The sequence below is a fragment of the Daphnia magna genome, unplaced genomic scaffold (genome assembly GCF_020631705.1).
Source record: "Daphnia magna isolate NIES unplaced genomic scaffold, ASM2063170v1.1 Dm_contigs092, whole genome shotgun sequence".
Lineage (NCBI taxonomy): Eukaryota > Metazoa > Arthropoda > Branchiopoda > Diplostraca > Daphniidae > Daphnia > Daphnia magna.
The window spans coordinates 380,411-452,499 of NW_025533122.1; the positions used below are offsets into that span (position 1 = coordinate 380,411).

Consider the following 72,089-nt stretch of genomic DNA (forward strand, 5'->3'; position numbering starts at 1 on the left):
TCTGTTTACATGTAGAAGTATAAACTCATGGTATCACAGTGTATTCACATTGAATTCAAGTATATTTGATTCTGTTTACATGTAGAAGTATAAAATCATAATATAACAGTGTATTCACATTGAATACAAGTATATTTGATTCTGTTTACATGTAGAAGTATAAACTCATGGTATCACAGTGTATTCACATTGAATACAAGTATATTTGATTCCTTTTACATGTAGAAGTATAAAATCATAATATAACAGTGTATTCACATTGAATACAAGTATATTTGATTCTGTTTACATGTAGAAGTATAAACTCATGGTATCACAGTTTATTCACATTGAATTCAAGTATATTTGATTGTTTATGTAATACATCCCCTTGGGGAGTTAGTATTACCAAAGAATTAAATGTTGTTTCGAATTGGAATTTAAGTGAACTCGGAGGCGAATTACCCACAATGATAGACATGTATTTTACTTGACTAAGGCCATAAGAATTACACGGGAAAGGACATACAATATGACAAGAAAGGGAATAACGAGCCAGACCATAATGGCCAACGAAATAAGGACAATTTGGAAGCTTACCGATGTAGCGCGAGCGTTACGGGAGCGCACGCTGGTAAAACGATAGGAAGCGGAGAAATTAACACTCAGCAATTCGACTACTAAACGTTTCAGAACTGTGAGAAGACTCTAGCAAATTCAAGAATTTGCACCGACAGAGTTTCCGCGTCTAAACGTTGTGGAAGTTGCCGAACGACTCTGTTTGTCGGAAATGTGGGTTCATCACGAAACCTCGCATTTCGGGAGTGGTCACAGACGCTGATGGCCTGTCGCAACTCGGCACGAGCAACCAATCAAGAGATGTTTTATTAAGTGGTTGATTGTGACGTGTAAGCAACCAATCAACTGATTGTTTATTTATTGTGCGATATGCGCATCAGTTGCAGGTGTTCATCGAGGTCAGCTAAAAGCGTTGATGACTTCATCTCCGGATTGACAAACAACGTTTCAAGGAAGTAAACAGGAAATACGATACGAATTGTAAACGTTAACATAAGGAAAAAGGTGGATATCATAAGTGAAAAAGGGAGTAACATAAGATCATAAAATGTGGGCATGTTGAGTAAATATATTTGTAGGCCTTCGTTACATCGCTCCGGGCTGCGTAAGATTACGTCCCGTAATCAGACTTCATGTTTGTGATAAGAAGTTTTAACTTCTTTAATTGGAGGACAGCAGATACCGAAGAGGCCAAGACAGCAGCAAATGCGTAAGACGATGAGGACAAGGATGAAAATGACGGTGACGACCAAGGAGATTATGATGACCTCCCACCAGCTGGTATATCTCTCGACTCCTGCTGCTGTCAGTAGAACATCAGCTGCATGAGGACGATGATTCGATGGGAAATCAGCAGGTGATTGTTCATTCATGGCGGCTACGATGTCAGCTACAACGTTCATGTGGTTGAGTAAATTATCGTTATAAGCTGGATTGCTGCGATGGTCATAGTCGAAGGCTTTCACGTCTTCATAGCGGAAGGAATGAGCCAATGTACGCTCCGGCGGTACAATATTCGGGTCGATCCTTTTCCAAGTGTTGTTGCGGAAGGCGTAAGGTTTATCGTTGAAATTGACGAAACCATTTGTCCAATAGCATGGGGAAAATTTCACTAATTCCCAGCCATCAAGATTAATGGTATAATTGTTAAATTTCGGTTGTGGTCCACAAGGTGTGATTATGGTTTCAAATGTGGCATTCACAGCTTTACACTGAATCACTACGGCGGTTTGTCCAAAAGCTTGCAATTTTGCACACCGAGGTAATTTCAATAATGAAGCGGCGAGCCAACCATTATATTGGGCGGTGATAATTGCTCGTTCATTTTTAGCTTTGCGAACATCACATTCAATTGTCTGTAGCATACGCGCTAATTCATTATCACGATCAATAGCACGATCTTGAATATATTGTTTATTGGCCAATTTATCCAAATCGGGGTCACTAGATGGTGAGGTGGTTTCAACAGCGACGCTTGGTTGGGCCTTCTCCTTGTTGGACGCCGACTCGGCGGTGAGTGATAGAGATTTATCGACGAAAGGCCACGTTACCAAAACTAAATTTGATTGGCCGACGATTTTAAAAGTCGTTGTTCGGTTGTTGCAACTTCGATGATTGGGGTCGCAAGGTGGTTGAAGAGTCAAATGAAAATCTAGTTGACGTTCGTCGTCCAAGAGGCGGAAATATTTTTCATTAATCGTTTTCATCATAAGATTTCCGGTTCCAGATTCAACTGTACGTAATTCGTGTTGAACCTTATGGGTGTATGTCGTATCCCAAACCAAAGTTAGATGGTTGTGAGACAAGGTACCAGCGGTTGAAGAAGCTTTTCCGATCGGCGTTGGAAAATCTTCATCTTCCATTTGTTGAAACAGTTGTACTTGCTCAAGCGCACAATTCAGAGTTTCCCAATCGACGGTTCGCATCCAGTAACCATCAGATCGAGGTTCATGCGAAAATACATACTTCTCATCCGAAAGAGTCATTTCATAACCTTCACACTTTTTAGTGTTAATCATTTTATAGCACTCAGAAGCCGTTGTGTCTATAGGAATTTTCTCAGGCACAATCACTGTTTGACCGAAAAAGTTCATAGTCACTCGGTGAATATTTCTCCATTTGGCACAAATAAAACCCGGAAATTTCACTGCGGCGCGTTCATCACTGTAGACAGCATATCTCACTGGAACAGCACTCGTGGAATTCATTTTCGGCTTGCAATCAGCATCAGGAAATTGAATAATTCCCATATTCAAAGGCTCGGCGCAATCGCATACGGTTGTTTGAAATGCGCGCGCGTGTAGGTGGAGACACAGCAGTAGCAATAGTAACGGCATTGACGACATTACTACACACGAAACATACGGAAAACAACACAGGGAAATATAAAAATGGAAACATTCTTATGGCCAAGTATTCTACTTTATCATGTGGGTTTCTTAAAACTAGTAAATGAGAACAATAAAAGAAAAGGTAAAAATGTGGGGAAGAAAAAGGGAAAATATTCTCATGGATTTAAAAAGGATAAAAGACATTCCGTCGGCTATACTTTAACGGTGACACAGCAACAGAGATAGGGGAAATAGGGCCTTTCAATTTAACAGAGTTTTCTACTGGAAGGGAGCAACAATTTGGGGCAAATTTGGTATCATCAGAAAGAAGAGAAAAAGATCTTAATTATAGAATAGAAAGAATTACGAAAATTTCACTCGTATAGAAACGCGGATAAGAAATAAAACATTTAAAAATGTAACGGTAAATGCGCGGCGCTGTCAAGGTCACGCGCAAGTCCAATACACGGGGGAGTGCGAATGGGGGAAAAACGGAAGGGAATAAAAAGGAATAAGACGGAATAGATTGCCGACGGCGAAAAAGGGACTTAGAATATTTTCAACGTTGGAACATTGGGAAAAGCTACAGCAAGGAAAGGAAAATAAAATATATCTTTTCGCGTTGGGTGTGGCAGCTAGCGGTGGCGCTGCTATACGCGTAGTGTAAATGGAACAATGACGCATTTGCGTCAAGAACGAAAACAGAAAAGTTGTTAGTTAGAAAACGAATCAAGTGAAACAGTGTGTTAGTGTTTGTTTTGTTTGTTTGTTTTTTGTTTTTTTTTGTTTGTTCGTTTTGTTTTTTTTTTTTTGTTCTTTGTTTGTTTATTTTGTTTTTTTTTTTTAATTTTTTTTTGTTCTTTGTTTGTTTATTTTGTTTATTTTGTTAATTTTTTTTTTTTTTTTTTTTTTCAAAATACGTGTAGATTTTTTTTTTGGTACAAATGTGTAAAGTGTGTAAAGTGTCTATTGTGATGTGTAATACCATGTTGAGTATTCACTCACATATATGGATACAGTGTACATTTCAAACAGTGTTTAACGTAAAGGTAAGTTTTTCAAAATATTACTTTTAGGTCGACATAGGAAAAAGAAAAATATGACAATAAAAACATTTTTAAGGTAAGCAATCAAAATAAAGTAATAATGCACTGACAATTGAATTCACATAAGAAATACATTTCATTTGAAAACTAGGTGTAAATATGATAGACATTTTTTATAACGGAAGAGAGGTAAGTGAGTGTTTGTTTTTTTCTCACTTTTCATTACATCAATTAATCTCTTTTTTTCTCTTTTGTTTACAGGTCCATCAGTGTTTCAATGTTTATTATTCTCTTTTTTTTTTTTTTGACACTGTTTTTGTTCAAATTTTTTTTTTTTTGAATATATATTTTGTTAATTTTTTCATGTTTATTGATGTTTATTGATGTATATGTTTTTCTTATTATATTTTTTTCCTAACCCTCTCTCCCTTATGTATGTTTTTTTTTTTTTTTTTTTTTTTTAATCAAATACAATGTTGAATAAAACAGTTTTGTGTTCATTATTATTGTGTAAACGGACAATCATTCGGAGGCTGGTTGAAGATGTGTCGCATAACAACAAGTGCGTAGGCGAAGACAGGTCGCCATTTTGATGAGTGTCAGTTTCTTTGTTTGTAAAGTGAAACATAAGCGAAAAAGAAGAAAGGAAAAGAAGTGAAAGAAGAATAGGCGGCGGAATAGAAGAAGAGTTCGGGACTAAAGGATTGCTACGGTAATGCCAATATAATTTCCCTATTATTTTATGCGTATTAGTACTTTTACTTGTAGTTTAAAACTTGACCGCTAGATGACGTTGTTCTAGTTTACTTTTTGACCGCTAGATGACATGAGAATGTCAATTCTGGAAATAAATAAGTCTAACTTAGAAAATAAGAACTTATTGATTAAAAATGACAAATAACTCGATGAACTTAGTTAATTAAGGTTTTTATTTATCTAACGGGGAGCTTTTTATTTTACAATAAGTAAAAAGTTAGCTTGTCCGAGATGGAATGACTTGCTTGGATATACACATAGCTTATACCCCTCGCATGGATAGTTGGTTAGCAAGCTTGCCTGCGACGCGAGGGCACTCGGGTTCAAATCCCGGGGGAAGCTTGTAAAAGGGAACAAATGTGCGTCGGCTCCAATGTACGGAAGGTGGGTCACGGTGGTTTACCATCGTGGCCCTTCCACCCCCTTCTTGTACATGGTCGCCTCGCGCTCTTCTCAGCTGTCAATTCCGTTGGCCGTGTAACTCTTGTGGGTGGCAAGAGTTGGCTGTCGGAAGCGACTACTGACGATGGAGATTTGTTCCTTTCTGGCTAGGGGAGAGTCTGGCGCCGGACTCGAACCTCGCTCGAACGGCTTTTGCATTTTTTCAAAATTTTTCACGTAATTTTTCCGCAATATAATTATATATTTAATTCCAAGTCTAATCGGATTAAAAAAATTATCATATTATAATATATCTTATTCCTTAGAAACATATATAATTATATGTTTTTAAAGAATCTCCTATTTTTGAGACTACGTGAACTAATGATTTAACCTAACTGATTGTTTGAATCATACCGTTTCCCTATATTATATATTTTCTTACTCTTCCTATTCTTCCTATCCTATATGGTTTGTTTTTTTTTTTTTTCTTACTTTTTTTTCTTTAAACGGAATTGGTTTTGTATTATTTAAAACACTACTGAGGCTACAGTGCTTTTGAAGAGGGGGGAATACAGAGAGGGAAAAGAAGACAGAATAGAAAGGCGAATGACAGAATTCAGCAAAATTTGGTAAAATTTCTACCATCCCTCCAAGTTTCTTCTGTATGGGATGTCCCAGTTTCCGGCATACCAGCCGTACAGAGGTGGATGACGCCGTGATGGATCCAGGTCCAGGATACGTTTAAGCGTATCCACGGCAGCACGCCAGTTGCCGTCCTGGATAAGCGAATATAGCTGGTCGGCCAAGCGGAGGGTTCGGGTTTGGAGTTCCGCCTCTCGTTGTTGCGCACGTTGCTCCCATGAGTTGTTACGTGAGCGCCCTCTTATGGTGTTCCGGCGCACAACCGGCGCACGTTCGTAAATTAGATCCGGCTGCTGCTGCGGTTGTTGCTGTTGCTGCGGCTGCTGTTGTTGTTGTTGCTGCTGTTGTTGTTCTTGCTGTTGTTGTTCTTCCCGCAGTACGACGTCCCAGGCGTCGAAAGGCTGTTCTGGTTCTTGCTGTTCTCCTAAACCCCAGTCGTCGTGGGCTGGCTGTTGGGGTTGTAGCTGTTCTCCCTCCGGGCTGCCATTCACATAATTGTAATCGATGTCCTCCATCTTCTAGAGATAAATGTGCACGCTCGGAGTTGAGACTTACGAATGAGCGAGAGTTGTTGACTGACGGAAGATTTTCGGCCTTATATATGAATTGTCTGTTATTGGACCCCATCCCGATAGCGCAGAGGCTTTTGGCGATTGCGTTGCGGGCGTCTAGTAACATGAAGTAGTTCTGGGTTCTCAGTTGGCGTTTCTTCTTCTGGCTCGGATGGCAAACTCTCGGTTGCATCAACTTCGGCGCGTGCGGAGTCATTTTCGTTAATTGCGTTATGTTGGACTGATTGTGTTTCGTTGTCTGATTCTTCTGTGTTAGAAATATTATCTTCCGATGAAGGACGATGAACGCTGACGACATCAGCTTGTTGTTGAGGAACATTTACATCTTCAAAATGATCAGTTGTTTGCGTGGTGTCATCTTCGTAATCGTCACTTGCCAATATTTCTTCATGATCTTGATCTTCCATGGCAATGCCATGGTCTTGAGTTTGCGTCGCAATTGACTTGCGAAATCGGTTTTCGAAATCGGAGGGGTTCTCAATTGGGGGACAAGGTTCCGTTTTCCACAACATTGTCTCGTACAATGGTTTTAAACGATTTACGTGCGTACGTTGACATACATAAGAACTATCAGCTATATCTACAGTATTATTATTATAAACTTTTACTACTCTATAAGGACCTTTATATTTAGATGTAAACTTCCTACTATCGCCATCCTTAACTACACGAATATCTAATAAGACTTTATCACCTACAACATATTTCTTTTCTTTTGCTCGTTTGTTATATTGCTCGCGCTGGCGATTCCGAGCTTTCTCGGTTTCTTCGCGAACTCGTTGGAAGCTATAACGCAAGCGATCGTTTAAATTCCCTACATAATCAGAGGCGGATTTAAAAGTCGAAGGAGAAGCATCTAGAAATTCGTTAATAGGGATATTAGGATCTCTACCGTGCACTAAATAATAAGGGGTTTCAAGTGTCGAAGAATGCGTAGAACTACGGTATGCAAATAAAACATCATCCAACATTTCTTCCCAATTAGCATGTTGCCCATCTTTTAATTCTTTTCTTAACATAGAGGTTAATGTTCGATTAAATCTCTCGGTCTCACCATTACTAGCAGGATTGTAGGCAGTGGTGAGCCTTTGATCAACCTTTAACTTTTTACAAAAATAGCGGAATAATTTCGATGTGAAATTTGTTCCACGATCAGAAACAATAGCTTTTGGCATTCCATGCCGTACAATAATGGTTTTATATACACACTCAGCTGTGGTTTGGGCAGTTTGATCTTTCAATGCTACTGCTTCTACCCAGCGACTAAAATAATCAGTGATAACTAAGATACAACTATTTCCATTAGGAGAAACTGGAGTAATAGGGCCTAAGAAATCCATTCCAATCACTTGAAAAGGGGCTTTTGCAAGTTCATGGGGATGTAATAGGGCTCTATAAGTTGATGCCGTATTAGCGGTACAAATTTCACAAGCTTGACAATATTCTAATATATCTTTCCTCATTGTAGGCCAATAATAATTGTTTTTGACCTTCAAATAAGTTTTATAAAAAGCTAAATGCCCACCCATCGGCGCATCGTGTAATTCTTTCAACACTAGATGGCGGAGGGAGTAAGGCAAGACTAACTGATGATTAATTTCATTACGTTTACTATCCTTTGAAGGCAATTCGTGCCGATAAAGCGTACCTTCAATAATTTCAAAATATTCAATTTCTTTAGCCCAATCCGGCTTGGATTGGCTAAATTTCTCGTCAAGTACTCCTTTCTCTAGATAATTTCGAATATCTATACAAAGTTCATCTTCAAGTTGTTTTTCGCAAATTAACTTAATATTATTTGGTACTGGTTGAATACTAGCAACTTTTAAACGGGATAAACAATCTGCATTCTGATGGATACGTCCAGGCCTATATTTCAATTCATAATTCGTCGCGGCTAATAATATAGCCCATCTACCTAACCTACCATTATTATCTTTCTGATTTTTAAGCCATTGCAAAGGTCGATGGTCACTAATGATTTCAAAAGGTTTATCTAATAAGTAATGGCGAAAGTATTTAATCGCATCAACTACAGCTAATGCTTCTTTTTCTGTAGTACTATACTTCATTTCGGCTTTTGTTAATTGTCTACTAGAATAGGCTATTGGATGTTCTTGCCCATCTTGCATTTGCGATAATACTGCTCCAATTCCATACTCACACGCATCGGTAAAAAGAAAAAATTTTTCGTTAAAATTTGGATATGCAAGAACTGGGGGAGTTACTAGAGAATTGCGCAACTTCTCAAAGGCAACCTGTTCCTCAGTTCCCCACGCAAATGGTTTCCTACTTAGATCTTTATGCGTTAATCGGGTTAACGGCTTAGCAATTGAACCAAAATCTTTAATAAATCTTCTATAATATCCGGCAAGTCCAAGAAATGATCTGACTTCGTCAACAGAAGTTGGTGTTTTATAATTAACTATCTTATCAATTTTACTCGGGTCAGGTTTAATACCGTCCGTTGAGATTACATGGCCTAAATAATTTACTGAACGCTTAGCGAATTGACATTTATTAAGTTTTAGTTTTAAATTGGCTGCTTTCAAAAGGTTAAAAATTTCTCGAATGTCGTTTAAATGACTTTCAAATGTATCTGAAAAGATAATGACGTCATCCAGATAAACTAACGCTTTACTTCCTAAGACGTCTCTCAGTACATAATTCATTAGCCTTTGGAACGTGGCAGGTGCATTGCACAAACCAAACGCCATTCTCTCGAATTCATAAAGATTATTTTCTACAACGAAAGCTGTTTTCTCGATATCTGGATCATGAACTTGAATCTGCCAATAACCGGAAGCTAAATCAAGGGTTGTAAAGAATTTCTTTCCATATAATTTGTCTAAAGTTTCATCGATGCGTGGCATGGGAAAAGAGTCTTTCTTTGTAATGCTGTTTAATTTCCTATAATCAACGCAAAATCTTATTTCTCCATTCTTTTTCTCTACAAGCACCACGGGTGAAGCCCATGGAGATTGCGAGTATCTGATGACCTTTGCATCTAGCATCTCCTGCACTTTGTCTTCCAATAATTTCCTTTGATTATTAGTAACTCTATATGGGCGTTGTCGAATGGGGCCTCTTCCTTCTGTATCAATTGTATGTTTAATGAGATTGGTATTCCCTAGTTCTGAATCTTTTGAAGCAAACAAGTCGTGAAAGTCATTTAATAATTGAGAGAGTGGTGCTTGAAATTCCGGGTCGACTTCCGAAATTACAATAGGCTCTCTTGATTCTATGGGCTTAATTTCTGATGTATTTAACGCTACTTTTCCGATAATCTGCTGAGCGATTTCAATAACGCCTAACTTGGTGTTTCGTGGAATTGTGACTTGCTGTAACGAATGATTCTCGACTATAATGTTATATGCTCCATCTCCCGATACCTTTCCTATAAATTCTTCAATATAAATTCCATTTGGCAAATTCTCACACGGTGTAAAGATAAATGCCGAATTCGGAGGTACATACGGAAATGAACCCTTCAATTGGCCTACAGTTACTAGCGACGTCTGACGAGGTAACGTCGTCTTTTTGACTGCGGTAACTGCCATTTCCGGCACCCTAAAAATAGAAGAGGGGCCTTGCCCATCTCTAGCTAAGTAAATACTCTTTGTTTCTCCATCAAGCTGAAAACCATGCTTCTGGATTGCGTCCCATCCAAGGATACAATCTTCAGAAACACCGTTTGTAACAATAAATTCTTGCTGTAAAATTGTCTCCCCGTATCCAACGGGCAGAGTCACTTTTCCCAGCGTATGTAACTTATTTTCTCCTACATCATATAAATCGAAGTCAAGCTGGCTGCAGATCGCCTGACCTCTAGGGGGTAACTTCTTAAATAAACGTTCATGTAAAATGCTTTTAGACGCGCCTGTATCGAATAATGCTTGGAACGGGACCTGGAAAATCTTTAACGGAATTCTTGGAGTCGATTCATTCGTAATTGTTGTTAATTTTGCGACTTGTCGGGATTTGCGGGGAGGCTCTTCATCAACTGACCCGAAGCTACAGTTGATTCCTACTGGTTTTCCTGATGTTGAGGAGAACCGGGAATGTTAGGTCTATTATTGTTTCTGAACTTAGGACAATTGTTAGATCTATGCCCGATGTCACGGCAAGAATAACAAATAGGCGGCTGAGCTTGTTCTAGTCCTTGACGTTGATAACGGCGACAATCTGCCTGAATATGACCTCGGTAACCGCAAAAATTGCAAACAACCGACGACTGTAAAGGTCGATTATTGAAATCATTTGGAGGTCTGGGGGCTGGCGGACTACTGTTTGTAGAACTATTTTGGGAGTTTACAAATTGTCTATTTCCATTATTGTTATTAAAGCGCTGCTGCGGAGCTCTCACGTTACCATCTTGCTGATTAGCTAAAGTCGGTTGAAACGAAACCTGTTTCCTATACTGTGTGTTTGAAGGATATGAGACGTCTTTCCTATTGAGATGGAGTTTCTTTACGCTCTGCACGAGTTCACTAAGAACGTCCCTAATCTGCTCACTTTCAGTTTTCTTTTCCACAACAGGCTTGTCTTCATGGTGAACGTTAGCCACTGCCTTCATCATCATTTCTTTCTGATCTACTATCATTTGCTTAAGCTCTGTCAATTCTGCGCTATTGGTGCCATGTGTGCCATCAATAGACCGAATAAACTCCTGCCTTTCACGATCTGTTTCTAACGCTTCTAGTCTACTAGCATACGTCCGTGTTGAAGTAACTAGTTCGCCAAAATCCTTAAAGTCCTTATACTTAACTTTCGTCTGTAGTTTGGGATCTAAGCCTTCAATAAATTTCTGCATCAAAATAATTGCAAAAGACTTCTCAGAGTGAGCTACAGGATATGCACGCTTGAAAATTTCCTGAAGTCGAAGGGCATAATCAACGATTTTCTCGCCTGGCTTACGCTTAGCTTTATTAAATTTCTTAAGATATAAGTCAACATTTTCATCGCCGTGAAAATGATCGAGCAAAGCTTCTTTGACCGAATCATAATCATGCGGAAGATCTTTCAAAATGGCCTGAATTACGGAAAAAGCTCTGTCTGTTAACTTAGCACGAAGCATTTGGACAATTTTCTCTCCTGACCATCCTGATGTGTCTACTATAGCTTCGAAAGATTCTAGCCAAGAGTCGAAACGCGTAAGTGGACTTCCGGAAAACGAGGGAAGTAATTGCAAACGGGAAAAGGTATGCTGATTATTCTGGAGATCATCAAGATCTCTAGCTGTAGCTGCTCTACTAGGGGAAGGACATTGAGCCATGTTTTTAGGATTTGTTTCTTGCGCTCTTAAGCTCTCCTGTCTTGAATTGTGAGATTGTGTTGAAATGCTGCTCGTAGATGATCGAGATTCGCTGTAACGTCTGCGACGCTCCTGGGTGGCGTAATCAGTATGCGTGGGCGTCGGGTCGAACATCGACGACGGGAGAAGCGAATAGGGCGGTGGTCGGCGAATCGCACCTGTCGTGGACGGCGAACGGTCCTCTCCTCTTGACGGTGTGCTGGTTGTTGGGCCGCGGGTTGTTGAGGTACGTCCTCCGCCGTATGGGATGGTAGAAACCGTTGCAATCGGACCTTGATTTGGGAGAGTGTTTGTTTGATCTCCTCCGCCAACTGCACGTTGTTCGGGTTGACTGCTCCCGGGAAGTTGTCCAATTTCCTCAGCAACGAGTTGATTTCCGGAATTAGCGGTTCCAGCGGAGTCAGCAGGCGTAGCTCCCGCAGGTAGAAGATTAAGTTGCGGATGTCTATCAGGAACGACTGTTGATGGGTCAGTAGCTGCACTTCCAAGTGGGAGGATAACTCTCTCACTTCGTTCGTTAGATGTAGGTAGCGTTCTTCTCGGTGTCTGATGGAAGTTGCAAAATTCTGAAATGAGGCTAAGATTGTCTCGTGTTTCTGTGGTGTCACGCCTTGCAGTTCCGTGATGTAGTGAATTTGACTCAGCAGAAATATCAGGAATTGTCTCGCATGTGATATGAAGATCGATGTCAGCACGGACGCTTGGGCTTCCGATTGGGTGGATTTCTTCACCTGTGCGTGTAGTTTCACCTGTAGGATCGACGTCAGATGTCTCAGCAGAATCGTTGGTTCTGACCACACCGTCGTTGGATTCGTTTCGGGTAAATAGTGGTTCGATAGACGGATGTCTTGAATCAACCAAATTAGCTGTACCCAGATCTTCGGATCGGTCGACTGAAAGTCCGCTTCTCTCTCCTTCAGGCTCTTGATCGCAAGGATAAGGTACGGAAGCTGGCTGGTTTTGGGCTGGAATATCTTCTGTTGATTGTTCTTGATTTTGTCGAATAGATGTCGTAGGCTCAGGTTCAGTTGATTTTCCATTCGGGGAGTTCCTCGTGAAAAACCCTAACACAGTTTTTGCTACTGAACTAGACTTAGGCGAAACTTTTGGAGGAGACTTAGCTGGGGAAATACGCGCAGCAATTCTAGCAAAAATAGAGGGTGAACGCTCCTCTGAAACGGTTCCAGAGGCAAAACTACCTCTGGGTTTCCGTCTGGAAACAAGATCAAGGCGAGCTACGGCTTCGTACGCACCGTTAGACCTAAGCTTACTCAACTGAGAACTAACTCTAGATGGTTGTGTACTTACAACGGAAGAAACGGGTTCAGCATGCAACTTATCGAAATTAAGTGATCTAGCTACAGTTGGCTCACTCGGCCGGGGAACGTTAATTTGGGGCACACTGGGTTGTATGGGAGTTCGTGGAATTCTAGACCCGCCAGTAAAGACATCATCATTCATTGTGGTTGAGTTCAAAAAGCGCTGCCACCATTATGTAATACATCCCCTTGGGGAGTTAGTATTACCAAAGAATTAAATGTTGTTTCGAATTGGAATTTAAGTGAACTCGGAGGCGAATTACCCACAATGATAGACATGTATTTTACTTGACTAAGGCCATAAGAATTACACGGGAAAGGACATACAATATGACAAGAAAGGGAATAACGAGCCAGACCATAATGGCCAACGAAATAAGGACAATTTGGAAGCTTACCGATGTAGCGCGAGCGTTACGGGAGCGCACGCTGGTAAAACGATAGGAAGCGGAGAAATTAACACTCAGCAATTCGACTACTAAACGTTTCAGAACTGTGAGAAGACTCTAGCAAATTCAAGAATTTGCACCGACAGAGTTTCCGCGTCTAAACGTTGTGGAAGTTGCCGAACGACTCTGTTTGTCGGAAATGTGGGTTCATCACGAAACCTCGCATTTCGGGAGTGGTCACAGACGCTGATGGCCTGTCGCAACTCGGCACGAGCAACCAATCAAGAGATGTTTTATTAAGTGGTTGATTGTGACGTGTAAGCAACCAATCAACTGATTGTTTATTTATTGTGCGATATGCGCATCAGTTGCAGGTGTTCATCGAGGTCAGCTAAAAGCGTTGATGACTTCATCTCCGGATTGACAAACAACGTTTCAAGGAAGTAAAACATGGAAATACGTTACGAATTGTAGACGTTAACATAAGGAAAAAGGTGGATATCATAAGTGAAAAAGGGAGTAACATAAGATCATAAAATGTGGGCATGTTGAGTAAATATATGTGTAGGCCTTCGTTACATTTACATATAGAAGTTTAACCTTATGTTCTCAGAGTGTATTCACATTGAATACAAGTATATTTCATTCTGTTTACATGTAGAAGTATAAACTCATAATATAACAGTGTATTCACATTGAATACAAGTATATTTGATTCTGTTTACACGTAGAAGTATAAACTCATGGAATAACAGTGTATTCACATTGAATACAAGTATATTTGATCCTGTTTACATATAGAAGTATAAACTCATGGTATAACAGTGTATTCACATTGAATACAAGTATATTTGATTCTGTTTACATATAGAAATATAAACCCATGGTATCACAGTGTATTCACATTGAATACAAGTATATTTGATGCTGTTTACATATAGAAGTATAAACTCATGGTATCACAGTGTATTCACATTAAATACAAGTATATTTAATCCTGTTTACATATAGAAGTATAAACTCATGGTATAACAGTGTATTCACATTGAATACAAGTATATTTGATTCTGTTTACATTTAGAAGTATAAACTCATGATATAACAGTGTATTCACATTGAATACAACTATATTTGATTCTGTTTACATCTAGAAGTATAAACTCATCGTATAACAGTGTATTCACATTGAATACAAGTATATTTGATTCTTTTTACATATAGAAGTATAAACTCATAGTATAACAGTGTATTCACATTGAATACAAGTATATTTGATTCTGTTTACATGTAGAAGTATAAACTCATAATATAATAGTGTATTCACATTGAATACAAGTATATTTGATTCTGTTTACATGTAGATGTATAAACTCATGGAATCACAGTGTATTCACATTGAATACAAGTATATTTGATTCTGTTTATACGTAGAAGTATAAACTTATGGTATCACAGTGTATTCACATTGGATACAAGTGTCACCTACGGTGCTGCCCGGCAGCATTGGGCAGGGCTGTGGGAGGCAAGGGCCTTCTACGTCGTCGTCGGGTTGTCTCGTTTTGTTTTTTGTCAGTCTTCTACTTGTTGTAACCAAGTTACCTCGTCAGTGTTTCGATTTTTACGTTTTGATTTTCCCTGCCCCGTCTTAAAGACAGTTTGTCCTTACGTTTGTCCTCTACGTTTTGTTCCCCCGTTCTTCTCACAGAAATACAGTGTGCTTAAATTCCCCCAAGTAAATTCTCTTATCTTTCTCTGCAACGCGCCTGCAAGCACGTCAGGTGCGTTACAACAAGTAAATTTTATCCTGTTTACAGATAGAAGTAAAAACTCATAGTATCACAGTGTATTCACATTGAATACAAGTATATATGATTCTGTTTACATGTAGAAGTATAAACTCATTGTTAACCACCGAAATAAACGAGATGAAAATGTGGCTAACTCAGTGGCCAAAAGAGCCACGCTGCGATGTATTAAACACGACACGAGCTACAAAAGACGAAAACGGGAACAACAGGTTGCGACTGCAGCCACGACGAAAACAAAACAGAGTGACCTCGTTGCCGCATCTCCCTCCGTCTTCGACTGCGGCGGAAATGCAGAAAAAGGGTGAAACAAAAGAAGGGCGCTAACGCGAACATTTAGCTTTAGGTGTAAATGGGGTGGCGGAAGTGTAAGGGAGGGTAGCCTATAGCCAAACCAAAGGGTATTAGTTTAGCCAAGGTCAGACAAGTTCAGACTTGTCTGCCCCTCGGCAATGACTTGAACACACACACACACACGTACAGTATGATGCACAAAAAGGTGAACACCGATTTTTTTTTTAAAAGCCATCTATGGGTAGGTAATATTAACTGTATACTTTTTTTCAATAGAGGAAGGGTGGATTTGGCGGAAAACCACCATAAGCGGAGGCTGGGTAGTTTAAGTGTAGACACCTCTCTGTAATGCTTCTGGCGATAGGAATAAATGTCTGGAAAAAGTGTGTGTTGTATTTTTCTTAGACACCCGAACCCTTCCCCCCCCCCAGGTGAAGAAGAAAATTTATAGAATTATCTAACAATCACGATGTCAAACTCTTTCACCCGTCATTGTAATGATTACACCAAACAAGCACGTATGAAAACATTCAAATAAAAACGCATAATCATATGTTATAATAAAAATATTATTAGTGATCGATACTAATATATTTTATGTCATAAAACACAGGAAAAAAGGTTGTCTTATACGGGGCTTGAACCGCCGCAATCCGTGCATGAAGCCAATGCTATACCATCAAGCCATTATAACTTAAAGATTACTCTTTCGGATATCTATATATCGTGTTATTTCATGAAGGCAAACTTAAAAAAAAAAAATATATATATATTTTTCCATTTCCCAAGCATGCCGCGCAATTCTATATATTCATACCAGATATCAGTTATAAAATTTGAAAGATTTGACAGGATTAGATCTCGGGTCTCCCGCGTCGCAGCCCGAAACACAACGGTTGTGCCCACGAACAGTATAATATTACTTTACCAGTAATACCTATGAGTTTCCGTTGTATTTTTCGTATATTTGCGCAAATGGAAATGAAATATCATGAATATTAAAAAATTGCATAAAAACAACATAAATAAAAGCAACTCAAAATCAATTAAAATATTTTATTAATACTTGGTCCAATAACCTTCATTTTCGATTACAATTTGCAATCTTTTAGTTACAGAATTTGCTAGTTTTTGCCAATAAGTAGGCTTCCCACTATAATTTTCCCAAATCCCATTGGCTCTATCAAAAACTTCATCCGCCGACCGAGGACGGAAAAATTCAGAGTCTTTTACCATGTCCCCCCAAACATTTTCAATGGGATTGATGTCGGCTCCCTTTGGCGGCCATGGAAGTAGCTCAATTTCATCCTGATGGTCGTCAAACCACTGCTTGATTATTCTGGATTGATGAATTGGCGACCTATCCTGAATAAATTTGATACGCCTGCCGGGATATCTTGCGTGAATGGAAGGAAGAAGAACGTCCCCAAGAATCTGCAAATATTTTTCGCTGTTGAACTTTCCTTCGATCCTGACAAAATCCCCCGCACCACTTGAGGAAAACCATGCCCAAACGGGCACCGTTTTTCTACCGCTTCCATCTTTAATTTGAATATGGTTGGCGTCGAAGCGAGTGCCGTTCGTTCTATAGGCAAACACCCGCCCGCACTCGTCAGACCTTAATGATAAGTAATTAGAGCATTACACACGATACACTTGCACAACATTTAATAGTAATACCCAAATGATTTTTCATCCGAGAAAATTACGTCTTCCCACCATTCAAGCTGCCTGGTAACGTAATTAGCGGCAAAAATTAACCTCTGTTCCGCGTGCGCCGGCGACAGAAAAAATTTTTGCGCAGCCCGACGAGGATGAATCTTTTGTTTCTTAAGAACACGAATAATTGTTGATCGACAAACGTCAATCTGCGTAACATCTTAATACAAAACACGGCTACATTGAAAGGTAAGTAATAGAGAAAGTTTGAATTTCACCTGCGATTTCTTGGGCGGTAGTAATCGGTTTTGCTAACGCCGCAGAAACTATATCATCTTCATTGGCCTGAGTTAATTTTTTGGTTTTCCCTGAACCCGCTTTTCTTGCTACATCACCAGTTTCTTCATACCTTTTTTTCCAGCGCACTACAGTAGCAACAGACACCCCTAATTTTGCGCTGATCCATCGAACGGATTTGCCAGCTTCCGCAAACGCAACTATGGAAGCGCGTTCTTTGGAATTAAGCATTTTACTGCCACGGTCTTCGCCAAACATAGCTGTTTTGCCACACAATTGTAACTGAGCCCCCAAAAAATTAGCTGCAAAGTCACGTGGCAATATTTAAGCAAAAAAGAGGTAGGGTTACGAAAGGGAAACATGAAAAATTATGTCTGTTTTCCGTTTTCTACGAGTCGCTTGCTGCAAAAAGTCACATAAAGTTTTATGTTTTGTATGACCTATCTTAAGGTTTTGTGACATTTGTAAACATATGGCCTTGGGAACAAAAAAGAAAAAGAAAAAGAAAAAGGAAGTTCTGTAATGTTTGGAAATATCGGCCAATATAAAACCGATTTATTGTTATTCATCAATATGATAGTAAACATATTTCATCAGCAAACGGCACATGAGTTCAGCTTTCACCTGCGACGCGGGAGACCCGAGATCTAATCCTGTCAAATCTTTCAAATTTTATAACTGATATCTGGTATGAATATATAGAATTGCGCGGCATGCTTGGGAAATGGAAAAATATATATATATATTTTTTTTTTTAAGTTTGCCTTCATGAAATAACACGATATATAGATATCCGAAAGAGTAATCTTTAAGTTATAATGGCTTGATGGTATAGCATTGGCTTCATGCACGGATTGCGGCGGTTCAAGCCCCGTATAAGACAACCTTTTTTCCTGTGTTTTATGACATAAAATATATTAGTATCGATCACTAATAATATTTTTATTATAACATATGATTATGCGTTTTTATTTGAATGTTTTCATACGTGCTTGTTTGGTGTAATCATTACAATGACGGGTGAAAGAGTTTGACATCGTGATTGTTAGATAATTCTATAAATTTTCTTCTTCACCTGGGGGGGGGGAAGGGTTCGGGTGTCTAAGAAAAATACAACACACACTTTTTTCCAGACATTTATTCCTATCGCCAGAAGCATTACAGAGAGGTGTCTACACTTAAACTACCCAGCCTCCGCTTATGGTGGTTTTCCGCCAAATCCACCCTTCCTCTATTGAAAAAAAGTATACAGTTAATATTACCTACCCATAGATGGCTTTTAAAAAAAAAATCGGTGTTCACCTTTTTGTGCATCATACTGTACATACAGACATACAATACGAAAATTAAATTAACATTAATTACTAATGACTTCTGTCGTTAACAGCGGGGCCTGTTACTGATTAAAGAGAGATACAATTATACATCAGTAACATCAAATACATTCAGATTCTAATAGGCATAATTTGGACACCGGGCGGTGGTATTCTCCAGTAGAGGTCTTGTCGAACACCGACCTGACGATTCCATCTGGACTGGGGATGATCCGAGTTACTCGACCATTAGGCCAATGTTCGGGGCCAGAACAAGCAAGGTATCGTCCACAGCCAAATTCTTCTTATCGAAAAGCCATTTTCGACGGTCAGTGAGTGTGGGGAGATATTATTGAAGCCATCGGCGGCAAAAATGTGTCGTCATGACTTGCAAAGCTTCCCAATGTTTTCGAGAATACAGTTTCTCGTCCTCGATGACGTTGTAAGGACGGGGAATGAAAATAGTTTTCCTTACTTTTAATATTGAATATGGGGAATAGTTGTGTGTGATGATGATGAGTTTATTGTTGCACAGAGTTTTTGGCAAAGACCGAGATAACAGTTAACAAGACGAGTCCGATTTAAAGAGACTTACTGATGAAGACTGCAAAAGAGACTGACACAAGACTGACTCAAGTCTGACTGAAGACTGACTGAAGACTGACTGAAGACTGACTGACAATCGGGGAAAAGGGCAACATTTATACGAAGGAGCAAGGTCACTTAGGGTCAGGTGTCGCAAAGGGAATTAATATTTTGTGTGTAAATGTAACACCTATGTGGAGAATTCACACGTTTGAAGGCCAGGTAGAAGGGAGATTGGAGGCCGGAGCCATCGGTAGATGACCTATCGGTGGAAGAGGGGAAAAGGGTTGTAAGCGTGGGAAAGGAGAAAGGGATGTAAGGAACGCGGCTGACCGTTCCTTACATAACATCCCGTGCCGAAAGATTGCGTCCCGCAATCTATAAATAGATATAAGGTCAAATCTGGATCGGGAAAACAAAGGTGCGACTTTTTTTAATTTTTATTTTTGAAGAGGGGACGTGTTTTCCGCAGCGGCGAGAATCCAGAGGTCCAAGAATGCGGAGATCCACCCGGTATCTGTAATGCCAGAAACGTCTGTAACATAGGCAGGTCCAGGGCTGAAATGTCCGTAGATGCATGAGCGTTGAACTCGACGTGGTCTCTTCGGATTCAGACGTCTTCTTCAGTTCGTTAGCTCTTGTGGCTGAGAGGGGGTGTCTAAACCTAGTACACCTTGCCTGTCAGAAAGGGGAGAATGGCGACTGGGACAATGTCTATTTCTTAGCACATCATCTCGCGGCAGTCGAAGGATAATGGGGGATGCGCTCCGTCTGGCGGAGGATAATTGTATATAATTTTTGAAGATTTTTTTTTGTGCACCGATGAAAACCAAATTTGATATTAGACCTTTAAAGTTAGTTTTGAGGCTTAGGTTGTTGTAAAAAATAAAATAGTCAAGGGAATTAGAAAAAGAATGGTGATGTCAGCCAAGTCATTTGAAACAGTAAATGCATTGATCGATAGTCCGTGGGTGAATCTCCTTTCCGTGATGGGTCAAATATCCGTGGATAAATCTTCTTTCCTTGGTGGCTGTTGAGTCACTTGTGCTAATGAACATGTTGGTGATAGTAAATTGTGTTTGGAAGTACGATGAGAATGGCGAAAAACTTGGTCAAGAATCGGCTGTTGGAGATGGTTGGTGACGTCGTCTTAATTTTCAATTTGGAAAGAGTATAGAGGTATGGTGGAGAAAAGTGGTATTTTTCATCTTTACATAGGGCCTTGGGGTGTATAATTGATCGCTGAGTCGCTGAATACTGTTGTAGGGGCCTTTTAAAGCTGTAAGGTACTTTTCAAATTTCTTGAACTGCTCCCAATATTTTGGTAGAATGGACTTAATCAGGGTTTTGAAAAGGAGGTTGTTGAACTGCTTTTTGATGCATGATGGTCTGAAGTTAACAGCAGATGAAGCGGTTGTTCTAGTAAAACAAAGAGCCGAACACTTTAAGGTAGTATTTATTGGTGAATAGGTAGTATCTTTGATATTGCTCGGTTCTCGATGGCAATGTGTTTGAATTTCTTCAGTTGACGAAAAAAGGCTATTTATCTTGATATTCTTCGGGAAGACTTGGTCCTCGTTTTGGTAGTAAGAGATGGCTGTTAAATCTTCTTGAACAATCGTTAAGGGAGTGCATTTTGTTAAAGATTCGTTTTCCTCCAATTTTGTCGAGGCTTCATTTGAGGATTGATCTCCTATCATTGTTGGAAGTTCAATGGTGATGGAAAAAGCTTCGCTGGTGCCTATGCTTGTGTTATCTGACGTTTGTTTGGCACTGATGATTATAGCAGGTTCTTGTGTAGGAACTTGAGTTTCAAACTTACTTGTAGAAATGTCTCTCAAAATTTTTCCAAATTTCTTCAATTGACGTGTAATTTTTTCGTTCCATACTGTCTTAAGCATCGTCGTATTTATCTTGATAGTTTTTTGCATTTTGAATTAATTTTTCAGTAACGGATGGATGGCGCTAAAATGTTACTTTAGGTTAACGTGGCACTGGTTAAAGTCTTTTCGGGGGTTCAGGGTACGAAGTTCACTGTCACCAAATGTAAGGACGGGGAATGAAAATAGTTTTCCTTACTTTTAATATTGAATATGGGGAATAGTTGTGTGTGATGATGATGAGTTTATTGTTGCACAGAGTTTTTGGCAAAGACCGAGATAACAGTTAACAAGACGAGTCCGATTTAAAGAGACTTACTGATGAAGACTGCAAAAGAGACTGACACAAGACTGACTCAAGACTGACTGAAGACTGACTGAAGACTGACTGAAGACTGACTGAAGACTGACTGACAATCGGGGAAAAGGGCAACATTTATACGAAGGAGCAAGGTCACTTAGGGTCAGGTGTCGCAAAGGGAATTAATATTTTGTGTGTAAATGTAACACCTATGTGGAGAATTCACACGTTTGAAGGCCAGGTAGAAGGGAGATTGGAGGCCGGAGCCATCGGTAGATGACCTATCGGTGGAAGAGGGGAAAAGGGTTGTAAGCGTGGGAAAGGAGAAAGGGATGTAAGGAACGCGGCTGACCGTTCCTTACAACGTCGTCTTCGGTGTTAGGCGAGCTCTGGACTAACAAAAAATGATTAGGGGTAAGTGGTTCGGGATCTCGAGGGTCCACACTGACATAGGTCAGTGGACGTCCATTCAACAACGATTCGGCCTGAATCACGAAACCACGTAAAAGCTCTTCGGTAAGCGGACGTGATTCCACAATGGCCTCCAGAGCCACCTTTGCTGATTTTACGAGACTTTCCCAAACGCCTCCGAAATGTGGCGCTAATGGTGGTGAAATATGCCATTCGATTTCTTGTTTCACCATTTGACCAACGATGTTTTGCTTCTTGAGACGCTCGATGCCTTGTTGGATTGCCTTGTCTCCAGCAACAATTTGAGTTCCATTATCGCTAAACACGACTGACGGGCGACCTCTTCGGGCGGTGAACGAAGCAAAGGCGATAAAAAAAGACGACAAGTCGAGTGAGGCTGCAACTTCCAAGTGTACCGCTCTAGTGTTGAGACAGGTTATCAGAAAAACATATCGTTTTACTTTGCGACGATAAATGGTGATGTTGCACGGGCCGAAATAGTCCAAACTCACATGAGTGAATGGACGTTGGAACGAAATAAGACGATGACGCGGAAGCGGGGCCATTAAAGGAATGCAGGGAGTAGCTCTATGGCGTTTGCAAGTAAAGCACTTGTGCAGATACCTTTTGATAGCCACTCGTCCTTTAATGATCCAATATTGAGACCTTATTGAGCTGAGCAGTCTTTCTGGAGATGGGTGAAACAGGAGATCATGCTCTCTCATGACGATTAAACGCGTGAGGGGATGATCGTGAGGCAGGATTTTGGGATGCTTGATGTCGAACGAAAGGGGGGCGTAATTCAAGCGACCTCCTACTCGCAGTATTCCTTCTTCATCCAGAAATGGTGATAAAGTAATCAGCGTCGAACTCAATTTTAAAGATTTTTTATCCTTTAAAGCCTCTATTTCTTCGGAATATATCTCCAATTGCGCAGATTTGATGCAATGATTAGCAGCGTGCTGAATGCATTTGACACCAATGCGTGATTTGTCACGATCCAGCAATTTCAATTTCGAGTTGGAAATGAAACGAAGGATCCATGAAACAATTTGCATCACTACGTCGTAGTTGGAATTTCGTTCCAAAAGTGAGCGGAGCCTATTTTCTTCAGCGGGGCCGTAAACAAGCCCAATCCAGTTGGAGGCTGATACCCCTTGATCTTCGACAGAAGGTTCGGGAAGTTTAATGGTTATCGGCTAGGCGTATTCTTCTTGCTGCAAGAAGTCTGGCCCATTAACCCAACGGTAATTCTCCATCATCTCATCAGGGATAAGTCCTCTGCTGCACTCGTCAGCTGGATTTTTGATTCCTGGGACATGTCTCCATTCAGTTGGTTGAGAATGCTCTAAGATTTCGGATATTCGATTTGCGACGAACGTCTGAAAGCGACATGTCTTTGTGGCTATCCACTGAAGGTCAGTTTTCGAGTTAGACCAATAGATGATTTGATTGTTCCACTAGGTTGAATTACTTCGGGAACTTGGTCATCCCAGTCAACACCGACAAGCCACAATTCTTGTAGAATTCTTTTGGCGCTAAGGATCACTGGTGATAAAAACCCCATTGAGTCATACAAGGTAGACACAGCACTCAAGATCCGACGCTTAGTACTCGCTTTGACGTCGGTTTTAACATCAAAGATGAAGCTGTCAATTTTGCTGTCATATAAAACACCTAAGGTTCTCTCCGTGGGCAAATCCTCTAGATCCAAATTCAGGCGAGGTTGATTACGATCACCTTCTGGTACACGTGACAATACCCGTCGAGATAAAGAGAGACATTGGTTCAGATGGAATCCTCTAGCAATGCTGTAGAATCTTTGACCACTCGACTAGCCTCCTCTTTCGTGTAAAAAGAATCCAGAAGGTTATCTACATAGAAGTTCTTGTAGACTCGTTCAGCGGCTTCAGAAAATTCATCGCGATATCATCCGAAGCATCGAAGACCACTCTAACCTTTTCAGGTTTCCGAGGATTTACGACTCCATGTTGGGGAAGGTACCAATTTCTCCCAAAGGTGCCCTTCAGTTCACTTTCTTTGAGAGGCCGAGCGAATCCCTTTGCCACATAGTCATCGATTACGGCTTTGTATCTCTCAGCAAAATTAGAATTGTGAACGAATTTGTTTTCGATAGAGAAAAGTCGATGCAATGCACTATTGTAATTGTCGGGTAATGCGATATCATCTGAAACCCATGGTATTCCTACTTCATACCTGGTTCCGTCGAATTGAATAGTTGCATCGAATTTCTTCCTCGCTAGTTTATGCTCGGTTGATTCTAGCGGTTGAGCTAGAGTTACAATTGGAAAGATTTCCGTTTCCAACAATTTCTCAACTTGGCGCAAAAGCAATGCTTCCGTCGGTGATTCTTGTACATGGTAGCAGCGTTTTTGCACAGTCAGCAAGGGTTTGTTCGAACGACAAACCGTTGAATCATGTTGCTGTGTCCCTAATGTTAGATCGCCAACGCAAGTCCAACCAAATGGCTTCAATAAACCAAAAAGAGCGTCAGTTCCAACAGGAGGTAGTCTTTCATCGAGACGTAAGTGCAGCCATTGGTTTCCCGCTCCAAAAATGATGGTTGGTTCTCCAATATCAACCAGTTTTACGTCTTTGAGATCAGGGTAACGACTTCGGATCTCCATTAACTCTTTCGGTGGGCATGGTAACTTTAGGTACTGAGTCGGCACAGTAGAGTCCTGCTTTAAATCCGATTCCAAAGATCTATCATGAGCCTTCACAGTCGGACTAACCGTAGTTGATTGAAACTGTGGGTCTTGGCCGTGAAACGAGCCAAAGGATACATTCCTTGCATTCCTTTTGCATTTGAGCTGTTTAGCTACATCCTCTCGAATTAAGTTAACGGTCGCTACTGTATCTAGAAAAGCGAAAGTTTCTATTTCCACCCCGTTAGCTTGAAGTAAAACAGGAACGATAGCTAGGGAAGTGTTGATAGCGGTATTCCTGTTATTAATGGTCATTGCGCGACCATCAGATGACTTTGCTGGTGACTGGACTGTGTTTTTAGTTGCTGAAGTATTCACGGGATAAACTCGAGGCACTCCGTGCAATAAGGGATGGTGTCGTTGACCACAGTTCCCAATGTTGCAGACGATTTCGGTGGGACACTCAGTTCCCCGATGTATTCCAATCAGACACCTAAAACATAATCGTTTCTCTTTTACCCACTCCACTCTAGCTGTAACATCTAGATCTTTGAATGTGGAATAGGTTTTTATCGAATGGGCGTTATCACAATAAATGCATTTCCTAATAACGCTTTTCTTCAGCGATAACGAATTACTCTCAGAGGGAGGACTTTGCTGCGGTGTCTTGACTGGTGGAGTTGTGGAGGTTTGTAAAAAAACAGGACCTTTTCCAAAGAGAGGGTTTGGTGGAAGGATTAGCACTTCCCACTTTCTTTTCTTTCTGTGTAGCTGGTGATCTATGAGTAGACGGCCTGGTAATCAAATCACCCATCACCATCTCGTCTATCCACTTTGCTAGATCCTTGAGATTAGCTCGTGTTGGAGTCATCCGGTACACTTTTACGCCCTTAGTTACACGGTACACTTTCACGCCCGTACTTACACGACAGGAGAGTCATCCTTGCTTATACTACAAACGGAAACTTGTTGTTTATGATTTATATCTATGTTAACCCTTCAACTCGAAAATCACTGTCATTTTATGAACCAGTTGAATAAAACACACAATGTTCAGGACTTGTGATTGGTTTTGAACAAAAATATCATAACTTAATTTAAGATCTAAACTATGAATCAAACAATAATTCCTTAAACTCAAAATCACTGTCATTTAAGAATCAGTGGAATAAAACACACAATGTTCAGTACTTGTTATTGGTTTTGAATAAAAATATTATATTTTCATTTAAGATCTAAACTGTGAATCAAACGAAAATTCAAGAGGTACCATTACACGACAGGAGAGTCATCCTTTCTTATGCTACAAACCGAAACTTGTTTTTGTTGATTTATATTTATGTTAACCCTTTAACTCGAAAGTCACTGTCATTTTATGAATCAGTGGAAAAAAACACACAATGTTCAGTACTTGTTATTGGTTTTGAATAAAAATATCATAACTTAATTTAAGATCTAAACTGGGAATTAAACGAAAATTCAAGAAGTACCATTACACGACAGGAGAGTCATCCTTGCTTATACTACATACGGAAACTTGTTTATGTTCATTTCTATTTATGTTTACCCTTCAACTCGAAAATCACTGTCATTTTATGAAAGAGTGGAATAAAACACACAATGTTAAGTACTTTTTTAGTGGTTTTAAATAATAATATCATGACTTAATTTAAGATCTAAGCTGTGAATCAAACGAAAACTCAAGAGGTACCATTACACGACAGGAGAGTCATACTTGCTTATACTACAAACAGAACTTGTTATTGGTTTTGAAAAAAAATATCATGACTTAGTATAAGATCTTATTTGTGAGTCGAACAAAAATACAAAAGGGTACCATTACACGACAGGAGAGTCAATCTTGCTTATACTACAAACGGAAACTTGTTTTTGTTGATTTATATTTATGTTGTAAGGACTCCCGCTAGAGTGAAGACTTTAAGTAAAATTAAGTTAACTGCATTTAGTTAAGTGTTTGTACAACCTTATATTCCTTTCCCCCCCCCCCCATTGACCTCCTTTCCCTCGCTTTCTCTTTTATGACTGTCTTCCGCTTGACCGAGGTGTTGATGACACCCAGTCTTATCATTGACCTTGTTCCTTCTTTCACACCAGTTCGCATGGACTGCGAACTGGTAGCACATTCCTTCATCTTTATTGCCCACTCTAACCTTATAGCGTCCGCGTCTGGGGTGTGGTATAAAACCCACCGTCTCTTAGATGTTCGAGTTAGTTCCCCTTTTAGCAGTCGTGTGTAGTTGTTGCACTTTGTGTTCCCTACTATCGTGTAGAACGCTAATAACAAGTGTTGCAGAAATTAACGATTCGTGCCAAGACTCACCGTACGCACCGTGTCCTCTTATACATCGCCGCTCCCCGCTGCCAACCCGACCCGTGCTTCCAAACCCGACGTCGCGGTACTCACCGTCACCAACAAGGCGTTAACATGTCATCAACTCCAGCGTAAGTTACCTTCCATCTAACTTTGCTAGCTTTCCCTACCTTAGGTTCTCTTCATATCCGGGCAGCTGACGTGACTGGCTGACGGATCTTAACAAAAATAACCGTAAACCACCCACACAATCCGAAATACGACTTTTAATTGTACTAACACTATTTAATGTATTTATCACTCTGCTTGCGTGAAATCAAATCAGTCACGTCAGACGTGGCTTATTACTTATTGCATCTGGTGGCAGCGAAGTCGAACCATGACCTCGTTCCTTTTTTTTACCGCCTCGCGCCGCTACAAACAGATGATTCGCTCGTTCAGGCTCCGTGGTGCGGACACTATGCGTCACATGCACATTTAATGAACGGACATGCGTCGGGTAGTTTTCTGCGTAGCGTGATTGAACGTGAGGGTCGTTCTACCTTATTTATGTTGACAGAAGCCATCTCTATTTTTTGTCGAGTTCGTCCAGCGACGGATTTAGGATTCAGAAACCCCATTTTTTTTGTTTAAACACCACTCCCTTATTCTGCCGTGCAGTGAACCGTGATTGCTCACGCGGTAGTAGGAATTCACGAAGAGGGATTTTTGTGTATTTTCAAGCCAGAATATATTTGAGCCAATAATACTGTTCCACAATGCCCTCACGCTAAGTCACGCCGACTCACGCCGACTCCCGAAACCCTCAAACCGCCAGGAAAAAAATAATTCTTTTTTTTAAATTCTTGTTATGTCACTCATGCTCGTGCATAGACTACCCAGGGAAAGTTGGTAACCGTGATTGCTCACACGGGAGTAGAAATTCACGAAAAGGGATTTTTGCGTGCTTTCAAGCCAGTAGACCTTTAAGCCTACTGTTATTACTACTGTTCCACAAAGCATTCACGCTAAGTCACGCTGACTCCCGCCGACTCCCGAACACCCAAGATTTGGAGAAAAGGCCGCCTCACCCATTTAGCTTCGTTCCCGCGTGCATAACATCCGTGTAAAATTTTAATGGTAAAGGACGAGAGCAGCGCGGGAAAGAAGATTCCGCTTCTTAAGCGTTGGGGGAGGTCCTTCCGTCAATCCTTCCCATCATTCAGGACGGGCCCAGGACCAAACTAAGCCGCAGTAAACCAAAAATACATCGACGAACAATTAGAGAAGTTTGAAAACACCTGCAAGGAAAGCCAAGGGTCAGGAGAAGGATATTTAACGCCACAGGAAGTACGGGAACATGCAAACGAAGACGAGTGGGCACACCTGGGCGCCCGACCAAAAAACCCATACCCCCAACCAACAGCCCCCCTAGTAAATTTCGATATCCCCAACAACACAGACCGAAGGGAAGCACAATTCGCCCAGCAAAAAAACGTATTCCGGAACCACGCACAGTCCTTATTTAAAGACAGTGACACAGAGGAGGAGAGAAGAGAGCTGTTACGCCAAGCAAGCACTCTCCTACACGAAACAGACCCTTCCCACACACCTAGTAACCAGAAAATGACCTCCTTCCACAGCCAATATTAGCACTCCCGCATCCACGATATTCCAGAAGACGAGCTAATCTTCGAGCTCCAGCTTCATCTGGAAGCTAACGGCCGAATCCGCCTAAGTGACGAGCACACCAGGGTCTCGTTGCTTTCTCTTCTAGCGCTTTACCCCTCCCTCGATACTCCAACCAGACTTTTCGAATTTTTAAACCTACGGACGGGGTACACGCTAGTTCTACCTCGTTCGTACGACAGCAGTGATTCGCCCCTTCTATCGACGCACCAACCCCACCGCTGAGAACCGACACAGTACAGAGCACCGAGGAGCGGCTTATCGACGTACCCACCCCAGACTTTTCCAGACCCGACCCAAACTTACCCGATCCAACCGAGTTCAGTCCCGTGACGACCTTGGATCGCGATACAATCGAGGAAACACCCGGGAAGCCCAATCCCCGCAAAGAGACAGATAAATTTACACCTCCGACTTCGACAAGCACGCCAATCGCCTCGCCAACGATGTCCCACCAACACACCCTACATCCTACACCAGTGTCCGGCCCCCGATGCCCTACGTCGATGAAGACACCGTCAAACAGGAAGGTGTCATTTACACCAGTGCTCCCCCTGTATGAGGCGGGTGCAAGCAAACCGTCTCCAGTACAGGCGAGCACGTTCTTTGAGACGTACGAAAAATAATTGACCCGCCTCCTAGAAGCTGGCGTCGACACGAAGACAGCGGTCAACCCCACGAGAACCCTTGCCCAAGCAGAGCAGAACCAACCAACGGTAATCACAGACATCTTACAAGGAACCACCAACCCGTACCCGACTTCAACACTACAGAGGGTCACCCCATTACCCGTACCACAGTGGGGTTATAACACCTCCCCCCCCCCCACCAATCCGTTTACCCCATTTGGACAACCCTCCCAGAGCATTGCCCTGCAAGGTTTCGTAGCTTCAACACCAGTCAACCCACCATCCAGTGGGCAGCAAAACCCCCACTGGCTAAACACACAACCACCCTCCACCCTACACCCAAGAATCCCAAGTACCAGCTGTCACTCATCCGTAACAAGTGTAGTCATAGACGACAAAATTAGGAGGGCACAACAGGAACAGGCAATGCAAGCCTCTGGTTCAGTGACAATCTTTTGCGATCGTCAGAGTTCTGGTCGTTTCGACGGTTGGGTGGCTCACATGCAATCAGCCCTCGATCTAGGCAACTTTGATGAAGCTAGGAAATTACGCTTAATGCGCTCTAAACTCTACGGAGAGGCTGCTGAAGAATTCGAAACATTCAAATTAGACATTCCTATCCGATCCCAAGAGTACGCAGCAGTGAAAGCACGACTCTTCAAACTCTTCCACTCGACAGAAACGCGGTCACAAAGGAGTGTCCAGTTTCACAACATGAAGAGGGAGCCGGAGGAAAACATGCGCCGCTACGCAAATCGTATCCGCAAGGCGTTCCATATAGCTTACCCTATGGATGGGATATTAGATTCAGCTACCGCCGCATCCCGGGAGCAAATGATGATGGACAGGTTTCTGGAAGGTCTACCTAGCGACGTGCAAGTCCCCTTACAGTATAAAAAGTTTGCATCGTTCGAGACGCTTATCGATCGAGCCGAACTTACCGCATTAGCTATTGAAGAATCACAGACGAGAGTTAAAATCCATGCAGCATACTCATCAACGAACGCCACAACCCATCAAAATGGACTGACCAGCGTGCTGGAAGCCCTAAATCGCTTTAGCACAAAGGTTGACCAAAGTGCCACGACTCACAACGCGGAACTATAACAGAGTCTAGCAGAAATAAAAAGGCAATTAGAACAGAGGCTCTCTCAGGTTGGTGGAAGACAGAGATACCCGAACGTGACGCAGCCCGAAGCTTTTAAAACGGCAGCCCTTTTTGCGAATTCCACAACACCTGGGGGTTCCACACCGAAACAGACTGTTTCACCAAGCTACAACAAAAGAACGAACTTTGCCACCTGTGCCGAAACATAGGGCACCGACATAATTTCTGCCCTACAATCCGGAACCCAAGACCCCCTCCACCATCAGGGTATTATCCCAACACTCCAGCGACACCAACCGGCAACCTGCGGTCGCAGGCGGAAAGCTAGAAACCACCGAATCAATTGTTGGGCCACTCGGTGGGTGCCCCAAGCCCCAACAATTTTTCAAATCCGTGTCCAACCAAGTTACCACCCCCAGAATTAGACTAAGAGAAGGGAATTGTTCATTCAAAGCGTTAGTAGACAGTGGAGCAGGCAAAAGCCTCATAAGTAGTCGACTCTTCGAAAGACTACAGCAACAAATGTAAGAATTCAGACACACAAGAGAAGTAGCGGTAAACCTTTTCGATATAAGCAACAGGCGCCTGGTCTGCCAGGGCACCGTAATAGTAGATGTTCTCGTCGAGGACGAGAGGCCCCGTGAACCATTTCAACAAGAGTTATCGTCATTCTGGAAATTATGGAAGAATGCGTACTAGGTTTAGACGCTCTTTATGAAAATAATGTCACGTGGAGATCACGTGACATACGCGTGAGACACACCCCACACTCATCTCCTTCTTGGAAACAACCAAGAGCGAATGTACGAGTACATTCGACCTTGCTTTGTCTGAATGTTGCGTTAGCAACACAGGACGTTTACACCTTCTCTAACGCTTCGGGGAAACAAGCAAGGGCGAATGTACTCAAACATTCGGCCTTGCTTTGTAGTAAATGGTTAAAGGTATCTTCTTCTTTTATAGAAACAAGCAAGGGCGGATGTACCCGTACAACCGGCCTTGCTTAGTAATAAGTCATGCAGTTGGTCGGTATGGTTATCTCGATTGTTCGTAGAAACAGCAAGGATGAAAGCACTCGATGATTCAACCTTGCTGTTCGCCTACCATAAATAGGCGATGTAGTGTCTCTTGAATGCAATGTTCTTACTTGACGTCCTAAAGTGTGGACGTCCTAATACACTCGTGTTACACATCACCCCCAAGTGTAACAAATGGTGGAGATGCAGCATTACTAAGGAGACAAGGCAAGGAAGTTTATCTTATAGTATTATTCATTGTCAGAGGTGAAAATCGTTTATGGGCTCTACCACAAGCGGCTTAACCAACGGGTTGTGCCAAATCTTAAATTGTTGGATACGGAGCCACGTTTTCGGCTGACAGTGGGTAAGACTATTTGGTTTCTATTAGCTTTCTCTCGAGGAAATCGTTTATTACTGTGACAAGATTTTGAGGTATTGTAATGCAGCAAGACATTAATAATTTTTTTTTGCCGGAGGTAAATGAGGAAGTCATCGAATCGACGTTTGCCTAGTTGTCCAAGGAATCCGAGCAGACGTTTACACCCTTTGCCTCCATCTACGCGCCAGGTACCGGAACAACAGCTGGAAGAAAAAACTGTTGGGCCGGACAGCACAGAGGACGTAGTGGGGAGTGGGAAGCGGGTAATCCAGGCTGAAAAAACGTTGGAGAGTACTGCGAAAGATCTTGAAGAATCTTACGTAGACAAGAGTATTGAGGCAGCTAAAGAAGGTAGCGAAAAAAGTGAAGACGACGAGTTGGAGAGTACTGCGAAAGATCTTGAAGAATCTAACGTAGACAAGAGTATTGAGACAGCACAAGACAGTAGCGAAAAAAGCGAAGAAGCCGAGTTGGAAATTACTACGAACGATCTTGAAGAATCCGACGTAGAAGGGAGTATTGACGACGCACACGAAAGTAGTGACGGAAGCGAAGAAGAGGTAAACGTGGACAGCGCTGACGAGGAGCAGTTATTTTCAGATACTGATAGTGATTCAGGTACTGGCATTATGCCTCCTCAGATAAAATTTTTGATTCCGAAGGTCTTTAAGGCAACGCCAGAAGATGACGCCTTCGACTGGCTTGAGCGTTACGAGTCAACGGGAGCGTACAATCAATGGGGCGATACGGAGCTAAGGGCGAATTTCAGCATGTATCTGGACGGGCAAAAAAATGGTACCTTGCTCCACACTGCCGACGGAGTGGCGTGATTTACCCATACGACCGGGGGTTGGCCTCAACGCAGCTGATATTCCGGCAGTAACCGGAGTCAGAACACTGTTTTTGAAAGAATTTCAGCTGTCGGAGCCAATATATCCGTTTGAACTTCTGATCATGGTACTATTACTGGTGTTGGCAACAACTTATCTCAGTTACCAAATTGTTTGGTGGAGAGGCCGTATGAGGGCCCACGAACAATTAAATGTTCAAGACGATCACTTCCTACCGCACCTCGAACAGGTGGCAGAGGTTTGACACGACATTTCCTTTTTGAATGTTTCTTTTTGGGTGTTCTTTTGGAATTTTTGTTTTCGGGATTTTTTGTTTGTTCTTTAATTTGGTGTGTTGGGTTTTCTGATTAAGGGTTTTAGGGCTTTTGGGGTTACCGTTCTGGGGGTTTTATTTTAGTTATCAAGCGGTCGGGGGCGACCGCCTTCACAAGGGGGGATCTGTCACGTGGAGATCACGTGATATACGCGTGAGACACACCCCACACTCACATCCTTCTTGGAAACAAGCAAGGGCGAATGTAAGAGTACATACGACCTTGCTGTGTCTGAATGTTGCGTTAGCAACACAGGACGTTTACACTTTCTCTAACGCTTCGGGGAAACAAGCAAAGACGAATGTACTCAAACGTTCGGCCTTGCTTTGTAGTAAATGGTTAAAAGTATCTTTTTCTTTTGTAGAAACAAGCAAGGGCGGATGTACTCGTACAACCGGCCTTGCTTAGTAATAAGTCATACGGTTGGTCGGTATGGTTATCTCGATTGTTCGTAGAAACAGCAAGGGTGAAAGCACTCGATGATTCAACCATGCTGTTCGCCTACCATAAATAGGCGATGTAGTGTCTCTTGAATGCAATGTTCTTACTTGACTTCCTAAAAAGTGGACGTCCTAATACACTCGTGTTACACTTCACCCCCAAGTGTAACAATAAGTTTATGATCGACGGTCGTGAGAGGCGAGTCTATCGAGAGAGGGAGTCTGATCAACTCCAAAACGATGACAAACGTACAATGATGGTGGCTGTTAAAACGAAAATACCTCCATCATCCGCATGCGTGGTGGAGAGCGAGAATAGTGACGTCAAGCTCTCTCAACACTGCCTGTTTTCTAGTAAAAAACCCATGGTTACCCGCCGTTCTTCGACTGGATTCCTTCGTCTCTAAAAAACGTGACAATGGGATGTTCAGAATTGTGAAAGTCAACGAAACAAACCACACTATCTCCCTTCCTCGCTACACCATCTTAGGTCATGTGGTTTTCGAGCCACCTACACTCATAGCATCTTGTTCCACCAAGCCTACCACCATCGACCCCACCATCTTCGAAGCCTCCCTCCCAGATGTTACGGAAACCATAAATGGGGAATTGCGAAAATTTCTCCTTGAAAAACAAAATATCTTCGCATTTCAAACACGCAATCTGGGGAACACGGGCCTGGTCAAACACATTATTGACACTCAGGGGCAAGGGCCCATCCGCCAAAGGCAATACAGAGCATCCCCCCGTCAACGAGAGGTTGCAAAGAAAATCATCGACGAACTACTAGCAAACAATATTATACGACCCTCCCTCTCCCCTTGGGCGGCCCCAATAGTGTTAGTAAAGAAGGTGACAGGTGTCGACCGCCTGTGAATTGACTACAGAAAACTAAATGCGATCACAAAGAAGGACTCCTTTCTTCGTGCCCGCACACCTTGCCTTTCTCCGCTTCAACCTTGCCCCGCATTGACGACGTGCTTGACCTGTTACAAGGCCAAAAATGCTTTTCCACTCTAGATCTGGCATCAGGGTACTGGCAAATAGAAATGGACGAACAGTCAAAGAAGAAGACGGCGTTCATCGTTGAGAACAATTTGTATGAATGGAATCGGCTCGCCTTCGTTATGACTAATGCCCCAGGAACCTTCCAACGATTGATGAATTTTGTCCTTAAGGAAGAGATAGGAAAGACTTGCTTGGTTTACCTAGATGACATTATCATCTTCTCTAAGACTCCCTTAGAACACATAACGAGCCTGCGGAAAATCTTTTATTTACTTGAAGAGGCAAATCTCAAGGTGAAACTATCAAAATGTAGATTTTTAGAGACATCTGTCCAGTACCTCAGCCACGTCATCTGAGCAGAGGGCGTAGCACCAAACCCCGTCAAAATCGAATCCCTAGTAAATTACAGAAAACCACTTACTGTTAAAGAAATACAGTCTTTTTTGGGGTTAGCGTCATACTACCGACGGTTTATCAAGGGGTTCTCCACAGTGGCCCACCCCCTCATACATCAAGCGAAAGGTAAACCGCAGGACAGGATTAAATGGGGGCCCGCTGAAGAAAAATCCTTCGAATTCCTTAGGAAATGCCTGATGACCGACCCTGTTCTGGCCTACCCGGATTTCACTAAAGAATTCCTAATTTACACTGATGCCAGCGATTATGGACTAGGAGCCGTTTTGTCCCAAATACACGACGGAAAAGACCAACCAATCGCCTACGCCAGTAGACACCTGAAGAAAGCAGAAACCAAGTACTCTACCATCGAGACGGAAGCCGTGGCCGTGATTTTCGGTATAAAGCGTTTCCGCCATTACCTTCAGGACGAGCCATTCGTTATCATCAGTGACCATCGCCCGCTGCAGTGGTTGCAGACGTTTAAAGACGAGACGAGTAGATTAGGAAGATGGTCAATATTGTTGGCTCACCTCAAATACTCGATAAAGTACCGGCCGGGTCGAGTCAATGAGAATGCAGATTTTCTATCCCGAATTCCGGTTAATTCAGTTCGAACAGCCCCTGAAGAAGATGACGCCATACTCCGCGAACAGAAAAAAGATTCGTTGTGTATGGACATAACAAATTACTCAGAACATGGATCCCTTAGTGAAGAGAATACAGACCAGATTTGGGCGAAAGAAATCAAGCTGTATGGCATTGCAGGTGGCCTTCTGTGTCATACACAAGAGCCCATCTCAAAGAAGAGACGGAAGTTCGTGCAACAACAAGTGGTGGTTCCCTTCAGCCTAAGAAAACAGCTATTGAACGAGTATCACGACTCCCCTCTATCCTGCCATCTGGCATACCAGCGGACTTGCCTCCGGATTACAGACAAATACTACTGGCCAACAATGCTCCCCGACGTAAAGGAGTACTGCCTCGCTTGTAAACCCTGTGCCCTCAAACGACGATCGAATCTTCGGGAATTCTTAAACCCCCTAGACCTCACCTCAGGACCCTTCGAGATCTTAGGGCTAGACTTCTTAGGGCTAATTCAACCACAATCCCTGAAAGGGAACAATCACATCCTAGTAATTACTGATTACTTTACGAAATGGGTAGAAATTATCCCTCTAGTAGACCAGACCGTCCTTTCAACGAGCAAGGCGCTAGCAGATAGAGTCATTTTGTATCATGGTCCCCCAAGGGCCATTGTCACCGAACGTGGTTCGAATTTTACGTCCGAGCTGTTCTCCTCACTTTGTAAGACACTTCAAGTTAAACAGTTGAGGACCCCTGCGTACCATCCACAGACTAATGGCTGAACCGAAAGTTTTAACAAAACCGTAGTAGAAATGCTACGGAAATACATGGAACAGGGTTTCTCTAAATGGGAAGAAGTGCTAGGCCCAGTTGCTTTCACCTACAGGAACTCTGTACACTCCTCCACCCTAGAAACCCCCTACTTCCAAAATCATGGCCGCGATCCAGTAGTGCCTATTGACCAATTTTTACAAAACCCAGCAAACATCATCATCCCATCTGACTACAAAAGCAGGCTAATGCAACGTCTTCACGAGGCCTTCGTATTGGTTAAAGCACTTGACCCAAGCCAGGGAACAGAAAAGGACCCAGTACGACAAGCGAGATCGTGATCAAGCATTCAACATCGGTGGCAAGGTGTTAATCGACGTAAGAACGCCAATGGCAGGCACAAGCAAGAAACTCATCCCCCGTTTTATAGGGCCATACCGCCTCACAAAAATCAACAACAACCACACCGTTGAAATTCAAGAATGCGCGGGAAAACAGACCCAGTTGATGCACGTAAACAGGATCAAACCCCTTTATGAATCTTTTATCTGGAAGGAAGAACCTTGCGTAGATTTCCAAGAGAGCCGTGATCACCACATACCACCGGAGCTCACCAACGAACTATAAGTACCACCCCCAACGGATGAAGAGTACGCTCTGCAGGAAGAACAAGATCTGATAGACCTATACGCCGGTCCATCCCCCTTACCAGAAGGAACGATAACTTCAAACCTCCACAAAAGACCAAACACAGACCTCTCTTTCACCCCGGAACGACTCTCTTTAACGGCTTTAGAGCCAGTAGCCCAACCAGTCCCCCCCTCCCCCCGTAGCACTCCGCCCCGAGCGCTGCACTGGTCTACGTCCATGTAGCGCCCTTAGACCCCCAATGGCCGTGACACGTAGCGCATCCCCTCGTATAAATGTTAGATGTTTAAATATAATTTGAGTAGCAGCCATATGAACAGTTCATCATGCGTTGTTAACCATGTGTCTTTTCACTACATACCGTGCCGTAGAACAGAATCCGTTACTTCCTTATGTATCATTGCTATGCATTTCCTTGTTTTAGTCGTTATTTCGTGCTTTTCGCCGTATCGTATCTTCTCTTGCCTAGATTATTGTTGATGTCCCTCCTCGCCCTCCTGTTTTTTACCCCCATGCCCGCATTTAATGCCACCGTGTGTAACTGTGATGGTGCGGCAAACCTGGGATTCCTGGAGTTCACGGAGGAAGACTGCTCTTTTGAAGCCGCCCCCACTCCACCGGTACCCATTACGTACGCTATCTACTCTACACTACCAGAAGTTAAACGCTTTGCTGGCCACACGTGTAGCATGTGGGTAGCCACCACCACAGTGTACAAGGACTTCATGCAATGGAATCAAGTGTCTTATGGCCGCAACCCCATCTAAGTGGATGCAGCAACGTGCCGAAGGATGAGAGACTCACGACAATGTCGAGGAAAGGCGATGGATATATTACTGGTCCCAACTCGTTCGCCCTGGAAGGCCACCCATTCGTGGAAACCAGTTGGCTTCGGACGGCGACAGAAAAGATGACCAACTGTCGCCTCGAAGAAGTGACCTTACAGAGCGAATGCCCGAACTGTACCATCAGCTCTCCACTTGGCGACCTCCCTGGAGCAATAAACGGCTCTTTCAAACAGAACCTCGTGACCCTCGTCTGGGACGATTCCTGGAAGGAAGCGAAGCCGTGTGAGTTAAGGGTTATCGAAAAGGGAATTGGCGTCAAATACTCAACCGAAAACGACACTACCTTCCGTATTCGGGAGCCAATTAAGCAGCTGGATTTTATATATTCAATAATAAACAGTTCCATCTGCGGAGGAGGAAACCACTGCCTACCATCCGGTTCTAGGAATGGACAGAGTCGTCATCGCGGTTCGGGAAGCCGCCAAGGGAGCCGATCTCGTCGAGATGATGCCCAATAACGCGGACGCCGTAGCCAAGATGGCGCTGTCCGAACTGACACGGGCGGAGATCGAATATGCCAGTCATACACAATACATCAGAGACTTCGCAATGGACATTTCAAACCACCTGGCCCGAGAAATTCGTAACCTGCAATGTGAAAGCCGGAAAACCGCCTACCATGCCGCTGAAGCCGATGGTTAGCCGCTAAGCATCTGGACCTTCCATTATGCACCAAGCTACTGGCGGTCGGGGCATCGTATCCGTTTTGCAGTTTTTTTCCCAGCAACGTCACCTTCGAGACGGTTTTCACGCCATGTGGAGCCCAACCTCGGTGGGGCAACCAGACCATCAACGTGGAAGGTTGGGAGCTCACGAAGTACTCCGATTGCTACGGGCACGCAAACTTCGTCAACTTTAACGGCAAAGCCCACACCTTCAAGAACAACACCTGGATGCCAATCAACCCCAGCCTAGATATACAAGGCCGCCGTTTCATCGACACTATGCCCCTGGAGGTCGATAACTTGTTGGGCATGATACTGCAGTTGCACCCCACAAAAACAACGTCGCATCCCCTAAGTGCTTCAACCATCATGGCCGACATCCTGGCGTACATACAGATGGGCTATGTCACAGAAATGTTGGGCAAACGAGACGTCAACACAGTCCTCGTCCACCCCGGACAAGCACAAAACGTCTCCTTCATGGCAAGGATCGGATACTGGCTTCGGAACTTCGGCATCATGTCGGGAGTAGGAGTATCCATTGCTCTGGCTTTCCGATTCTGCGGACTCGGTTCCCTCCTGGGTCTTTACATCCCATGCTGTCGGTACTTTAACACGTGCAGTTGGTTAACGCCACCTCAGTCTGCTCATCAAGACATTGAGTTGGGGCCCCAAGCAACCAACAACTTGGCCCCAACTACTCCGATCACCATTGTCAATATACCCCCGCCCCCAACTCCCGCCGGTTCCGCAGGGCGGCTAGGGTTAAACCAACAACCATACCTCATCCCACCCACTTCACATCCTCGTAGCCTAGCCCAACACAGAGAAGCAGCAGCCCTTTTCTCGCGTCCCTAGTATTAGAACCCCACGCGTTGATTGCCCCCCTTAATTTTCCCATGTATCATGCAATGTCGTAGATTTTATGTTAGTGTCCCTTAAAATCAACCCACCCAAAATCGTGCCGAGTATACCATGTACCCCATAACACCCCACCAACCCATCGATACCAAGCGTTCCTAATCCTTACCGGACTCTATCCCTAAGCTCCAATCCCTAAGCTCCTATCCCTTCCATCCACGGATGATCGGGAAGACCAGAAAGGTGGACAAGTGGCCTGGATCCCCGACCCGGACGAGGAAGACATCCTCTACTGTGCAGACTACTCGTCTGACATGGAGGAATTCCGATACGTGGTGGCCTGCCCAGATAACAGATAGGACATCCCGTATTGCGCGGACAACCCCGACGACGACGAAGTTATGTACGACGCAGACGTTTCAGGTGACATCGACGACGTCTCCCTACTCTCGGTAGACGACCCCTGGGAAGAAGACTCCTTTTCCTCAGGCACCTCCAACCTCCGCTTAGATCCGATCGCACTACTCTAAGACAGGTCCTCACCATACTGTATGTCACCGGCCAGTGACGTCCAGGAAAGGGGCATAGACATTGCAGCGCTAAACGACAGCATCGCGAGGCTTCGTGGCGGAAAATGCAATGTCAGCTTCGTCAGCAATCATTACTCCCTGGACTCCGACGAAGAGGACCTGGCAGCAGTGCGGAATGTCGAACGCAGCTATAGGTTACCCGCACAAAAGGAGCCAGAGTACGGATGGGAGATCGGTGAGCTGGACGCGTCCGGGAATCATTCGTGGAGCCGCAACGAGGAGCCCTGGCCGAGGTCACCCACCGCTTGTGACGAAGGAAGAACCGCCGAAGAATAACTGACCCCCTTACGACCCAACCGCCCTACGCAATGCTGATTGCAGGACGCAATCTTGTAGGAAGGGGAGCTATGTAAGGACTCCCACTAGAGTTAAGACTTTATGTAAAATTAAGTTAACTTCATTTAGTTACTACACCCAGTCTTATCATTGACCTTGTTCTTTTTTTCACACCAGTTCGCATGGCCTGCGAAATGGTGGTACATTCCTTCATCTTTATTGCCCACGCTAACCTTATAGCGTCTGCATCTTGGGTGTGGTATAATACCCACCGTAACTTAGATGTTCGGGTTAGTTTCCGTTTTAGCAGTCGTGTGTAGTTGTTGCTCTTTGCGTTCCCTACTATCGTGTAGAACCCTAATAACAAGTGTTGGAGAAATAAACAGTTTGTGCCAAGACTCACCGTACGCACTGTGTCCTCTTATACATCGCCGCTCCCCACTGCCAGTCCAACCCATGCTTCCAGACCCAACGTCACGGCACTCACCGTCACAAACAAGGCGTAAACATGTCATCAAATCTAGCGTAAGTAACCTTCAATCTAACCTTGGTAGCTGTCCTACCTTTTGTTCTTTTCATATCCGGGCAGCCGACGTGACTTGCTGACGGATCTTAACAAACATGACCGTAAACCACCCACACAATCCGAAATACTACTTTTAATTGTACTTACACTATTTTATGCATTTATCGCTCTGTTTGCGTGCAATCAAATCAGTCACGTCAGACTTGGCTGAATAATTATTGCATTATACTACAAACGAATACTGGTTTTTGTTGATTTATATTTAAGTTTACCCTTTATCCCAAAAACCACTATCATTTTATGAATCAGTGGAATAAAACACACAATTTTCAGTACTTGTTATTGGTTTTAAATAAGAAGATCAAGATTTAATTTAAGATCTAAACTGTGAATCAAACGAAAATTCAAGAAGTACCATTACACGACAGGAGAATCATCCTTGCTTATACTACAAACGGAAACTTGTTTTTCTGGATTTATATTTATGTTTACCCTTCATCCCGAAAACCACTGTCATTTTATGAATCAGTGGAATAAAACACACAATGTTCAGTACTGTGTATTGGTTTTAATAAAAATATCACGACTTAACTTAAGATCTAAACTGTGAATCAAACAACCATTAAAAAGGTACCATTACACGACAGGAGAGTCACCCTTGCTTATACTACAAACGGGAACTTGTTTTTGTTGATTTATATTTATGTTTACCCTTCATCCCGAAAATCACTGTCATTTTATGAATCAGTGGAATAAAACACACAATGTTCAGTACTTTTTATTGGTTTTGAATAAAAATATCATGACTTAATTTCAGATCTAAACTGTGAATCAAACGAAAATTCAAGAGGTACCATTACACGACAGGAGAGTCATCCTTGCTTATACTACAAACAGAACCTTGTTTTTGTTGATTTATATTTAATTTTATCCTTCATCCCGAAAACCACTGTCATTTTGGAATAAACTGCCGCTGCCACTGCCGAACCACTGTCAGTGGAATAAAACACACAATGTTTAATACTTGTTATTGGTTTTCAATAAAAATATCATGCCTTAATTTAAGATCTAAACTGTGAATCAAACGACCATTGAAAAGGTACCATTACACGACAGGAGAGTCATTCTTGCTTATACTACTAACGGAAACTTGTTTTTGTTGATTTATATTGATGTTTACCCTACATCCCGAAAATCACTGTTATTTTATGAATCAGTGGAATAAAACACACAATGTTCAGTACTTGTCATTGGTTTTGAATAAAAATTCCATGACTAAATTTTAAATCTCAACTGTAAATCAAACGAAAAATCAAGAGGTGCCATTACACGACAAGAGAGTCATCCTTGCTTAAACTACAAACGGATAATGGTTTTTGTTGATTTATATTTATGTTTACCCTTCATCCCGAAAACCACTGTCATTTTATGAATCAGTGGAATAAAACACACAATGTTCAGTACTTGTTATTGGTTTTAAATAAAAATATCATGACTTAATTTAAGATCTATACTGTGAATCAAACGAAAATTCAAGAAGTACCATTACACGACAGGAGAATCATCCTTGGTTATACTACAAACGCGAACTTGTTTTTGTTGATTTAGTTTTGTTATCGTCGATACCTTGACAGGGCCGTCGATTGTTCATTCCGTTTTCGTCCGTCACATTTTCAATCGTCGATACCTTTACAGGGCCTTCGATTGTTAATTCCGTTTTTGTCCGTCTTATTTTCAATCGTCGATACCTTTACAGGACCGTCGATTGTTAATTCAGTTTTTGCCCGTCTTCCATATTTTCAATCATCGATGCCTTTACAGGGCCGTAGATTGTTCATTCCGTTTTCGTCCGTCAAATTTTCAATCGTTGATACCTTTACAGGGCTGTCGATTGTTAATTCCGTTTCCATCCGTCATATTTTCAATCGTCGATACCTTTTCAGGGCCGTCGATTGTTAATTCCGTTTACACCCGTCTTCCATATTTTCAATCGTCGATACCTTTACAGGGCCGACGATTGTTAATTTTCGTCCATCATATTTTTACAATCATCGATACCTTTACAGGGCCGTCGATTGTTAATTTTCGTCCACCATATTTTTACAATCGTCAATACCTTTACAGGGCCGTCGATTGTTCATTTCGTTTTCGTCAGTCTCTTGCCTATACAATCGTCGATACCTTTACAGGGCCGTCGATTGTTCATTTCGTTTTTCGTTTGTGCACATTTACAATCGTCGATACCTTTACAGGGCTGTCGATTGTTCATTTCGTTTTCGCTTGAGAACATTCACAATCGTCGAAACCTTTACAGGGCCATCGATTGTTAATTTAATTTCGCCCGTCTTTCTTATTCTCAATCTTCGATACGTTTACAAGGCCGTCGATTGTCAATTTAGTCTTTGTCTGTCGTTTAAATTTCCATCGTCGATACCTTTACAGGGCCGTCGATTGATAATACACTTTATCCATTTTGTGTACTGTTCATCGTCGATACCTTGTCAGGGCCGTCGATTATACAGTGGGGATTCGCAAAAACTCTAAGTTACCGAAAACTTATTTACCTAGCGAAATGTCTCAACCACGGACACCTGACGGCAGCACAACTAGTATGCCAGATATTGGTATTCCGGTTCATCGTAACAGAAATGATACTGGAGTTGGCAGCCAAAGTCGATCATCAGATTCCAGAAGTCAAATATCCCTTACACCGGAAAAACGACTTCGAGCAATTGAGGTGGCATGGGTCGAACGAGACACATTAGTCGTTATCCTTGAGCAACAGTGTCGTGAGATAGAGCAGTTGATTAGTAACCATGGTCGCCGTTCCATATTAAAACACCTGAAGACACAAATCCATAGCCGCTTGGAGCAAGTGCGAAATTCCCATTTCTTGTACAATCAATGATTATGGGAAGCTAACAAGCCGATGACGGATGCCTATACTTATATTATAGGCATTGAATTTCGTGTCCGAGGAGCATCACCACAGGTGAACCATTACCTTTGTGATCGACGTGATTCGCCAGTTTCTACTGTCAGTCGTGCTACTCTTAGCCAAGCTGATGAAGACTCTTTCGTTACGGCAGATGAATATCATTACGATCAGTAACCGCAAACGCATTATCCGGTGCCATTTCGTCCAATGGTTAGGACTATCAATCGATATACCTCTCGAACTGTATCAGCGATTGGGAGCCCGCCCACGTCTGAGTATAATCCTAGACCACAACAATTACGGAGAGGTAGTACACCACCTCCTTTAATGCCATCGTTCAGCAGCGATGATTGGATTAACAGGCGTACACCTCCACCAAGGGGAGCTTCAGCGGGGTTCAGCCCAAATTGGCTAATGAATGCGTTACCACAGATAAAGATCACGCCATTCAATGGCGATCCAAAGGAATGGCCAACCTTTATTTCTTCTTTTAGGGACATGATCCATAATGTAGTACCATCGGACGCTCAACGCCATGCTTTCTTAAAGCAGTTGCTCACAACAGAAGTTCGTTGTTACATAGCCGAATACTTGTACAATCACCATTACGAATACCGTCCACTTATTATGATGCCTTAGTAGAACTGAAGAAGCGATATGGTCAACCACAAGTGGTTGCTCGGAGCCATTTGATGGCTCTTATGAATCTTCCATCGATCCGAGATGATGATTCAGAGGCACTAGCCAAGCTCAACCGAACTCTTCATGGAGCCATGCATGCCCTGAGGACCGGCGGATATGAGCAAGACTTGGAATCTGGAATGACTCTGGAACACGTCGTCTCCCGTTTACCTCCGTGAATGAGAAGTAGCTGGGACGTGAAAGTGTATCGGATGACCCCAACACGAGCTACTCTCAAGGATCTAGCAAAATGGATAGACGAGATGGTGATGGGTGAATTGATGACCAGCTCCACAGAAGGAAAAGAAAGCGGGAAGTGCTAAGCATTCCACCAAACCAACTCCTTTCTTTGGGAAAGGTCCTGTTGTTTTTCACACCTCCACATCTCCACCAGTCAAGAAACCACAGCAAAGTCCTTCCTCTGAGAGAAATTCGTCATCGCTGAAGAAATGCGTTATTAAGAAGTGCATTTATTGTGATAACGCTTATTCGATAAAAACCTGTTCCACATTCAAAGATCTAGATGTTACAGCTAGAGTGGAGTCGGTAAAAGAGAAACGATTATGTTTTAGGTGTCTGATTGGAACACATCGGGGAACTGAGTGTCCCACCGAAATCGTCTGCAATATTGGGAACTGTGGTCAACGGCACCACCCTCTATTGCACGGAGCGCCTCGAGTTTGTCCCGCGAATGCTTCAACCACTAAAAATGCAGGTCAGCCATCAGCAAAATCGTCTGATGGTCGCGCAATGACCATTAAAAACAGGGATACGGCTATCAACACTTTCCTAGCTATCGTTCCTGTGTTACTTCAAGCTAACGGGGGGAAATAGAAACTTTCGCTATTCTAGATCCAGGAGCGACCGTTAATTTAATTCGAGAGGATGTAGCTAATTAGCTCAAATGCAAAGGGAATGCAAGGAATGTATCCTTTGACTCGTTTCACAACCAAGACCCACAGTTTCAATCAACTACGGTTAGTCTTACTGTGAAGGCTGTTAATAGATCTTTCGAATCGGATTTAAAGAAGGTCTCTACTGTGCCGACTCAGTACCTAAAGTTACCATACCCACCGAAGGAATTAATGGAGATCCGAAGTCGTTACCCTCATCTCAAAGACGTAGAACTGGTTGATGTTGGGGAACCAACCATTCTTATTGGAGTGGGAAACCAATGGCTGCACCTACGTCTCGATGAAAGAATACTTCCTGTTGGAACCGACTCTCCCTTTGGTTTATTGAAGCCATTTGGTTGGACTTGCGTTGGCGATCTAACATTAGGAACGCAGCAACATGATTCAACGGTTTGTGGTTCAAACTAACCCTTGCTGACGGTGCAAAAACTCTGCTACCATGTACAAGAATCACCGACGGAAGCATTACTTTTGCGTCAAGTCGAGAAATTGTGAGAAACGGAAAGCTTTCCAATTGTAACTCCGGCTCAACCGCTAGAATCAACCGAGGATAAACTAGCGAAGAAGAAATTCGATGCAACTATTCAATTCGACGGAACCAGGTATGAAGTTGGTCTACCATGGGTTTCAGATGATATCGCATTACCCGACAATTACAATAGTGCATTGCGTCGACTTTTTTCTATCGAAAACTAATTCGTTCACAATTTAAATTCTGCTGAGAGATACAAAGCCGTAATCGATGACTATGTGGCAAAAAGATTCACGCGGCCTCTCAAAGAAAGTGATTGAAGGGGACCTTTGGGAGAAGGTGGTACCTTCCCAATCATGGAGTCGTAAATCCTCGAAAACCCGAAAAGGTTAGGGTGGTCTTCGACACTTCGGCAAAGTTTCAGGGAATTGCAATCAACGAAGTGCTCTTAGAGGGTCACAATCTCATGAATGACATAGGTGCTACCCTTCTACTCTTCAGAGAAAAGTCGGTGTCCCTATCCGGGGATATTCAACAAATGTTTCTTCAAGTTGGCGTGAAGAAAGAAGACCGTTCCGCCCTACGATTTCTGTGGCATCCACCTGGTTCTTGAAAAAGAACCACCGTATATGAGATACAGCGACAAATCTTTGGATCGGTCTCATCCCCTTTCATCTGTTCTCAAGTGCTCCGACATATTGCTGACCTACATCGTGAAGAATTTCCGGAAGCTGCTGAACGAGTCTAGAAGAACTTCTATGTAGATAACCGTCAGGATTCTTTTTAAACCGAAGAGGAGGCTAGTCGAGCGGTCAAAGATTCTACAGCATTGCTAAAAAAGGGAGGATTCCATCTGAACCAATGGCTCTCTTCATCTCGACGGGTATTGTCACGTTTACCAGAAGTTGATCGTAATCAGCCTCGCCTGAATTTGGATCTAGAAGATTTGCCCACGGAGAGAACCTTAGGTGTTTTATATGACAGCGAAAGTGACAGCTTCATCTTTGATGTTAAAACTGACGTCGAAGATAGTACTGAGCGTCGGATCTTGAGTGCTGTGTCCACTTTGTATGACCCACTGGGGTTTTTATTACCAGTGATCCTTAGCGCCAAAAGAATTCTACAAGAATTGTGGCTTGTCGGTGTTGACTTGGATGACCAAGTTCCCAAAGTAATTCAACACCAGTGGAACAAGTGAACTACTAATCTTAGCCAGCTCGAAGCGTTCAAGATCCCACGAGCTTTAACTTCGTCTAGTGACTTCCAAGACATTCAGCTGCATGCCTTTTGCGATGCATACACCGTTGGGTTTGGCTCTTTGGTATATATACGAGTAAGCTATCGCAATAATATCGTCGCCGTAAATTTGGTTACGTCAAAGTCCCGCGTGGCACCCCTTCGTCCGTTGACCGTTCCGAAATTAGAACTCCAAGGAGCAGTTGTGGCACTACGCCTTGTGAAGTTCGTCAAATCGACCCTTCGTATTCCAATCAATCAAATCATCTATTGGTCTGACTCTTAAACTGTCCTTCAGTGGATAGCCTCAAAGACATGTCGCTTTCAGACGTTCGTCGCAAATCGAATATCCGAAATCTTAGAGCATTCTCAACCAACTGAATGGTTAGAGGTATCGAAAATCCAGCTGATAAGGGCAGCAGAGGACTTTTCCCTGATGAGATGATGGAGAATTACCGTTGGTTTAATGGCGCAGACTTCTTGCTGCAAGAAGAAAACGCCTGGCCGATAACCAATAAACTTCCCGAACCTTCTGTCGAAGGTTCAGAGGTATCAGCCACCAACTGGATTGGGCTTGTTTACGGCCCCGCTGAAGAAAATAGGCTCCGCTAACTTTTGGAACGAAATTCCAACTACGACGTAGTGATGCGAATTGTTGCATGGATCCTTCGTTTCATTTCCAACTCGAAATTGAAATTGCTGGATCGTGACAAATCACGCATTGGTGTCAAATGCATTCAGGAAAATATCAGGAAACATGAAAGTCATTCAAAAATCATTTTATTTTTCAATGAGAAATACTATACGATTATTGACTAAACTCAAACTTCTTAGCAAAAAGGTTGATAAATGATTGAACTTTGTCTAGGATTGAACAATTATAATATTTTCATGAGGGTATCAGCGGTAACAGCAAATATTCTTCTCCAATACACCATTATTATTTATCTAAGAAACATGCAGGTGGTAGCCTTTGTAAGAATTAACATATTCAATAAACATCTTATAAATGATACATACAATACAATGGGAAATAACTAATCTCTATCTATTAGATTTGATAGTGCAGATAAATAATACTTTCCATTTTTTAAATAAACACATTTAGATTTCACATGACGGGGAAGAAATAAAACCTTTTCTTTTTCCTCCTTAAACTCCATCAATTGGAATTTGCTAGTTGTACGCATGGCGTTACTACAATCAATACGATGACCAAACATGACAGCCATTACATGACCATCATTACGGGAATCCAATAAAACAATCTTGGTAATTGTGCAACACATTCCATTCTGTAATAAAACAATTGAATTTTGACGTCTTGCCTTTTTTTTCTTTTTGTTAATATGAAAATCAACAACAGTTAGTATATCTTTCTGGGTCAAAATTTTTTTGTAAGATCTACAAGTTGTTTTAAAGCTTACATTGCTCATTTCTTTGACTAAACGGATTTCACTATTACTTAGCACCATAACTGTTGAAGCACCCATAAGAACAGCACCACCATGACATCGAATGGCCTTTTTAGTAGGGACAAACTCGCCCAAAAGTCGTTGCTGTAATTGTTAAAGCTCTGGATTTACAGAGAAGTTAATGTGCTTTCTTGTTAGTCCTTTTAGTTGTTGACATTGCACGAACTTCTTAGCAATTTGTATGTCAACAGCCTGTGTTCCATTAAACATTTTCAGCAGGTTTCCGTTGTTGTCTTCAAAGGTATATGTAGAGTAAACCCACAATGGACCCCATCGGTAAACACATTCCCCAAGATGCAGTAACTGGTGCACATTGAACGTCATATTAGCAATGCCATATAAACGTTCAAAATCTTCAACAAATTTCTCAAGAAGTACGATAGCTTTTCGAACATCAGAATATAATATTTTTTTTTGGCTCAGAGTATATATAGCCTCTGAAAGTAGAAGAAAGTGGTTATAAAATCGGTCAGGCAGAATGTCCTTTAATACCAATGGGCCGTAATAGAAAAGAAAATTACGCCATTCCGACCCTTTCCAGAAAAATCGCTTCAACAATGAGCAGTACAATCTGGTTATGTTAGACGGAGGTCTTACAAGTAAGAGCAAATTATCAATCAGTTCAATGTTGAATGGTTTTCCGATATAATATTTTTTTTTTTAGTTGGATGAAGAAAACCAGAGATCGGCAAGCTGCTTCATTACTCCTTGATCAACACAATGAAGAGAATCCCCAACGAATGCAGTAATGATGTCAAAATAAGGGAGTTCGTTCAGAATAGAAGACGATTTCACACCAAGAACGGGCGTTGATGATAATTTAGCAAGACGAGCATCTGTTATGGTTGAGCGCTTCGTTCGTAGAGGATAGCCATTCTTTTTGTAGAAATAAGCATTCACTGTTCCTTTCTCTGATTTTGATTTCATGGTTTTTCCAGGATGTAAACACCATGGACAGCCGTAACGCCAATTAAACTGGATAAAGTTCTGAATTGGAGCACGGGTGATGCTATCGACTGACACGCAAATGAGATCAACAGTAGAGGTAATCAATTCACCATTTAAAAGCCACTGAAACCCACGCGAGGAAAGTCTTTTAAGTTCGTCCACCATTCCTCTGAGTATAGCATCAATTTTGGTTGGTTTTCCTGGCCCAATCCATTAAAAACTTAGCACAATGAACTTTTTTCTCAGATATGGTTGAAGTTCCGCAATAAGACACTGTCCTGGCCACATGGACGTAGTAGTAGAATTGAAAACGGGAGCGCCATCAGTGTTAAAAATGAGAGAGAGAGCGCGACCTAGCAGTAATATTCCATTACGATAAGATCTGTAGAGGGTACCGTCATATATGTCCCAAATTTTGTTAGGAGTTCTTTCTGCATCGGTGTGTTTCACAAGCTGCTCGCCAAGTTCGTAATCTTGCAAAAATCTTCTAATTTGTTCCTCAATTGAAAATTGCAGGTAATAGCACCTCATTTTGATAAGCGTTTTCTTTGTCAAAATTTCGTTCTTGCACTTGCAAAAGAAAGTGCCTGTTTCACTCTCAATTAAGGGCTCTAAACAATAAGGACAGAAATACCGCGGAATTGGTTGAACTTGCAGAATAACTTTTTCAAAAATATATGCTGTTTTTGGAAGGTTGCAGTCACCAGGCATAAGTAATAGAATTAAATCCAGTAGATTTTGCAAACCTTGACGGGTTAATCCGGTTGTTGTTTTGAAAGAAGAGATCAGAATGACAGCAAGCAACATCGAGACATTGCCGCCTGCATATAGTGGACGAGACCAAATTGGGTCTATGGATGTTGATAATTAAGGATCTGTGTTGGTGTTGGTATCACTTTCCTCTGTATCACTTTCCTCGTTACTTGAGTCGGCTTGTAAATCTTCAAATTCATGCGAGCTTTCAGAATTACCAGAGTTTTCACCAGAACCTATAACAGAATTTTGATCTAGTGAGGTGTCAATTGACGACACGCTTTCAACTTCTAAAAAAACAGACTTTATTACTATTACCGACTATTACAAAGTTTTAAGTATTTTCTGAAAGTCTCTAAATCTCTAATTCAGTATCTGAAATATCGTTACTAGATGATTCTAATGATTATTGGTCGTTTATAAAAGAATCTTCTAGAGGAAACCCTTCTTGAGCATGTTCTGGAACATCTTTCTGAATATCTTTAGAAATTATTCGAATTTATTTATAATTTTAATTTCTTAAAAGATTCTGGTTTCTATCATTTAGGAAATCATTTGATTAAGATTATAAACATTCTAGTAATAACGATAGTGTAAATCCAATAATACAAGAAATCACTGTAAAATCAGTAGGATAAACATATCACTTAAAAGTCGTTGGTTAATCTTTTGATTGACATTTCATTGATAAATAGGTGATCAATTGACTAACCGTGTATAAAAATAGTAATGCTATATCATAAAAAATCATTTTGGATACTTATGGAGTCATTGAGAGTCATTAAAAAACCAAAAATCAGTAGATAATCATAAAATTGTCAATGAAAATGATTCTATTGACCTTTTGATGATGATTGGCTAACATCTCAATTGACTTTATCATGGAATATTCTACACAAAACCACGCTAAATTATGAACGAATGATGAATGAATGAATGGGCTCTGATGAATAATAATTTTGGGAGTTATAAAGGGATCATCTAAGTTGACAATACCAATATTTTCGTTACGTTGGCGTTCTTGTATTCGGCAACTATGTAAGGTTTGTCGAGGAACTGAGTGTTGTGATCCGTGTTCCTCGTAACGCTTATAGGGACCACGATTCACCATTCCCGAATGCAAAAATAATAAAAAAACACTGCTCCTACAAAAATATACAGTACCCACCACAAGTGTTAGAAAATGCGCGGATACCCGTAAGCCTCCGTGTAAATACCTCGCTGATTTGCGAGGTAAATACTGGGGATAGATTTTTAAATTTTTTTTTACAAATACATTTGTTGAAGATGTATTCGTGAAAAAAAAATCAGAACTGTACAAGCCTCCGCTGAGACTGTACACCACTTTCCAGAAGTATTAGAAAATTTTTTTTTTGTGTGGATCTCTTATGGCTGGATGGATTTTTCCGGCGGCCATATCTTTTGTTCCGATTAAGATACGGAGCCGGGGATTTTTTACAAATTGCCCATTGGGCACTTTATTCCACGACCGCGATTCGATCGTGATCCATGAACCCCTTCCCTATTTTTTTTGCGCCGGGAAAAACGCGCATTCCATTCAAGGACTATTATTGTGTGTACAACGACACAGGGAAAATGTAGTATGACTTTTTCACACTGGAGGCGCATGGCGCGCAAGGAATGCGCAACTTTTTCTTTGTCGCGAACACATATCCGCGCGGCTGATTCCCCCCCCCCCCAGTGTGAAAAAGTCATACTACATTTTCCCTGTGTCGTTGTACACACAATAATAGTCCTTGAATGGAATGCGCGTTTTTCCCGGGCGAAAAAAATAGGGAAGGGGTTCATGGATCACGATCGAATCGCGGTCGTGGAATAAAGTGCCCAATGGGCAATTTGTAAAAAAATCCCCGGCTCCGTATCTTAATCGGAACAAAAGATATGGCCGCCGGAAAAATCCATCCCGCCATAAGAGATCACCACAAAAAAAAAATTTTCTAATACTTCTGGAAAGTGGTGTACAGCCTCAGCGGAGGCTTGTACAGTTCTGATTTTTTTTTCACGAATACATCTTCAACAAATGTATTTGTAAAAAAAAATTTAAAAATCTATCCCCAGTATTTACCTCGCAAAGCAGCGAGGTATTTACACGGAGGCTTACGGGTATCCGCGCATTTTCTAACACTTGTGGTGGGTACTGTATCGACTGCTATTTTTATAACCTACTAAAGAAAATACCATTTAATATGACGGCCTTCCTTTATTAGGTTACGTTTTTCATTAATTTTCCATCTAACGGCCGTAGTGATGTATTTAGTTAAGTTTAGGGCTCGGCCCCGTGTCCATTGGGGAGGTATTTGGGCAAATGGGTAGGTATTCTCGGGAAAAAAATGAGATCCGATGGGTAACGGTTCTTTAAAGTTCGTGTCCACTTCCTACCCGGTTTTTACGTGGGTAATCGAAAAGTGTAACCGGGTCTGCTACCCGGTTCTAAACCCGGTTCTCATCGGGTTTTTGCCCCGATTGCCCCAGATTAGTATTTTTCCTTTATATTTTTTTTTTTTTTCGTTTCAAAATTGTATTTCTTGAACGAGATATACGGCGAAAGCCTTAACAAGTGTAACGGGATGAACATTTGCTTACTAACTACAAAACACACTCTAGCTCTAACAACGCTCTAGTTTTATTATGAAAGTTTAAGTTAAAAGTAAGATAGAGAATTCTGAGGATGACTAGATTTAATAATGGGAATGTGACTACAGTCTGCTATAACAATGTATACATGACGCCACGCAAACAGAAGATATAGCGTCTTCATAAACCATCTTGTTCACAACTATCACAAATCAATTTGAACCTGCTTGACCGTTGACCTGTCATGGATGACGATCTTTAGAAAAGGAAGTTTGGCAACCTTCAAGCCTCAAGCAGATGACATAACTAATACGTAGTTTTCTGCTTGAAAGCGTGTTCTTTCTTTTTACGCTATTGGGCTACCTAGTGTGTTTTTTGTGCTATCATCTACTATGGCTCCAAAAAAGGATTCAGTTAAGACCGTTAAAACTTCAAAATTCGTACTTGTAATGTGGAGTAAGAAAGGTAATTTTGTTTACTGTGCGTATAAAAGCCCTTAAAGTACACACAAAATATTTCTTTATTCATTCTTAGTCAGAGGTAAAGTGGCCTTTAGTGTACAGCCAGATGCCACTGTGAAAGATTCAAATCAGTTTCATAATCCGAGAATTGAAGCAGAAATCGAAGATAGAATTTCCCTCTCTACCAAGATATTTTCACTGCACCTGGGCCGTGTTCTGTGTCATGGTAAAATTCTATTCTTAAAAATTTTTTTAAATTTTTCTATATTTTTTATTTTTATGTCTAATTAAAAGGGACAAAATCTATGTGCAACAACGACGCTATGAAACGCATCGAAGAATTTAGCGTCCTCTTAGAAAAAGAGTCCAAGCAAGATGAGGTCTCAGAATCTGATAGTGAGGAAGACAAAGACGATGAAACCGAAGAACAGGATGAAAACAATGAAGATGAGGAGGAAGATTTAAGCAAGAAAAATGAAAATGAGGATCAGCACGAAACGGAGAAGAAAGATGAACGTGAAAAATATGTTAACATTGAAAAAATAAAAAGGAAATTACAAGAAACAAAGACACAATTTGAAAACTACAAACAAATAACAAAGGCTGAGCTGGAAGCAAAGGATGTCAAGATTGCCAAATTAATTAAATTGAACTTATTCTTGCAAACAAGTAACAAAACGTCAATATTTATTTCCCCACACAATGCTTCATATCTTTTAATTTTTATCATTTAAGCCTTACCGGAAAAGATCGAAGAAACCGCAAGATCTTCTAAATCAAACAAAGCCGCTGAGCCCATTGCGGAATGGAATGACGAAGTGATTTCAACAGTGGTGAGTTTTTTATTATTTATATTTAATCCCAGTAGTTAAATTATTTACCATGTTTTTCAGGCGAAGCTTAATTTGAACCCAAAACAAGTAAGGGAATTGAAAAGCAAATACAAGTCCTCACTACTCGCAAGAGCTTGCCTTACCTTTTGCTTCCCTAGTGAAGTATTGGCAAAATCGGTTGTAAAAGGAGGGAATCAGCAATTATCCAAAGACGACCCAAAATTGGACGAAGACAAAGTAGACGATATATGCGGTATGCAATCTAAATTCGTTGTTTTTTTCTTTTTCTTTTTTTTATGTGTATAAAAGAGTGCTGGGCCCTATCCCTATTTTAGAATTTGTCATGGGCCGCTTTCCGGAGTCTGACCGGAAGAACATCTTAAACACCCTTGGATATAAAGTTCAAGATCTGAAGCAGAAGGGCAGCGCATTGGAGAAATCAACGGATGCTGAAACCGAGTAATTGAAATATTTGTATGTGAAATATCGTAATCAAACGAATATCAAAATGTCTTAAAAAGAACAAATACAAATCAATTAAACGTCACATGTCTGTCAATCGATAATCATTTGGAATCCATTAAACTATCAATTAAATATCCTAATATCGTCATTAGAAAGTCATTTATAATCATATTTATAGTCATTCAAAAGTAATTTTAGAGTCATAAGAAATATCAATGAAATAGCAGTTTAAAGCCATTATAAAATCATTTAACCGTTACCTAAAAAACTAACCCAATATAAGTACAAGATCATAAAGGAATCTTTCATGAGTCTTTTGAATTTCCTATGAAATATCACTAAATTATCTATCGAATATCAATTAAAAATACTAATCCTAATCCTAATCCCAAAAAATTATCGTTAATAAATTAATTGAAAGTCAATGAGAAGTCAAGATAAAATCACAAAAATCATTCAAACATATCATAGTTTAATCAATGAATTCGTCAATGAAAGTCAAAACAATACCATGTCCCAATTTGCCGTTGAAAAATCATTGACAAATAAATCATTGGAAAATCAGTGACTACTCAATGATTTATCATAGGAGCGTTTTCATAAGGGTACCCTTTATCCCGAAAACCACTGCCATTTTATGAATCATTGGAATAAAACACACTATGTTCAGTACTTGTTATTGGTTTTGAATAAAAATATCATGAATTTATTTAAGATCTAAACTAAGAATCAAACGAAAACTCAAGAGGGACCATTAAACGACAAAAGAGTCATCCTTGCTTATACTACAAACGTATACCGGTTTTTGTTGATTTATATTTATGTTTACCCTTCATCCCGAAAACCACTGCCATTTTATGAATAATTGGAATAAAACACACAAAGTTCAGTACTGGTCATTGGTTTTCAATAAAAATATAACGACTTAATTTAAGATCTAAACTGTGATTTAAACGACCATTAAATAGATATCATTACAAGACAGGAGAGTCATCCTTTCTTATACTACAAACGGGAACTTGTTTTGGTTGATTTATAGTTATGTTTACCTTTCATCCCGAAAACCATTGTCATTTTATGAATCAGTGAAATAAAACACACAACGTTCAGTACTTGTTATTGGTTTTGAATAAAAATATCATGACTTAATTTAAGATCTAAACTGTGAATAATACGAAAATTCAAGAGGTACCATTACACGACAATAGAATCACTCTTGCTTATACTACAAACGGGAACTTGTTTTTGTTGATTTATATTTATGTGTACCCTTCATCCCGAAAATCACTGTCATTTTATGAATCAGTGGAATAAAACACACAATGTTCAGTACTTGTTGTTGGTTTTGAATAAAATATTTAATGATTTAATTTAAGATCTAATCAGTGAATCAAACGAAAATTCAAGAGGTACCATTACACGTCAAGATAGTCATTAGACTAAGAGACCGCTATCAACTCATGTCAAACCTAAGGGCAAAAGCTTTGACGTATGCTAACGATAGATGGAGCTCTAAGTATGACTTAAACCCATCTCTGTCGGCTGGCATCGGCCGCGTTCACGCGTGACGGGTCGTGAAAGTTGGCGTGAATGACGTTTTTTGTCAAACCACGCGGCATGGATTAAAAAAACACCAATAGATTAAGAAAATTACGCTGCTTTTTAGGGTGTTTGAACAGACGCCTTGTCTGGCCGTTTTACACCAAACAGACATTTTTGAAAATGTGTCAATTTGACGGTTTTTGTCAAATTAAGGGGCAAACAAACCAATAACACTGTTTAATAGATCAGCTCCTACATGTTAATTTAGCATCAGAGCAGACGTAATTATCTGCCGTTTGGTTCGAAGCAAAATCAATTTATCTGCGAGATTCCTCCTTTCACATATAATTTACCTGGAACGGCAACCTCGCATCCTACCCGCCAAATCCGTACGTCTGTATTAATATCTTTGACAATTTGTGTGCTTATAATTGAATAAAAATATTTTTAATTATGAAAACAGGCAGTTTATTTTGCATTATTCAACTGGATTAGTAAACTGTAAATTACTAAATTGTTTTATAGTAAAAACTTGACATTGACTTCAATCTTTGATATGACTTATTAATCTTGGTCACTGTCTGCAGATTCGTAATCATTTTCTTCTTCACCTTTATTTTCCTCTTCTTCATTTTCTTTGTCTTTTTTCTCTTGTGCCTCATTTCCTAAAACGTCCTCTAGATTTTCAGGAAACATTTCACCATCGAACCAATGTAGATTGTACGTTTCAATACCATACTGGTTTTCATTTTTTATCCAGCCCTTTTTATCCGATGGGAAAATATAAGGCTTCGGATCCGTTGCAAAATTCCATCCAGAGCAAATTGAATTAGCCCTAAGAATTTGCTGCAAAAGAACTGTTTTGCAGGGTGGGAGAGAGCTCCCATCTAACCCTTTCACTTTTGACATCGAATTGGTGGATCCAGACTGGTAAACCTTTGTAAAATTTGCAGCCTGGCGTCATCAACATTAATCTGATCTGCATTCCCGGGTTTCTTGAATCCATGCATTTCGCAAACGAACATGCCTATTGTAGATATTGTTTTTTCGTCGATTATTTCAGCTGTACCCAGGGATGAGAAGGCATCGTGGTAAAGAAGAGATTTTTCTAGGATCGAAAGGGGTCTGATTTTTCCTTTACGCGAGAATGCAGGCTTTTGGTCACATCCCGTGAAGCAATGAAAGCCAGTTAAAGATTTTGCAAATTGGGGTTCCAGTTTCTCATACAGGATACTCACATCAATAAAACGTAGGGAATTCTTGCTGGTGATTCCTACTTCCATGAATATTGAAATGTTACTGCTAATCATATGACAGTTGGCAAGTGCGATAACCAACACGTCTGTGTCCCAAGATCGATAACAACATTAGCAGGCCCTTTAACAGAGGCGAGATGAGTTATTATCTGGGAATATCAAAACATAAATGTTAGATGTAAAGAAATAATAATAGCTAATTGTTGTAAAATTTACCTTTGAATCCGCTTCCTCGTTTGAATTTTCCATCTATTTTTCGAGGGATTTCATCATTTTATCTTTGATTACTTAATAGGAAAAACAATTCTTTTCTTCCGTGACATAAATGGTTTTTTTCAGCCAGGATGTCAATAAAAGAGGCATCTTCGCTTGCATCAGCAAGGAACTTTATGAACTGTCTTCTAAAGGAATCGTTTCTTAAAGCCTTTAAGAAATTTTTGGGTCTTTTTTGTTTTTTCCCGAATGGCCCGTAAATTGTTGAGCGATCATCATCACTTCGTGTGTCACGCTCCAAATCTTTGATGGACGGTGATAGTATCCGATCGAAGACAAGATCAATCCTCTGTGCCCTAAATTTACAAAGCTTTACCAGGATAAATCTTGCGATATTTCCATAATTTGGTGGTATGTTTGGACCGAGCAGGTGTAAAAAAAAATCTATCCACTATGTATACATCTATGTGTCCCGGTCCAACACTGTTGATCCTTTTCTCCAAATTTTTGTAGAGCACCGCCTTGTCGGTAGTATTTACCGCCTCATCAAGATGGCTGAATACTAACGGGACTGGAGTGAGTGGGTATTGAAGAACAAGCGTGATATCAAGCTTCTGATTTAACGAAATCAACAACAGTTTGCCCATCATATCCCGTTCCATTTTTATTTCTTTATGATTCCTTTAAAAGTCCTCTTTATTTTTATTCCATCGTTTGCGAAGGTTGATATTTTATGCCTTCTTATTGGGCTTTCAAATGCAGTTGGATCCTCATGGCAACCTTTAATTAAATCATGCATACCCTTTTCACCATTTTGTATGATGTTCAGCAAAAAATTTTGCGTTTCGGTGGTGGCAGCTTTTCCTTAGCTGATATTGAATAATGCTGAGTCGTTATCCTCAGAAAAAGGATTTTTGCATGAAGTTCAGAAGTCCATTAGTTCTTCAAGTTGCTGAATATCCTTGCGGATGCGGCTAGGATGAGCTTCTCTTGCTATGTCTTCCTTCTTGTGCAGTCCCAAATCATTCAGCAAAACAGACGCAACCTGTGTGCAGATGAAGTGGGTAATACATCAACGCTGTATTGCAGAGCTCAAATTAGTAAAGTTAATAATCCCTTTTAAAGAAAGAAATAGCATAACACTAATAGCGCATTTTAAAATAAATAGCGTAGATCTATTTTCCGCGTGAAGCACTTGCCGCTTCAGCATTTATGGTTTGTTCCAGAATTAGATCAATTGGTGTCCGTGAAAAGGATTTGCTGGTCCTTCAAATGGAAATGATCCCCCTTTCGAAGTTCTCTGTTATGCCCGGATAGGTGTCCTCCATTCGCAACATATTATCATGAAACCTGGTGAAACAATAGTTATGGAGATTAATAAGAAATTTTCGATAATTTACTGTGTATTTTACCTGACGCCCCATCGAGCATAATTTTGATGGATGAATGCAAAAAAAATCTTTAATATTTCTGGTAGAAAGTGAATATAGAGACGATAATCTCCCATCCTTATGGATCGAGAAAAACGATGGTACAGTCCTATCAGCTCAATATAAATCAAATAATATTTTGCAGTGGCACCATGCCCACCATTTAAGGTAATTTTCCTGTAAGATTTGTATCTGAAAGAATTAAACATATTTCAGTAACAGATATTTAAAAAAAGAATTGTATTGAATACCTTTGGTGAATTTCCAAGAGTTCAATTGGAATGGACTGATGGAAAACGTTGTCTCCACAGGGATCCTTATCTCCGATTTTTAAAGCACGCAACAAACTCGGCAGGCTATCTAACATTGATGGATTGTCTTCCTTTTTCACGAATGCACGAAAATAAAGCATCTCTAGTGAAACCGCAAGAAGTGGGTGGATGCGATTGCACCGACAAAAATTGGTTCCAATCAAAAAACCGTTAAGTGATCACGCAGCCAGTACTCCGCTTTCTGTTAGTGCATATGGAGCACCAGACTCAGCAATGAATTTGCCTACTGCTTTAAAAAACGAGAGGAAAATGTGGAAAGATCCTAGCTGAATAAAAAGGTTATTAAATTTCGGCTTTTCCATGGACTGGATACATAGCACTTGTTTTGCTATGGCGAGGTCGTAAGTAACGGAGATATATTTCTGGTTACACTCCTTCAAGATGCGAACAGATCTTTCCATTGTCTTTTTTACCACATCCGCTCGAGTTGGTGATGCATCTATTGCCGGCAAATAGCATACTCTTTGTAACGGTAGGACATCTTTGACAATCCGGGAGTTCCATCCAGTCCACATTGGAGTATTAGGCAGGCTGTGGCATAATAATACCATCCATATGAAGTCGAGATCAAGTGCAGTATTCAAAGATCCAGGTGCTGGAATTGACCTCCTTCTGTCTGTTATAGCCAGCATGGGCTCATACAACATTCTTGCCTTTTTGTAGTAAGGTTCAATCGAGACATCTCTTGTTATGAATGCTCGTCGTCGCTTCCCTGTTCCCACGGTTACGTCATCTTCGTCTTCCGATTCAGTCAAAGGAAGAAAGTCGTCACCATCAGGAGGAATATCTTGTGTGACGATTCTAACGGTGTCATGCAAGGTATCTTTTCCCGTAAGCGTTTCGACGAAAAGGTCGAAATTATCAAATGCAACTGTAGTGTTGAGGTCAGGTCGGCGATGTAAACTATCAGGTAATAATTTCGATTCCTCAACAGCACCAAAAGCCAGCTCTGTTTCCAAATCTTCAACAAAATTGTAGCTCACTTAATGCCCGAAACGATTCATTACGTCAATTACTTCACGTTTACCTATTGACAACAGTTAAAATGTTGTAGCATAAATCCAATGTCCATGAGGATAGAAATAACATTCAATACCTGTAGTAGTTTTTAAGTACATTCCCAGCATGAGTTCCTTTGATTGCTCATACAACCCATTGGTGACGGCAAAAATAGTGTCATCCATTAGTACACACCAATTCGATTCACGTTTCTTTTTGAAAATAAAGTTTACCTGCTACCAAGCATTCATGAAAAGTTCTAAGGAGACTCGGTGCTTTAACTTCTCCGGAAAGAATAGTAACGTTTTTCGGCAAAACTTTGCGAGGCGTTTCCAATATCAAATTACGAAGCATGAAAGCGATCTCTTTTACCTAAAGAAATTTCGCATCATATTAAAATCTTACAATAAATTTAAATTTACGTTTAGAGGAATATTACCTTTTAACATGAACTGATATCCGTATCAAAAGTTGCCAGTAAAGCTTTTTCAACTCCTAAGTCGGATTTGAACATAATTTGCCCAACACCTTTGTCGGAATGGTTCACGAATTTTAATTTATCACCAAAATGGCTCATCAATTTTGCTAAAACTTCACATTTGCGTACTCTTCCTCCGCTAACATAATCTAATCCATGTTCGGATAGCAGCATTTGAAAGTGTTTTGTAATATCACTTGCACAATGTACCTCTTCTTCCTTAACGAGTTTCTCTTCCAAAAATGCAAAAAGGTTTTGCTGAGCTTTTTCACGAATGTTCTTGTTTGAAAGCCATTTAGATTGGCGTTCCTCATCTCGTTTCTTCACTACACTTCTTGCGGCAGAAGCAAACTTTTTCCGGCACGAATTATGGTATTTAATTTCTTTCGAAACCAATTGCAGATTACACTCAAAATTCTCTATCTTCCTTAATATAGATTGATCTTCAAGGATAGTAGCGTCATTAATTATACCAATCTGAAAACATGTAGAAAAAAATAATAAGCATGTTATTGATTTAAAAGAATTAACGAATTATCTAAAAAAATTGGATAGACTACTTGAATATTTTCTGTGCAACAACTTGTGAGAGCTTCATAACTCCCATTATGTTGTTTTCTCAGTCTATCACAAAAAGGCATCTTTTTGAAAAACCCCCTGTCCCTGTATTGCAAACATCTGACTGATTTCCAGATCTTAGGGTCCGTGGAGGAATGTTGTATTGGAATAATTGACTTTATCAAATACGTACACCTACTTACTTTCACTTTATTTAACACAGAGAGAGTTCCAGAGAGATTGACAGGTTTCTTATAGACATAACAAGATAATACGGGGTACATGTCAATGTGCGAGGTGTGAAGCCTCTTCCGACTGTTCGAGATTGTATCTTCTCCAACACACCCACTCAATTTCAAACACAAAGAAATAGCAAGCACCCACTCAAACATGAATTTAGACAAAAGAGCACATCCCAATACTATGTTTGAATTTTGATAATTTCTGGTAATCGACGTTCTTCGTTAGGGCGTCTGCCAACTGGTTCTCAGTGGATACATACTGGATGTCAATCTTCTTTTCTGCTTGCATGTCTCTGATGTAATGGAATTTCACACGGATATGTTTTGTTCTCTGGTGAAATTCAGGGTTGAATACCAGACGAATTGCTGATTGATTGTCACAGCAAAGAGGAGTTGCCTTCTTCTGTTCACAGCCAATTTCCATTAGAAGCCGCCTAAGCCAAACAACTTCTTTAGTGGCCATGCAGGCTGCAACATACTCCGACTCAGCAGTGGATAGGGAGACAAATTTCTGTTTTTGACTACTCCATGCCACGGGACCACCGTTGAGGATGAAGATATTCCCAGTTGTTGAAGTGCCGTCATCTGTATCACCACCCCAATCGGCATCTGAAAAGGCTTTCAATAAATGATTTTCACCTCCTTCACAATAAGAAATTCCGATGGAAGATGTGTGTTTCAGGTAGGCGAAAATGCGCTTAACAGCATTCCAATGAGTTCTAGTTGACTTGCTGGAAAATTTGGCTACCTGTCTAACTGCATAGGATATATCAGGCCGAGTACAAATCGCAGCAAACATTAAGGATCCAACAGCCTCTCGGTAAGGATAATCTTCTACTCCCGGGGTAAGATGGTCTTTCTCTAAGTGAGAAAAGGGGTCTCCTGGAATATTGCGGGGCTTGCAATCTTCTACTCCAAATCTGGCGAGAATTTTCTTCACGTAGGACTGTTGAGACACTTGAATTAGCTTCTTATGTCGATCCCGGGAAATTTCTAGGCCAACAAAATGGTCGACAGGTCCAGAAGTGATCTCAAACTGATCTGACAAATATTTCACTATTTCGTCCAATTTTGTTTGATGACTGCTGCAAAGCAGTCCATCGTCGACCCAAATTGCAATTATAGTAGTGTGATTCTCTTCCTTTTGGAAGTAAACACAGGAATCCGCATCGCTTCTAGTGAAACCATATTCAACTAGAAAATGATTAAATTTTAAATTCCACACCCGCGAGGCCTGCTTCAATCCGTACAGGCTTTTCTTCAGTAGGCACACCTTTTGATTATCTTCTTTGAACCCAGATGGTTGGTCCATATACAATTCTTCTGTGATTTCTCCATTTTAAAAAGCTGTCTTCACGTCTAGCTGAAGTAGTTCAAGGTCGAGTACAGCTGACAGAGATAGAATGGTTCGAATGGAGTCGTGCTTTACAACAGGAGAATACGTTTCATTGTAATCAATGCCTGGTCTCTGCGAAAAGCCTTTTGCGACTAGCCGAGCTTTAAACTTTATGCCACCGTGACTGTCTCTCTTGATTTTGAAAACCCACCGATTTTGGATTGGTTTACGTCCAGAAGAGTTTTCGACCAGTATCCAGGTTTCATTTTGTAGTAAGGAGTTCATTTCGTCTTCCATGGCTGTTTTCCACTGGGCAGCTTGTGGTGAGCTTATGGCGTCTTCGTAGGTCAGTGGTTCTATCAGCTTATCAGGATCGACTGCTAATCCCGGATAGATTCCTGATAAAGACTCGTCGGCCCATCGCAAAGGAGGCCGTCTTAAACGTGGTCCAGGAACCGATGCAATTCTTGGAACAGTTGATAATGGCAAGTCATCCGGAATGTGAGGCGTTACTTCAACAGGCGAACACAAATCAGCTCCAATAGTGACTGGATCTTGAGCAATGCATGGAATATGGGAAGACTCTTCAGCAGGATAGTCTTCAATAGGCGAACACAAATCAATCCCATCTCCATTTTGGCTCCCATCATCTGTAGAGTTGAGAGAAACTGGAATGACCTCGTTAAAAATAACATTTCTGCTTACAAAGAATTTCCGTTGCACCGGGTCCCACAACCGGAAACCCTTTTGATAAACGCAATATCCAACAAAAACGCACTTTCGAGCTTTAGGAGAAAACTTAGCTCGTTCGTCATGTGGAATATGCATGTAGGCTGTGCACCCGAACATTCTTAAATGAGAAAGATTCGGTTTTCTTCCAAACCATGCTTCATATGGTGTTTTGTTGGGGAGAGCTTTCCCAATAGCTCTATTCCTTAAATAAATAGCACAGTTTGAAGCTTCTGCCCACAGTTCACGCGGCTGGTCTGTGGCTGTCAGCATACTCCTTGCTGATTCGATTATTGTTCGGTTCTGCCGTTCGGACACACCATTTTGTTGAGGAGTTTTGGGGATACTGGTTTCATGACGAATGCCTTTGGACTTAATCCATTGTTCAAATTCTTTTCCAGTGTATTCCCCACCGTTGTCACTTCTGAAGATTCATCGTCATGTGAAGTGCCTGCTCGCGGGTTAGACGAACGTTTTCGTTTGGCCATTGAAATGAAGTTGGCAAATTTCCAATGAAGACAGTGACAATTGCCAAAGTAGATAGGTCTAACTTAATCAGGCCCTGCAATACAATACAATTTATTAAAATCATAAGAAATGCTATTAAAACTATGAACAAATTCATACGTCAGTCTCAGAGTCAGACTCAGAGTTATTCAGGTGCAGCTTGCGAGTGAAATGAAGTTGATGTGACAATTGTCAATCAAAAGTAGATGGACTGACTTAATCAGGCCCTGCAATAAAATAAAATATATCAAAAACATAAGAAATGCTATTAAAACTATGAACAAATTCATACGTCAGAGTCATACTCAAAGTTATTCATGTGCAGCTTGCGAGTGAAATGAAGTTGACTACTTGACTCACTTAGGATGTGACCTGCAATACAATACAATATATCAAAAATATAAGAAATGCCTGTACAACTATGAACAAATTCATACGTCAGTTATTCAGGTGCAGCTTGCACCAGTTGCAAGTGAAATGAAATTGACTCACTTTAGGATGTGACAAATCCAATGAAAAAATGCTAGACAAACTAAATAAGTCCCTGCAATACAATTAAATACATTACAAAACTAACAAATGCTTGTAAAATAACCATTTATTTCATATTCATACTTAAACTTTGAGTTATTCAGGTGCAGAATTGCATGTAATTTCCAATAAACAGTAGATAGACTGATAGACTAACTCAGTCAGGCGTCAGGCTCTGTCAGGGAAGGGGAAAAAAGGAAACAAATGAATAGCGATAACCGACAAATTACAATTAACATAAATTTTGAGTTTTTAATCATTTGACAACAGTGTAAAAAAAAAGTGAAATTACCTAGGTAATGTTTTTCTTATTACTAGGTTTTTTTTAAAACTAGGTTTTACTATTACTAAAGTAGCCCGGAGAGAAACTAGGTAAAGTAGAACTAGGTAAAGTAGTGAAAAAAAATAGATATTACTAGGTAACTAGGTAATACTAGGTATTACTACCTAGTAATGCCACCAATACCACTAGGTGATGGAACAGACATGGGTCCTACTAAATCAGAATGAACTAGATCTCCAATTCGAGTGCCTCGAGTGCGACCGTCCGTTGGAAACGGTTGAATATGTTGTTTGCCATACACACACCCCTCACATATGGAGATGGGTGACGTCTTCGATATCAACAAACCATCAGCAGCTCCAAGAGATTCCATTCTTTTGATCGTGGCTGTATTCAAATGTCCAAGACGATGATGCCAAGTGATTATTGGTGCAGCTGTTGTTTTTGAAAGAAGAGACGTGGAGAATGGTGATTGATCAAAAGGTTCACCACGGTTGACAGGTTCAAAATCAAGAAGATAGAGATTTGTCCCTTTACTTGTGCCTGTCGCCACAACAGATGAGTGATGCTGACTCCTTCGTCGTCGAATAAGATCTTGGCTCCTCTTCTTGCTCCTGCCCGAATAGAGAATAAATTTGCTCCAAGCTTTGGAACAAACAAGACATCGTGTATGGTGTTGTTTTTCCATTCCCCATTAACTTTGGACTTGATAAAGATATCTCCTCTTCCTTTTGCCTGGAGTGGACTGTTGTCGGATCCAATCCCCTTCACAGGATAACTTCCGTTGATAACGGTGTTAAAAGTTGAAAACATCCATCGTTGATCTGACATATGTTGAGAAGCCCCTGAGTCGGCAAACCAGTTTTTCGGATCTCTGCAAGTACTTGAAAGATATGACGTTATATGTGAAGAGAAACCGTAATCTAATGGCCACTCAGTATGGTGTTGACTCAAAGCTGCATCTGCATTCTTGAGTGAGCGAGTAGGCCTACCATGTTTGACCCAACAGCGTTCTTCAATATGACCAGTTTTTTCATTTGGATCACAAAAGTAGCAGATTCTTTTGTCAATCTTCTTGCTTGATTGTGCATCTTTGGGTCTGACTTGATTAGACCTTCTTGAAAAGAATGCTTTATCCTCTGCAGACTCCTCACTCTCGTGCATCTTGTTCAGACTTTCTTCTTTCAGAAGCCTAGTGGTAAGAAGTGGGAGTTTCTTCTTCGCCTCCTCAACATTTTCCCATGCCGAAACGACTGATCTGAAGCTTGGTGGTAGAGTGCACAGCACTTTGGTGATGATCTGATTCTCTGACTGAATTTCACCTAGATCACCTAGCTGGTTAGCCAGAGTTTCAATTTCAGTTATATGTGACATCACATCATGGCCTTGTTGAAAGGAATAATTGTAGAAACGTTGCTGTAAGAAATACTTATTTTCTGAAGCTGCTTGCTCGTACTGTGCTGCTAAGCTATCACACATCTCCTTAGAAGACTTGCAATTAATGAGTGATCGTTGAAAGTTTTCTTCAATGGTAGCTACAATGCAACAACTCGCAGAGTTGTCTTTCTTCATCCACAAGGTAATTTCTGCATTACAGTACCCACCACAAGTGTTAGAAAATGCGCGGATACCCTTAAGCCTCCGTGTAAATACCTCGCTGATTTGCGAGGTAAATACTGGGGATAGATTTTTAAATTTTTTTTTACAAATACATTTGTTGAAGATGTATTCGTGAAAAAAAAATCAGAACTGTACAAGCCTCCGCTGAGACTGTATACCACTTTCCAGAAGTATTAGAAAAATTTTTTTTTGTGTGGATCTCTTATGGCTGGATGGATTTTTCCGGCGGCCATATCTTTTGTTCCGATTAAGATACGGAGCCGGGGATTTTTTTACAAATTGCCCATTGGGCACTTTATTCCACGACCGCGATTCGATCGTGATCCATGAACCCCCTTCCTATTTTTTCGCCCGGGAAAAACGCGCATTTTCATTAGGACTATTATTTGTGTACAACGACACAGGGAAAATGTAGTATGACTTTTTCACACTGGGGGCGCATGGCGCGCAAGGAATGCGCCACTTTTTCTTTGTCGCGAACACATATCCGCGCGGCTGATTTCCCCCCCCCCCCAGTGTGAAAAAGTCATACTACATTTTCCCTGTGTCGTTGTACACACAATAATAGTCCTTGAATGGAATGCGCGTTTTTCCCGGGCGAAAAAAATAGGGAAGGGGTTCATGGATCACGATCGAATCGCGGTCGTGGAATAAAGTGCCCAATGGGCAATTTGTAAAAAAATCCCCGGCTCCGTATCTTAATCGGAACAAAAGATATGGCCGACGGAAAAATCCATCCCGCCATAAGAGATCACCACAAAAAAAAAATTTTCTAATACTTCTGGAAAGTGGTGTACAGCCTCAGCGGAGGCTTGTACAGTTCTGATTTTTTTTTCACGAATACATCTTCAACAAATGTATTTGTAAAAAAAAATTTAAAAATCTATCCCCAGTATTTACCTCGCAAATCAGCGAGGTATTTACACGGAGGCTTACGGGTATCCGCGCATTTTCTAACACTTGTGGTGGGTACTGTATTAGTAACTGTAGGTGAACTTGCTGTTGACATTGTTGGTGTGGGCTTGACTTGCGTTCCCAACACAACATCCACTAAATCATACTGTCTTAAGACTAGTAGTACTTGAAATTTCCAAAAAGGAAAGTTGTTGCCGTTAAACTTAGTAACGTGGCTGGCATCTCTTGTTGAAAAAGTATTGGTAGACATGATTAGTTTTAGCATACAGAGAAACAGATACAGCAATAAACCATGGACCAACCAGCACTAGGCCTAGGACCAAAAGAAATTTATGGACTGTCAAATATGCGAACAACTAACACAAAACTATACCAGGTTGGTGACGTACAAAGATGATAATTTTGTCAAGCCAAACTGGGCCCATAACCTATTGGAATAATTGACTTTATCAAATACGTACACCTGCTTACTTTCACTTTATTTAACACAGAGAGAGTTCCAGAGAGATTGACAGGTTTCTTATAGACATTACAAGATAATACGGGGTACATGTCAATGAGCGAGGTGTGAAGCCTCTTCCGACTGTTCGAGATTGTATCTTCTCCAACATGTTGGGATTGCTTGGTTGAGAAGAACATGGTGTTTCTGCATCTGTGAAACCTGCCCAAACATTATGGATATTTTTAAATGAAGCAAATCGTAAAGAATAAATATCGATAAGGATTACCTGACTCGCATGAGGATAAATTTTCAGCTGCACTTTGTTTTTCATGAGCTAACTTTATTTGCTTGCCTGAAACAGCAGTTAATTTACTGCAACAGGAAGAATGATAACTATAAATATCATTAGGTGATTTAGGTAGTTTTACTCCACTGAACTTTGAGTTTGTTCGAAACCTGTACACCAGTTGTGCATTTCTACATTTCAGCAGCTTTTCATCATCAAAGAGTTTAATCTTTTCCGAACCAGCCGTTTCAACTATGTGAATCACACTTATCTTTTCTTCCTTCGATGAAGCCATTTTCAACACAAATTAACTTGAAACATCTTTGAAATATTTACGTCACTTGTATTGTTTAAAAAAGTCAACTAGCAGACGATGTTGGATGATGCAAAACTTGTGTCAGATAGATTAAAGTGAATAAAAAATTTGGTACGAGATAATCTATTTACATAAATAAAATGCAGTTGTAAAAGAAAATATTTTTTCAAATTTTGCGGGTAGAATGCGAGGTTGCCGTTCCAGGTAAATGATATGTGACAGGAGAAATTTCGCAGATAAACTGATTCTGCTTCGTACCAAACGGCACATAATTACGTCTGCTCTGATGCTAAATTAACAAGTAAAAGCTGATCTATTTAACGTTGTTATTGGTTTGTTTGCCACTTAATTTGAAAAAAAATCGTCAAATTAACACATTTTCAAAAACGTCTGTTTGGTGTAGAACGGCGAGACAAGGCGTCTGTTCAAACACCCTAAAAAGCAGCGTAATTTTCTTAATCTATTGGTGTTTTTTTAATCCATGCCAAGCGATTTGACAAAAAACGTCATTCACGCCGACTTTCACGACCCATCACGGGTGAACGCGGCCGATGCCAGCCGACAGAGATGGGTTTAAGTCTTACTAAGACCTCCATCTATCGGTAGCATACGTCAAAGCTTTTGCCCTTAGGTTTGACATGAGTTGATAGCTGTCTCTAAGTCTACATCCTTGCTTATACTACCAACGGATAATGGTTTTTGTTGACTTATATTTATGTTTACCCTTCATCCAAAAAATCACGGTCATTTTATGAATCAGAGGAATAAAACACACAATGTTCAGTACCTGTTATTGGTTTTGAGTAAAAATATCATGACTTAATTAAAGATCTAAACTGTGAATCAAACGAAAATTCAAGAGGTACCATTACACAACAAGAGAATAATCCTTGCATATACTACAAACGGATACTGGTTTTTGTGTATTTATATTTATGTTTACCCTTCATCCCAAAAATCACTGTCATTTTATGAATCAGTGGAATAAAACACACAATGTTCAGTACCTGTTATTGGTTTTGAATTAAAATATCATGACTTAATTCAAGATCTAAACTGTGAATCAAACGAAAATTCAAGAGGTACCATTACACGACAATAAAACCATCTTTACTTATACTACAAATGGGAACTTGTTTTTGTTGATTTATATTGATGTTTACCCTTCATTCCCAAAACCACTGTCATTTTATGAATCAGTGGAATAAAACACACAATGTTCAGTACTTGTTATTGGTTTTGAATAAAAATATAATGACTTCATTTAAGATCTAAAATGTGAATCAAACGACAATTAAAGAGGTACCATTACACGTCAGGAAAGTCATCCTTGCTTATACTACAAACGGATACTGGTTTTTGTTGATTTATATTAATGTTTACCCTTTATCCCGAATACCACTGTCATTTTATGAATCAGTGGAATAAAACACACAATGCAATAATGCATACAATTACACGACCATAGAATCATCCTTGCTTATACTACAAACGGAAACTTGTTTTTGTTGATTTATATTGATGTTTACCTTTCATCCCGAAAATCAATGTCATTTTATGAATCAGTGGAATAAAACATACAATGTTCAGTATGTAGCGTTCACGCATCATTCGAAAGAGAACTCTCGCCATCCGTTATAGCTGTAACGGATAAACAAACGACTGATGGAATTGTCATTCGAGTTTCATCCGATTGCTGATGCACCGGATTTGCCGACTGACCTTTTCCCACGCCTGAAAGACTATAAATGGGACTGTAGTGTAGACCTTCGTGGCCAGTTGTTTGATAGAACAGTTATGTTTACTTTGTGTAGTGCTTGAGTGTTGAAGAGATTGAATACACCGATATTGATTCACTGAACCCTTCGGCGATAACTCGTTACATGGTGGAGATGCAGGGTAGACCTTCCTGGTAAAATAAGGTAAGATCAATGGGCTTGATTCTGAGTTGTTAGGGGACGAAGTGAGAGAGTAAGAAACTAGGAGGCAGGTGCTGTTGAGAGGTCCTTGGAAGGTGTGACCAGCGGATATTGATACCTTAAATTGCTTGGGTAAAGGACCACAGGCCTGACCAAGCTTCTTATTCGTTTGAACGTCCACAACTCAAGTAACAGAGCGGGTCTTGTCTTGTTTTACGCGGGTTAAAATAGATCTACCGGGGGGTTCGTCGATCCTGAATGATCGGGTGTAGCTGAGTACTGGTCCATTGAGGCAAAGTAAACGGTTAAGAGGGATTGAAGCGTTAACCGAGGGCGAAGTAAGGGAACGTAGGGGGGCCAACGTAACGGAAGCTCAACCGGAAGTTACGACCAAAGTTTGTGTTAGTACTGGGACGCAAACCTCTCTAGCGATTAGTCACCCTGCCCCGATCCTCGGAGCTGAATCAGAGAATGTGGTCGGGAGTTCTGGAGAGAGGGAGAATCGGTGGTGCAATTATCGGAAGTTCTTGCCACAGCGGAGGCCGAGAGACAGCGGTCTAGGGAAACGGACGGTTGTGGATCCAGACGACTCGGGAGAAGAGGCGAGTGCAAGAGAGCGATCCGCTACCTATCCACCCCTGCCAGGTAGTAGGGCTGACAGTAGGCTTAACTTGGTGGAAGTGGGGATAGAAGGGGCCTACTACACGGAGTCACTTCAGTGGGATTCCGGCGACCTACGAGAGGACGCGGTAGGGTTCAGGGCGATTCCCGAGGCGGAAGAGGGCACCAGTAAGGAGGGCTCAGATTGGCACGGTTGGAGAAGCCGACCCATATCCTCGAGAGAGTCATCACTTGCAGATTCGGTGGACGAAGAGGAGCTTGCGAGTGAGTCGTCAGGCAGTTCAGCGGTTTCTCGGGCCGCGTCACCAGTAGTCATGGCCCAGCGACCACCTGCCCCCCAATTGAAGTACCGGGCTCTTACGATCTTCTACGGGAGGAAGGATGAGGATGCAGTGGATTGGCTAGAGTGTTATGAGAGTACGGCTCTCTATAACCGCTGGGGACCAGCTGAAATGGCCGAGAATTTTGGGATGCAGCTGGATGGGGCAGCTAGGAAATGGTTTCTCTGCTCGGGAGCGCCGGCGGTGTGGCGGGATACACCGGCAGTGGCAGCAGCACCGGGGGTGGTGGCTGTGCCTGGGGCGGATGGACTACGAACGAGATTTCTTAGCGCCTTCCAGCCGCAACATTATGGCCGCTATCAAGAGGCAAAGTTACGACAGCGGAAGCAAGGGATAGACGAATCAGGGGTGGAATGCTTCTACGACATCATCGTCATCGATATAAATCAACAAAAACAAGTTTCCGTTTGTAGTATAAGCAAAGTTGACTTTCCTGTCGTGTAATGGTACCTCTTTAATAGTCGATCGATTCACAGTTTAGATTTTAAATTAAGTCATGATATTTTGATTCAAAACCAATAACAAGTACTGAACATTGTGTGTTTCATTCCATTTATTCATAAAATGACAGTGATTTTCGGGATGAAGGGTAAACATAAATATAAATAAACAAAAACAAGTTCCCGTTTGTAGTATAAGCAAGGATGATACCATTGTCGTGTAATGGTACCTCTTGAATTTTCGTTTGATACACAGTTTAGATCTTAAATTAAGTCATGATATTTTTATTCAAAACCAATAACAAGTACTGAACATTGTGTGTTTTATTCCACTGATTCATAAAATGACAGTGGTTTTCGGGATGAAAGGTAAACATAAATATAAATCAACAAAAACAAGTTCCCGTTTGTAGTATAAGCAGGAATGATTTTATTGTGATGTAATGGTACCTCTTGAATTTTCGTTTGATTCACAATTTAGATCTTAAATTAAGTCATAATATTTTTATTCAAAACCAATAACATGTACTAAAAATTGTGT

The 72,089-nt window shown here is 41.1% G+C and overlaps 3 protein-coding genes and 2 pseudogenes across 5 annotated transcripts; 3 read left to right on the forward strand and 2 right to left on the reverse strand.

Annotated features, from left to right (window-relative positions):
• Nucleotides 1-20,310: 20,310 nt before the first annotated feature.
• Nucleotides 20,311-22,913, reverse strand: LOC123477571. Its single transcript, XM_045180955.1, has 3 exons — nt 21,807-22,913; nt 20,478-21,176; nt 20,311-20,412 (listed from the first exon to the last, which is right to left on the reverse strand). Exons 1-3 carry the CDS (start codon nt 22,911-22,913, stop codon nt 20,311-20,313), a joined length of 1,908 nt encoding a protein of 635 aa, XP_045036890.1.
• Nucleotides 22,914-29,552: 6,639 nt separating this feature from the next.
• LOC116935571 lies at nt 29,553-34,140 on the forward strand (annotated as a pseudogene).
• Nucleotides 34,141-37,187: 3,047 nt separating this feature from the next.
• On the forward strand, nt 37,188-39,046 carry LOC116935573 (annotated as a pseudogene).
• Nucleotides 39,047-52,742: 13,696 nt separating this feature from the next.
• On the forward strand, nt 52,743-54,210 carry LOC116935575 (uncharacterized protein DDB_G0286299-like). The gene is made up of 6 exons (XM_032942864.2): nt 52,743-52,918; nt 52,988-53,140; nt 53,209-53,583; nt 53,650-53,747; nt 53,808-54,000; nt 54,083-54,210. Exons 1-6 carry the CDS (start codon nt 52,846-52,848, stop codon nt 54,208-54,210), a joined length of 1,020 nt encoding a protein of 339 aa, XP_032798755.2. The 5' UTR covers nt 52,743-52,845.
• Nucleotides 54,211-58,281: 4,071 nt separating this feature from the next.
• LOC116935578 lies at nt 58,282-61,009 on the reverse strand. 3 transcript variants are annotated; one of them, XR_006652672.1, is made up of 5 exons: nt 60,424-61,009; nt 60,082-60,356; nt 58,905-59,946; nt 58,636-58,845; nt 58,282-58,573 (listed from the first exon to the last, which is right to left on the reverse strand). XR_006652672.1 is itself a non-coding variant. In XM_045180947.1 (5 exons), exons 2-3 carry the CDS (start codon nt 60,336-60,338, stop codon nt 59,144-59,146), a joined length of 924 nt encoding a protein of 307 aa, XP_045036882.1. In that variant the 5' UTR covers nt 60,339-60,356; nt 60,424-61,009; the 3' UTR covers nt 58,282-58,573; nt 58,636-58,845; nt 58,905-59,143. The 3 variants fall into 3 exon arrangements, 1 of the variants encoding a protein (XP_045036882.1); XR_006652673.1 differs by having other exon boundaries at nt 58,905-60,012; XM_045180947.1 differs by having other exon boundaries at nt 60,218-60,356.
• Between the last annotated feature and the right edge of the window lie 11,080 nt (nt 61,010-72,089).

Bases quoted from the DNA above. Each gene is read 5' to 3' on its own strand.
- LOC116935578 (XM_045180947.1), bottom strand. From the start codon at position 60,338: ATGCTTCGTAATTTGATATTGGAAACGCCTCGCAAAGTTTTGCCGAAA. The intron at 59,947-60,217 runs GTAAACTTTATT...ATTTTGTTGAAG, and splicing joins TCATGAATGCTTGGTAGCAG to ATTTGGAAACAGAGCTGGCT.
- LOC116935575 (XM_032942864.2), top strand. From the start codon at position 52,846: ATGGCTCCAAAAAAGGATTCAGTTAAGACCGTTAAAACTTCAAAATTC. The intron at 53,141-53,208 runs GTAAAATTCTAT...TCTAATTAAAAG, and splicing joins GGGCCGTGTTCTGTGTCATG to GGACAAAATCTATGTGCAAC. The intron at 54,001-54,082 runs GTATGCAATCTA...TCCCTATTTTAG, and splicing joins CAAAGTAGACGATATATGCG to AATTTGTCATGGGCCGCTTT.
- LOC123477571 (XM_045180955.1), bottom strand. From the start codon at position 22,913: ATGCAAATTGTTTCATGGATCCTTCGTTTCATTTCCAACTCGAAATTG. The intron at 21,177-21,806 runs GTAAGGAACGGT...AAAACTATCAAG, and splicing joins CTAACACCGAAGACGACGTT to ATAAATACGACGATGCTTAA. The intron at 20,413-20,477 runs GTAAAGATGAAA...TTGAAAATTAAG, and splicing joins TATACACCCCAAGGCCCTAT to ACGACGTCACCAACCATCTC.